This window comes from Tiliqua scincoides, chromosome 7 (assembly GCF_035046505.1).
Source record: "Tiliqua scincoides isolate rTilSci1 chromosome 7, rTilSci1.hap2, whole genome shotgun sequence".
Taxonomy (NCBI): Eukaryota; Metazoa; Chordata; class Lepidosauria; order Squamata; family Scincidae; genus Tiliqua; species Tiliqua scincoides.
The window spans coordinates 32,548,804-32,620,892 of NC_089827.1; the positions used below are offsets into that span (position 1 = coordinate 32,548,804).

General features: G+C 44.4%; 1 protein-coding gene across 3 annotated transcripts; it reads left to right on the top strand.

Moving 5' to 3' along the window:
• Positions 1 to 1,254: 1,254 nt before the first annotated feature.
• GATA3 (GATA binding protein 3) lies at positions 1,255 to 45,841 on the top strand. Of its 3 annotated transcripts, XM_066633977.1 has the most exons (6): positions 1,255 to 1,495; positions 5,028 to 5,033; positions 9,159 to 9,698; positions 30,840 to 30,985; positions 41,719 to 41,844; positions 45,557 to 45,841. In XM_066633977.1, the coding sequence occupies exons 1-6, from the start codon at positions 1,255 to 1,257 to the stop codon at positions 45,839 to 45,841; spliced, it is 1,344 nt and encodes a 447-aa protein (XP_066490074.1). The 3 variants fall into 3 exon arrangements, with proteins under 3 accessions (XP_066490074.1, XP_066490072.1, XP_066490073.1); XM_066633975.1 differs by lacking the exon at positions 5,028 to 5,033 and having other exon boundaries at positions 9,162 to 9,698; XM_066633976.1 differs by lacking the exon at positions 5,028 to 5,033 and having other exon boundaries at positions 9,162 to 9,698; positions 30,843 to 30,985.
• The last annotated feature ends 26,248 nt before the right edge of the window (positions 45,842 to 72,089 follow it).

Genomic DNA, 72,089 nt, shown 5'->3' on the forward strand with positions numbered 1-72,089 from the left:
GCTTCCATTCCCTCCTCTGAAATGGTCACCCACTAATCCATGCCTGTGTGTGTGTGTGTGTGTGTGTGTGTGTGTGTGTTGGGAGACGGAGCAGGAAAGGAGGGGAAGGAACGGGGCTGATCTTTCTGCGATCCTGGAGAAAGTTTCTCCGCCCGGAATAGTCAGCCCTCGCCTTTTTGGTCAGAGATGGGCCGGGGCGGAGCTTTCGCGGGGGGTGGCGGCGGCGCGGGGTGAAACAGCAACAGTTAGTTTCCTTTTCTCCCCCGCCGCCCCGCGCCCTCCTTGCTCAATGACAGGCTCCTCCCCCGGCCGCCGATGACAGTGGAACCTCCTTAAGTTGTGTCTCGCCACAGCTGTCTGTGAGCACTGAGCCGGCTGGCGCCATCCTGGTTCTCTCGGCAAGAAGAATGCCTTCCCTTTAAAAAAAAAAAGACGGCGACGCAGAGAGAGAGAGAGAGAGAGAGAGAGCGCGAGAGCAGAGGTGGGGGGAACAGGGAGCAGCATCTGGGCCGGGCCGGTTCTCCCCTGGGTCCTCTGGGCAGGCGACCTTTCCAGCTCTGCCTGCTTCCCCTGGGCTCCCCCGTCCTTCCCCAGCTCCCGCTGCTCTTTTGGGTTGGAAAAGTGCTCTGTGTCTTTCCCGAGAAGTGGCGTCCATCCCCGGTGATGAAGCAGCCCCAGGACTGACTCCGGGGGCAGCCACAGCCCCCTTGAGCTGGCCGTGGGAGGGAGGGAGGGAGGGAGGGAGCGCTCAAGCCCTAACAACTCCTCTTCCTTAGGTGAAACTGACCGGGGGAGGGGGGGCGACACACCGGTAGGCAAGCAGCTGCAGCCTTCAGTAGGCCGGCGGCTCTGCGCGCTCCTCCATCCCTCTGCAGAGACCGAAAGAGAAAGAGGGCGAGAGCGGAGCGCTCTCCTGGGCTGGCTGAGTCCCTCCGGAGAGAGGGCTCCACGCGCGGCAGAAGCGCGGGTGTCCAGTGCGGCTGTTAACCGAGTTCTTCGCTTTCTCCCCCTCCCCGCCCCGCTCGCCTCTCTTCCTTCTCCCCCCTGCAGGTGATCCGAGGACGCGCTGGGAGCCTTCTCCCGCCCCGCATGGGAGCCGCTCCTGCAAGAGGGGCCTCCAGCAGCTGTCCCCGCACCTAGGCAGGCGCCGGAGCGCTCCCTCTCCTCTCCCCGGCCTGCCTCTCGCGCTGCCCCCGGCGCAGGGGCGCCAGGATCCCGCCAGAGCCACCGCCGGAGCCCCCAGCGCCCTCCAGCATGGAAGTGAGCACGGACCAGCCCCGCTGGGTCAGCCACCACCACCCGGCCGTCCTGAACGGGCAGCACCCGGACTCCCACCACCCCGGCCTGGGCCATTCCTACATGGACCCCGCGCAGTACCCTCTGGCCGAGGAAGTGGATGTACTTTTCAACATCGACGGGCAGGGCAGCCACGTGCCCTCCTACTACAGCAACTCGGTGCGGGCGACGGTGCAGCGCTACCCCCCGGCCCATCACGGTGAGTGCCCGTCCCCCGGCCGCCAGCCCCGCACACTCCACGGAGCGCTTTCCAGCCCGGGCCATCCATCAGCCGCAGACGCTTCTGAGAAGGTCTGATCCCCAAGGAGCCGGGCCGGGCGAAGGCTCTCGCAGCCACCCCCCCCGGCTCGTTTACTCGGAAGGAAGCCTCTCCTCGCCCCGGAGCCGCGTCCCCCCCAGCCAGCGGCTCCAGGAGCCCTTGGAAGCAGCAAAAGAAACTCTCCGGGGGCTCTTGAGAGCTCACTGCAACCGGGGGCGCTTCCTTTCGTGTAAACGTGTGCTCGGGACTCTTAGGCGGAGCGTCCCTGTGGCAGGCTTTATTGCGATAGTCCTACTGACTTGCAGGGCGCTGTCTTCGAAATCAAGGCGAAATTAAAAGCTGCGATCCCATGCACGCTTTCCTGGGAGTAAGCCCGCAGTGGGACTTCTGAGTAGATCTGCAGAGGCTTGTGCTGTTTGGCTGCCAGTTTGAGCCTACTTGCATCAGAGTAAGCCCAAGGACTGGGCTCCATGACCACAGGCTTCCAAATTTCCTTGCAGTTGGCTTAACGGGCGCTGCACTAGAGTAAGAAGGAGGGCAATAGAAAGGGCACGATCCACTGGAAGTTAAGCACTTCCGGGGGGGGGGAATCCTCATAGTTTCCAACAGAATGGCGAAGCGCTTGCTGTAAAGCCCGCACCTATGAGCCTGGGAGCAGGTCCCATAGAGCGTGATGGGACTTGTTTCAGAGTAAACGTGCCTAGGAGTGGGTTGCACAGCTCTCCCACTTGCAATCAATGGGATTTCGAACACGACTGGACCGGGGCTGTAATTCAAACCCTCCACTGAATTACTGCGCCCTCGAACCACAAATCCGACGTGGAGAGAGAATTTACGTTCACGGTGCAAAACACATTTACGCGGAAGTAATTCTTATTGAGCTCAGTGGGCCGTACATCCCAGGAAATGAGGCGAGGGGTCCGCAACCACTCAGCTCCCAAACTTCATTCCCGCACAGATTTAACCAGTTAGCAACCCCCCCCCCTTAGATTCCTTCTGGCTGTAGTTAATAATAAAAATAATAACGAGAGACTCTTTCAACAGCAGTTCTGAGAAGGCTCGATTAACTTTAGGGAGAAGAAACGGGGCAAATTGGACAACAGGGACCCCCCAAAGGCACCCAGTCTAAAGCGTAACTGGGCAAAAAGCGGCGTAATGCCTTTGCCTGCGGCCTGAGAAGTCAGAATTAAAGCTGTCAAGGAGAATAAGTGATCTGATTGTCTCCTTGGGACGGTGTCCCATTAGCATGCATGATGCGAGGCTGAATACTCGCAGGACCAAGACAAGAAGACCGAGAGCCCAAGCCTAGGCGTGCCTGCTCAGAAGTAAGTTCCATTAGAGTCAATGGGGCTTACTCCCAGGAAAGTGTGGATAGGATGGTACCCCTGCCAGGATCTTGTGGTCTGGCAGTTTTCAAGTGACCCAGAAATCTTCCTTAAGCTGGAGAAAGTGTAGTCACTTTTCCAAGTGCAGTGCAGCAGGATTTGACGCGGGTTAACTTTGAAGTAAGGCCTACTGCGTTTAATGGAGCTTACTTCCAAGAAAGTCTGCTTCAGATTGCAGGGGTGCAGCCCGATCTCGTGTCTATTTACTCCCAAGTAGATCTCACGGAGTTCAAGGGGGCTTGTTTTTATTCAGTCTCAAGCATACTTCTTGTGGAAACAGAAGGAGCACTCAAAGTGTTTCAGGGCAGGGTTTGGGAAGGTTTCAGGGCGCTTCGAAATCTCGCCCACCTTCCCAAAGAGTTTCCCTGTCGCTGGGATTTTTATGCTTCCCAGAAGATTTGTTCAAAAATCGCCAGGAAAAGGCAGGGCACGTAGATAGAAAAGGCACTAAACAGAAATGCAGGTGGACAGGCGGGCAGCAAGCGCATGACAGACTGGAAGGAGATCCTCTCTCTGAAATAAAATAGAGAGAAAACTCGCTTTTAAACCCTTCGGCCTTTTATTTTTCAGCGCCCCCTTGAGTTGCCCAAACGGAGAAATAAAGGGATGGGGGCAGCAGGCACTCCCGCAAGCAGAGGTGGCTGAAAGGGCAGTCCTTGTCCACACACAGAGCAGGTTGAGTGGGTTGAGTAAACACGATTAATCCGATTAATAATCGCCTCTTGCCCACCGAAATACTGTTAACCCTTCTCCTTCCTGCTCTGGTCTGCGAGGCAATCCGTTTGATCTCTCTTGACGAGGGCTGACTCTTGGACTTCCTGCCCAAAAGCGTTTTCCATGGTTGTTTCAAAATGCAGACTGGATTTGAAAAATGGGTCCCTTCCTACCCTTCGTCATCTGTGGCAGAAATAGCGCGAGAGGGGCTCTGGGGGGCTTTTCAGTGTCACGTGTGAAGAAAGCACCAGTTCAGCCTTTCTCGGACACCTGGGTTCACAACCCAGCCCGGTCAAATTTGGTGAGCGAGGATGTTCCTTACTGGTGATAAATGTGAATTGAGATTATTCTATTTGCGAGTTGGTAACATCTATCTGTCTATCTAATCTTCTGCTTACATCTCCTGTATATTCTGACTTCTGGATAATCGGCAATGTTAGTCAACATGTTACGTGGATGGATTTAAAAAGTCCCAGTTTCTGCCATGTTCACTCCTCAGGCTAGACTGCCCAGTCCACAAACCCATTCAAATAAAACGTTCCCCTCTTTAAGCTGGAATCCAAGGAATAAATATTGTTAACGAAGAAGCCAGTATATTGAACTGACTTCTGAGTAGACCTGGTCAGGCTCGGGTTGTTGGTCCTTAATCGGCAGCACATTTATTTGGAGGAATTAAGTCACTCTGGAACTCGGAGAAATGTCTCATTCCAACTCAGTCCGGAGTACATTTACTTCTAGAGAAGCTTCGCTGATTTCAGTGCACTTTCGTTTTAGCCCTGATGTGTGAAGTGCCAACCTGTTAGCAACAGGAGGGTTCGAACTGGGAAAAGTGTCGAGGCCATCGAACACGGCAGCCCGAGCCTGTGATTGTGAGTCTCAGGGAGTGTGGCAGGGCTTACTTCCAAGTAAGCGTGCCAGGACGGCAGCCGCCTGGGGATCAGGCAGTCTGAGGCTTAATGATACCAACTCAAGAAACCTGGCATGGGCTCGCAGTTCTTTTGCAGAGCTCTTAAGAAAAGAGCTTGAAAGTTGCAGAGCTTAAAAGTTGAAGGTTTGTGTTTCTGAGAATGTGCCCAGAGACCAGGAGAAAAGGATCGTCACCTTTCTGTCGTGCTGCGACACTCTAGCAAATGGCTTTACCATGCTGATCCTTAATTCCACCTTTATTTGAAATTAAAGCCCCAAAGTATTTGAATTTAACGCAATTAGTTCCAGTTCCTCAGGATGTGTCTGTGTGTCCAGCAGTTCAGTCCTACACAGAGGTGTTTGAAATGGTGTTATTTACCCTACTCAGAAGTAAATCCATTGTGTTAAGTAAGACTTAGGTTGTAATTCTATCTTACTCACCAGAGACAAAACCTTTAGCCATACAGATCTAAGTTTAAAACGGAGTTCAGCTGGAATTAGGCTGTAGTCCAACCCATACTGACCTGAGAGCAAAAGTCACTGAGCTAACTGCTTCTGAGTAAACATGGTTAGGATCCCACTGTCAGTGTAATCTTAAAGCTTCAGTCCTTGGTTTCTGGAGAACATCACCTCAGAGAGGAAATTCTATTACTTGGGACTAAGTCCCACAAAATTCAATAGGCTTACTTCTGAGGAAACATGCCTAACCTCTCTGATTGCACAGTATACTTTCTGGGAAGCAAGGCTGTAAACCTCAGTATTACCCTCTCTAGAATCAAATATCCCTTTAAACTCATTCACCTTATTTTTGAGTCAACAGATATGGAGGGTTAGTCTAAGTATGTTTACTGAGAATCAAGCCTTACTAATGTGACTTGTTTCTTGGTAAGCATGAATACTACAATCCTATACATGCTCACTTGGGAGCAAAACCCAAAAAACTTTGTGGATCTTACTTTAGGGTAAATCTACCTAGAATCACGCCCTTAAACTTGGAGTCAAAATCCTACTTACTTCCCTGATGTAGCCCACTTACACATGTGAGTTTTGGGAGACAAACACCAGCATGTTAAGATGAAGCATGTCTAACCACTGTAGTTTAAAGTAGGATTTACAGCAAAGACCCTGGCCTGGCCTGGCCTGGCCTGGCTGGGTGGTGGACTGGGCAGCCCCTCCTTTTAAAAAACTGAGTTGTAGCCAAATGTTTTCTACAAAACAGGGAATACTACTTGGAGTGAGTCCTCTTGCTCATGAGGTTTTGTCCATTTCACCTGGCCTCCTGGTTTAAGAAGCCATGCAGGGTTGATTGGGGAAGTCCCATTAATGAGGATTGGGGGGGGGGGAGAAGCAGAGTGTGCAGGAAGAGAGAATCTGATCAGTCTATGCAGCTTAGGTCAGGGCGAAGGTGTTGAATTTGGCTTGTTGGCAGGTTAGCTGCATTTTCTCTTCAATTCAAACGCTTAGTGGGCTGATCCTATAGTTAGTTCACTAGAAAGTTACCTGCTTCCCCAGTAAGTGTGCACAGGTTTGCAGTCTTTATACAGAGGTAGGTGAGAGTAAGGGCTGTTTCATAGATTATGCAGGATCAGGCCAGGGGTCTGGGGCCAAGGTCTCAATCCTAGGTGCACTTATTCTGGAGCAAATCCCTTGAATGTAAGGAGACTTGATTCTATGTTAACATGCATAGTGCTGCGCTGTGTGGCAGCAAATCTCTGACCCTGCTGAGTTGCCAACTGACCAAAAAATTATATATTCTGCTCTGGTACTTTTAACAAGATCTGCAGCAACCAGAAGGTGAAGCTTTCCACAGTATGGAGATATGCTTTGTCAACTATTAGTGCCTGTAGAATAAGTGATTGTATAAGGCATCACTACAGGGTTCAGTTGAAAAGTTAGTAGCATTATTGAGGAATCTGTAGGGCAGTTTGTAAAATTGTAGGTATATCCTTAATAAAATATGTGAAGGAACCCTAAAATTGAACTTGCAGGGTTTTAGCCCCAAGGTGACATGTTTGAAGGGCAATTCTAAGCATATATGTCCTGTTTAACTCAGTGTGATGTACTTCTGAATGCATATGTTCAGGACTGGGACTGTTCTTATGCCCAAATACGGCTGAAATCCTGAGCATATTTACTCTGATGTATGTCTCCCACTGAACAAATGGGTTTTACTGTGAAGGATGGAAGGTAGGGATGTATGCACGCTTGTGTGTTCATTCCTATCCTCGGCATATTTACCTGGGATCAATATGACTTGCCTTCCTGTAAATGTTTAGGTTAGGTGGGTTGAAATAGGGTTTAGGGTTAAACATTTAGACCCTGAATCAAAACACATACAAAACAGAAGCTACTCCCTTTCGTTTTAGTAAGTTACCATGAATTCAGAATCAGTACTAAAAAGTTGTCCTGGGACTGATTCTGATTCTGACACACCCTTCCTGAAAAATAACTTTCCAGACTGCACATGTTGTGTTGCCTGATACAGAGTGAGCTCCTTGGTCTTTTCGACTCAGCATGGCTTATACTGGCTGGCAGTAGCTCTCCCGGTTTTACTTGAGGGGGGGGGGGCTTTCTTAGCAATAGAGGAGTTTCCAGGATTTGAAACTGGGCCGATCTGCATGCAAAGCAGGTGCTCTACATTGAGCTACAGTCCTATCTTGCATTTGAATTCAATTTACACCCCATTTTCAAAGCATTACTTGACTGTAAATCCACATGACTGAAGTGAGACTCTTCTAGGTAAATGATTTTTGGATGTCAGTTACCTTTCCAAATAGCACCCTGATCTTAAATCATACTTTTTCTGCTCTCCACTTGCCTCCTGTGTGTGGGTGCTTGCGCATGTTCATGTGTATGTGTGTAGATATATCTTCTATACATTAATGTGAACTGAGATGCATATTCAAGAAGGGGACTAAGAACTGGAATTTTAAAAAGTACAGTGCACAACCAAGAGATTCAAAACCACAAACTAGTACAATAAAAAGGATGATCACTGATCTATGTAAATGGCCCAATCTGTGTTAATATAAGACCCTTTGTCCCCAAGACAGATTTGTTTGTTTCATCTAGCAAATCTTACTGAAATATGTTTGGCAAGCCACTTGTATTGACAGATCATTTCTGTGTACTAGGCTGAGAGATCTCTTTTGTTTTCTTCAGCCTTTGGTGTTGACCCCTGTTTTGCTCTCTAATAAACCTATAAGAGATTCATTAAACTTTGGAGTACTAAAGTTGCAAATCAGGAGTTCAGATTTGGGGAGAAAGGTAGAAGGGTTCTGAAATCCAAAACTCTATCCAATTTTAGCCAAACCATGCTCCCCCCCCCCCAAAGCAGGGTTTTCCTTAAAAATTAGTGCCATTGCACAGAGCCTCTGATGACTGTGCAGTGGTGTGACAGTATCTTCCTGACATTTGGCAGTGACATCATTACATCATTGCTGACTTCTGGGTCAACCAAGTTCCGAGCTGTGTGACTTAGTGGGAATGCTGCCCCTCCGGCCTTCAAAAAGCAGTAGTTAAGGGGGCTGTCCCAAAAAATAAGTGGGTAGGATCCCTGGCCCACATGGCTAGCCCATCCAGGAGATGAAGGGGTCTGAGACAGCAGTAGATTGGTCAGGAGAACCTATCACAGTCCATCTGCATGCCTCCACTGCTGGTCCTCCTTCCAGGGAGACAGGCAGGTAGAGTAAATGTGGAGGGGAAGAGAGTGCTGAGCTAGAACATTGGAGAGGGGGAGGAGCAGAGGCTGGCACATTATTGGGTAAGGGTAGATGCCATCTTGGGTGCCAAGAGGTCTTGAGCCAGCCCTACTGGCCCAGTATACAATTCAGCTATTGTGTCAATACCCATCTATTTTATGCCCAAACAGAGCTGCTCCAGAGTTTAGCTAGATCATGGATATCATTTTTGTTTTCTTGATCTTAAATGGCCTCATTGAGGCCAACTAGGTGGTCACTTAGGGCTACACATTTCCAGGTGCAGCTAAACAAATGCTTTGGTTCAGTGACTGTCTTGAAGATAGTCCCTACTAGGCTCTACTACCATAGGCCTTTTGCAGAAGGCCCAGAGACAGCTTAATTGTTAGTTGATTGGGTGATGCCTCCTGTTCCAGAAGATACTACTGAGAGCCTTTTGAACTTTCTGATCTGCCCAGGGCATTGCAGGGGAGGAAGTAAAGAAATAAGCGGCAGACATGAAAAATAAAAATGCAAATTTTGTAGTTCAGCCATGATCATTCACTATGTTACAGTGAGCAGCATATGAGAAAGCACAAGGACTATGCCACAGCAAAAATTAAGCACTTTGAAGTCCCATTGATTTCAACAGAATAATGAAACACAGCACTTTTTTCACTGAACTGAAATCAATAGGACTTAAATATGCTGCACTTTGGTGAGATCCTCTCCAAGGTGAAGGTATTTGTTGGGTGGAGGACAATGCTTTTTCACCTATGGGAGCAAAGAAGCTGATTTTGAAGTGTCAGTGTTTTGGAGTTTAGGTTGTCCACAGATGTGAACTTGAGGGGCCTGCATCAATTTCTCATCCCAGTTGTGGGAAAAAGCAACTAACTGGGGTCTGCTTGTCTTCTGTCCTAGCAGGTGGTCAGGTGTGCCGCCCGCCATTGCTGCATGGTTCTCTCCCTTGGCTGGATGGGAGTAAGGCTCTGGGAAGTCATCACAGCGCCTCCCCGTGGAACCTGAGCCCCTTCTCCAAGACCCCCATCCACCACAGCTCACCTGGACCTCTCTCTGTCTACCCTCCGGCATCCTCTTCTACTTTGTCTGCGGGCCACTCCAGCCCACACCTCTTCACCTTCCCACCAACTCCCCCCAAAGATGTTTCTCCAGATCCCTCCATCTCCACCCCGGGCTCCACTGGATCCAGCCGGCAAGAGGAGAAGGAGTGTATTAAATACCAAGTGTCTTTGGCCGATACCATGAAGTTGGAATCCTCTCATTCCCGGAGCAGCATGGCCTCGTTAGGAGGGGCCTCTTCCTCTGCTCACCATCCTATCACCACCTACCCTTCCTATGTTCCTGAATATGGCTCTGGACTTTTCCCCCCCAGCAGTCTGCTGGGGGGTTCACCTACTGGGTTCGGGTGCAAATCCAGACCAAAAGCACGTTCCAGCACAGGTAGGGTCCTGAATGGATTCATAATGCTTATATATTTGGGGACAGGGATTAGCAATTAGCAATGATTAAGGACAGGGAGCAATCGTTTGGGAAAATGGAAATCAGGTGGGCTTTGAGGACAAATCTGACCTAAATGAACTAATAAGACAGGTAGGCTGCTATGTGTATTATTAGTAAAATGTTAAAAGGCAATGAATCTGAATAGTTAGAAATCAAACCATGTGATCCAAAGATCAATATGGGCATCTCAGTTTCTTTCTCTCCAAAATGCCATTCCAAGTACTCACATGGATGGCACTATAGCAAATCAATTTAAAAAACAAAGTTTCTTTGCTTTGGTGGTTTAAAAATAGCCTTGCTGACCTTTGTGATGTAAGATAAGAGTCATTAAGAAGACAATCCATCAGCACCTCCCTTCACCAATGCAAAATGATCACCTTTCTTTCACATGCTCAGGGGGAAGGGAGGGATCCACTGGAGAGAGAAGGATTGATGGATTGTCAGCCAGCTGCCCCCCCTTTCATTAAGGAGGCTATTGTTAAAGGATTGTTCAGTTTTTTAAACTGATTTTTAAAGGGGTGCATTTTCCCCTTCTCCAGGGATCAGCACATTCCTTCTCATGTGCAGGGGCCATTTGTGTTGAGTCAAATCTGTGTATAAAAAATCCGTGTATAAATAGGCTGGACCTGTATATTCCAAATGCATTCTACAGTGTTTATTACATATCACTCTTTCAAAAGATCAGAGCCTCTTAAACAGGACTCTGAATGGTTTCCTTGTCAGGCATTGGGCAAATGGGGCGGCTTAACTTTTAACAAACTGATAGCATGTTGGGGGGGGGGAGCTGTCCACTTACACCAGAAAATCTCCAGCAATTTTTTAGAAGCAGGAAATATCTTCTGGATTTCAGCTACTTTCTCATTTTGATAGGAAGAGGAATTACACATATGCAGAAAACACAGTGGGGACTACACATTTGAGCTATCCACAGGAAACATGGTTTCTCTCCTACGCACGCTGCGATTTTCTATCAAATATACTTGCATATAGATTGACTGAGCCCCAGTTCATAATATTGTGAAACCAGATGATGCTGGTTTAAGATTATTTTGCTGATTTGGCTCTCTTTTCTCTGTGCTTTTTGCTGTGGGAAATTCCTGCATACAAATGATTTTGGTAATTTTTCTCAACTAAAACAAGAGGATGGCAGTCGTAATGAAAATTAACTTCTATTGAGTTCCATAAAAGTGACTTAGAATCATCACCTACATTTAAGTTCCCAGTTCCCCAGGGTAATATGACTTGTCCTGAGCATATAATTAAACCTCACACCCTCATTCTAATAATATTTAATTTGTATGGGCGGGGGGGGGGGGGGAAGCAAACCTCTTTTGATTTCAATGGAATTTGACTTTCTATTGTGTTAATGATCCAAAAAGCATTTATCTGGAAGTGTCACTGATTTATATACATAAAATTTTTTATAAAACTTTCTCCCAAATAACTATTGGCTTGAGCAATAATCTTAGGTTCATAGACGTATGCTGCATTCACTGGATTTATTATTTTATTTGCTATCTTTTTATTTTGCCTTCCTCTAGGGAGTTCAGTGCAAGATTCCTCCCCACATCTTATTCTCACAATTACCTTGTGATGTAGATTTGTTTGAGAGGTTCAAGATCACTAGTTCAAGATCACTCCTCTCCAACAATTTTTATTTTTGAGTGGGAATTTGAATCAGATCTTGCCAGTTTTAATTCTGTGTGGGTAAAAGTGTTTAAGAAGGATTTAGGTTTCCTGTCTTTTAAATCACACATATGACACCTCCCTATCTCACATAGCCATTCCCCTCTTGCTTTAGCCAATTTTGTACAAGACGGTATTCATTAAAAATGTTTTCTATTTCTAGCAAGTCTTTCCTTTCCCTTCCTACTTATTTTGTCTCATGGGAAATAGAAGCAGAGAGTTGAATCAGATTTATGTTTATTAAGCATCACCCCCAGGCCCCCATTGCCCCCCACATTCAACAAGCAGGGCACTCTTGAAGCGGATACCAATTCTACATAGGAAAATCTTTAGCATGATGTTGCCTGACCCTTTGTGGACACTAACAGACCATTTATGCACATGTTCAATTTAATATGATGTTCTCACTTCTATGCAGAAATGGAATGTACATTGTCATGTGTGGAGCATGTCTGGTTTGCCACAGATGTGGCAAGAAGTTCTGATGGGCAGTGGGTTCCCATGGCTTGCATGTTCAATGGAACAGATCTGAATATTTTCATCATGCCTAAATTCATTATGCCTGCAAGTATATGAATGGGATCCATGCAGTAGGTTGCCAATTTTTCAGCCTGATTTTGTAGCTGTGTCTTTAACTGTTGCTTACTGTTACCCTGCACATGCCCGATCTCGGAAGCTAAGCAGGGTCAGGGCTGGTTAGTACTTGGATGGGAGACCACCTAGGAATACTGGGTGCTGTAGGCTTATACCATAGTCTTTCGAGACTGAAGGTTGCCAACCATAAGCAGGTGATAAAGTTTATGTCCATGCTGAAAAAGAAAAAAATTTCACTGGTTGATTTCTACACATCAGACTGCTGCTAGAGGCAAAAGAGCAGATGTGGCTGGTTTATTGTCTGGTCAGTTGGCAACCAGAATGCACAGCTTTTCACCCAAAAGTGCAAGTGTTGTTTGTCCAGCAGCTCTAACTGTACATTCCTAGATCCCATTTAGGCTAAAAGAAACTTTGGACTTGTGGAACTCTGACATCACTCCTTCTACCCTCTTTCTTCACCTTGTGGTTTTTCTTGGGTTGTGCTCCTTTGGTGCAAGCAGGGAAATGAAATGAGCATGCACAATCAATCCAATTTTGTTGTGCAAGTCCTCTTCCCACCCTGCTTGCTAAATCTAGCACTCCCTTGTCTGAGGCAACCTGCTGCTGTTAACTCTGAACATTTCTGGAAAGCTGATTCTTTTGTGTGTGCGTGCGTGCATATGTGTCTCTGTGTGTGGTATCATGTGGGAACCACAAAAACCTAATGTGTTCCAGAAATGTTGTTTATTGAGGTGTGTGTGTGTAAATAAAATTGGACACAACTATGCTCACTTTCCCCTCTCAAATTTTTTCACACCCTCCCCCCCCATTTCTCTTTCTAGATCCTAGGAGCCTGATTAAATACTGCACATACTGAGGGGGGAAGAAAACTTGGGAAAAAAGAGGGAAGTTTTGTTTAGACTGCCTGACCAGGGTCTGTCTCCCAAATAATTCATGATCTGCATTTTAATCATGTTTTGGTAGAAAAGAAAGATATTTTATCCACAAGGGCTGTAATCCTAGCTGCAATTACTAGAACGTAAACCCCACCATGTCCATGTGCCTTAGTTAACAGTCTCAATCCAGTGCAGAACTGACTGCACTTATAATGCATCTTTGCTCAGAAGTAAGGCCTGCAAAGTTCAGTGAGACTTTCAGTACAAGCTTATGCATGTCTACACAAAAGTAAATGGGCTGAGTTCAGTGGGACTTACTTCCAGGTTAGTGTGTATAGCAGTGGTTCTCAAACTGAGTTGTGGCTCTCTGGGGAGCTGTGGAAACAGCCAGGGAGCAGCAGAATCCTCACAAAAAACCAACTGCCCTATAAAATGTATAGGATTGTAGCCCTAATGGGAAGCCATGGCCAATGGGCCACTAAGTCAGGGGAGTCGCCAGTTGAAAAAGTTTGGGAACCACTGGTGTATAGGATTGCAGATTTGCTCTATAGTAAGTGTGACTGGGAGCACAACTATAATCCTGTCAATGTCAGTGGACAGAATCCTGGGGCTGAGAGGGCTGCCAACTTTCCAACTAGCCACTGTAGCTGTGTCTTTTAACTAACAGTTTGAAATGCAAACATTGATAGGTTGTTATGTCTGTGAAAAACATGATTTTTGCAGACCAAGCTGTGGCTTTAAGGCAAAGAGCAAGTCAGGTTGTTTGCAATTGTTGTTTTCTGGTGAGTTGGCAGCCCAGAGTACTACTATGTGATTTTTAGCCTGCTCCACAACATCCTTACTTGGCAGTATGCAACACTGAAATCAACAGGGCTTGTTTTTTTTTAATAAACATCTTCTGATCAGACTTTTTCATATAAAACAGATGCCAAAATAAGTCAAAGTCCCACCTCCCATTTCTCTTTTTCCCATAAAAGCTGCTGCAGGCAGAGTTGTCCAGTGTGAGTCAGATCAGTTTTCAGGGTTTTTCCAGGGTGACATTTACTCTGACTGTCTGAGCAAGGACTGTCTCTATTTGGATGATATGTTTTAGCTAATCCAATTATTTTCAGACTGCTGCACGCGACAGTTACATTGTTTATCCAGCGTCAGGAACTTTAATAGAGTCCGGATGCGGTTAACAGTGACAAAAAAAAAGTAAACTCAGAACGGCCTCTTTCTGTACATGCAAGCAGACTGGGGAGAGGAAGGGAGGGAGGAGGAGAGGAAATAGAAATAAAAGTCAATCTGCAAGCTAGTTTGGGTGCCACCTCTTTTTTTTTCTGGCAGGGAACCTGTGCTGCCATGGGAATAGCTGCCATGTCAGGCAAATATGACACAAGATGTTTTTTTCTTAGGATCATAGTTGGCCCAGGCAGCTGGCCCAGGCAGGAAGATGTCTGGTTCTGTGGATGTGTGAAGTGACTATGGAGTTGAGCTCTTATGTGACCCTTTATCTAAGCTCTCCCAGTATTCAGGAGATCAGAAGGATCATGGAAGTCAGGAATGCATGGTCATGTGTCTATACCTCAGGAGCAGCCTTCCAAAGTGTTTGTTGTGGGAGCACTTCTGGATTTTTTCTCCAGGGGCCCACAAAAATCTGAAATGGTCTTCACAGTACCTTTTTAAGCTACAGTCTGGAGCATGTTACTTGGAAGTCAATCTCAATGATATTGGCGGAATTTACTGCTAAGTAATAACATTTAGGGTTGCATTACCAGTAGGCAATGTGATGTGATTTGATTTCTTCTGATGTGAAGAAATCTTACTTGGTTCATTGTATGAGTTTTAGGCCCAAATCCTAACCCACTTTCCAGTACTGGCATAGCTGTACTAACAGGATGTGTGCTGCATCCTGCAATTGGAGGGGCACTCACAGAGGCCTCCTCAAAGTAAGGGAATGTTTGTTTCCTTATCTTGGAGCTGCATTGCCCTTATGTCGGTGCTGGAAATTGGGTTAGGACTGGGTTAGGTTAGTCTATTATTTGTCAATTAAGTTTCCACACACTGCACGTGAGGAAAAAACACTGCATTTGAGGGGGGGAAAGGTATCATCTTAAGAGGCATTCCCTCATTTCTCTCCCACAGGAGGGAATGCATCTTCTGATATGGCACTTTCCAGGTCTATAATGCTGTGCACTAATAATGATGTTAAACTGTTTAAACTTTGCTGAGCAATTAATTGAGGGCACTTTTTCAGCTGATTAAATATTTTAATCTATTACTCTTAACATGAATTGACTAGAATATGATGCAGCCATGATTACTGGGTAAATAGAGAAGATAGATAGAAAATAGAAAATAGAGAAGGTAGAGAAGAGAGATAGAGAGAAGAAGCGGATGCTGTGTGTGTGTGAGAGATATGTGGCGGTACTTGTACGAAACACCAGATATTTGTCTATCTAGGCTAGTATAGTCCACTATGACAATTGGTGTCTTCCTGCCCTTAACTAGAGATGACAGAGATTGAACTGGGACCCTTCTTAGTTGCCAGCTTTTTTTTTCTAGTGGAGTTCCTGTACTTGGCCCATGTGCATCACATGTCAAAATTTTGCAGGTGAAATTTTTCCTGGTGTGGAGGTGGCAGTGACGGCGTAAACATCTGCATTGCCAGGCAGATGCTTAAAGTGCAGAAGCCCAACCAGATGCAAAGGTGGCAGTACTTTAGGTCCCTTCATGGGCGAAGTCTGTGCTCTGCCACTGTGGCCTTTCTCTGCAATGTTGTTGCAGTGAGTTTGGCAAAAAGCAATCACAGTTTTGGGGAAAAATAATGCTAATCTTTATGAGCCAGGATCTTTTCTGTCTTGATTGCTTTGTTTGGAACTTTTATAATCGCCAGACACAGCACTGTTTAGCCAAGGAAAGCTGGGCTGGGTGGGATTGCTGGCCAAGAAAAGGGAAAGGACTGGGATGAAAATGGAGTGAGGCACAAGGCAGACGGTTAGGGAAAGGGAAAGGCTCGGGAGAGGCACTTGAGCTGCTCTCGCTCTGTTCCCCTCGCCTTGCTGTAACTTGCTGGAGCCAAGAGGAAAACAGCAAGTGGAGTGACAGACCTTTTTGGGTTGTGGCTCAGACGGACCTGGAGAGGGTGGCTGGCTTAACATACTGCCTTAATCTTATGGGTTGCCAGGTCTTCCCAAAGTCATAAAAGAAGCTACAATTACAGCTTCTCGCACCTGGCTCTTCTGACTCCTTTGCCTGGCCTCTCCCCCACCTTCCATGGGGGCAATATGAAAATAGTATTGACAATCATTTGTATTAAGAGGGTGCTTTTTGAGTGTTTATCATCACATATATTACATAGGTTTTCCCTGGGGGCTGGGGATAAGAATAGGCCCTCGGTTTGGCTGTACTTGTCGTAAGAGGTGACTAAACAGCCACCGGGTAGATGGGACTCGTTAGCCTGGGGAGACAGCTCATCTGAGAAAAGGAAAACTCTGATCTCAAACCTCCACTGCCTTGTGGCTACATCCAGTTATGGAAAAGGCTTCAGGAGTCAACCTCGAGGCAAAATCCGGAGCCGGAGTCCCTGAGGCAGTTCATGGCTGAACACAGTCACGTTCTGGCAACTCCTGCGACGCGGCTGGAACCAACCGTATTGGCTTCTGCCTTTCCATTGGACCATTTCAGCGACGTGGAGAGGGGGGATTTGCTGCATGGGTAACAGTCTATCCTCCATATCTACTTTACCCAGGCTTCGTGCACTGGAGAGGACACTCTGTTCCAAAACACTATTCAGAGCGCGATACCATAGTCTTCCGAGACTGAAGGATGCCAACATATTACATAGGCCACCCTTACAACAGCCTTGTAAGATAGGCCAGAATTAGATGGAGATAGGGCTGAGGTTATAAGAGCAATGGCTTGCCAAAGGCCACTCTGGTGTGTTTCAAAGAGATGTGAACGTGTTTCCCATGATGTATACATGTTTCATTCACAGTGGCGTCACTAGGATTCATGTCACCCGGTGCGGGAGTCCTGTGCGTTACTCCATGTAGTGGGCGGGGCAACACCCCAGGTGGGTGCAGTGATGTACCATTGCCCCACCCCCACCAGTTTTTTGGCTGTACCTTTTGTTATAACACAGATATTTCAATGTGGTTTGTTTCATTGCATTCTGCATGAAATTACACATTGATTGATATATAACATGATGGTCTTATTCTTCCAAATTCTGATTTTTGTGATTTTGAAAACTTGTAGAGTCACACACACACACACACACACACACACACACACACACACTTGTGTCAACTTACTAACACCTTATTGCAGCAGTTCTCAAACTTTTAGCACTGGGACCCACTTTTTAGAATGACAATCTGTCCAGGACCCATTGGAAGTGATGTCATGGCCAGAAGTGACATCAAGCAAATAAAAATAATTATAAATAATTAAATTAAAATTAAATAATTAAATAAGGGGGAGCTAGGTGAATCTACTCTGAAGTAAGTCCTATTGTGGTCAATGGGGCTTACTCTCAGGAAAGTGTGGGTAGGCTTGCAGCCTGTGAGCCCAATCCTATGCATGTGTACTCTGAAGTAAGTCCCATAGTGGTCAATGGAGCTTACTCTGTAGTCTGCCTGCAATAACAACCCCCCAAAAAGAATCAGTGAGATTTCCAACCCTCCCCAGTGCCCAGCTTAAAGTTCTTCTATTTCAGGCATATCAGAATAAAGACCCACCTGGCTTTGCAAGTGCAAAATAGAAAACTTTCCCCTTACCATTCAAGCCTCTTTTTTGTTCTTTTTTTTTGGGGGGGGGGGGGGAGGCTGCCTTCTGGAGCAGCTCCATCGGATCAGGACCCTTCTGGTGTCCTCACATTCCCCTTTGTCTGGCCTGACCACCAGCCAAGGCACACCTGCCTACTCATGAGTAAACACAACCTTGAGGCTGCTTTGCTTTCCATAGGGCTCAATTGCAGCTGGGAGGGGGGACCGCCTTCTCCGGGGTTTTTTGGGGCCGCACTCATTGGATGAGGACCATTCTGACCTCCTTGGAGACTCTCAGCCTGCCTCAACTAAGGCAAGTGCCTACTCGCAAGTAGACACGACCACGTGAATTCGTTTTGGGCTCATACTTGCAGCTTGGAGGAGGGAGCTTCTTGGGTGTTTTTTGGGGGCTGCCTTCATTGGATCGGGACCATTCTGGTGTTGTTGATTTTCTCTCAGCCTGCCCTTTCAGAAGGACTATGGCAAGTACACCTACTCACGAGTAAACATGCGATACAGCTCACTTTCACTTTTCATAGGGCTCCATGCATTTTTTCCTTCCGGCTCTTTGGCCATAACTTTTGAACAAAAGGAGCGATTTCATTTTCATTTTTTGCATTGCACTCCACTGACCATTCCGCATCCAATGGTGTATGGCATGACACGTTAGCTCCTAACCTTCAATGTTAGCGCGTCCTCCCCCCAGGGCGCGTCACCCCCCAGCGCATCACTTGGTGTGGCCCGCACCCCCTGCACCTCCCTAGCAACGCCAGTGTTCATTCATTCCACTGTTTCCTCTGGTGAAACAGGCTTGTCAAGTTCCAAAATCCTGCAGAATCTGTTTGACCAGAATGTTTCTACCACAAGCAGCCATTTCACTTCCAAATTGTCTGCAGCTCTGAAAAATACCAGGTCTGCTCCTGCCACAAATTGCTTTTTGCAGGTTCACTTGAGTCAATGCGTATACATTTGTAGGGCTCTCTCTGGGCCTGTTCAGATAATACTTTCCTCTCCTGAAGTAGCCCCATGCAACAATGGGTGCGTTCACACTCCATGGATAACCCAGCTCCTCCCTTCCCTTCCCTTTTCGGTTACTTTCTGTAATCGTACATATGGGTTAACCTGAACCATTGGGTACATATGGGTTAACCTGAACCAGGTGTTAACCTGAACCATTCCTTACACACACTGCTAAGCCTACTCTTAAAGCAGCGTACTAAAGGGGAGGTTCAGATGATCCATATGACTGCAGCAAACATGATTGAAGTGATGGGAGGAATCAGGATATGCACTCAGGATATGCACAGTCCTATAGTTGTGTGGAGTGTATTTAGGAGTGTAAAGTGAACTGGTTCCCTGCAATTGGAAAACCTACTTTTTCAGGTCCCCAAGTGTTTGAAGAGAATCCTATCCATGTAAAGCTTTTAATGGGTTCACCATGCAATTTAATGGGATGACCTGAAGGGGATGTGAGGGGGTGGGGATGACAGTTATGTTACTGTCCCCCCCCCCCCCCCGCAGTAGTTTGTTTTTTCACTATGTTCATGTCCCAGTCTTCCTTCAAGGAACTCAGGCCAGTATATGGAGTTCTTTTTCCTTCCGCTTTACTCTCCCTACAACTCTGTGTGAGATAGGCAAGGCTGAGAGACAGTGACTGACCTAGGGTAAAAAATCCCAAATAAACCCATAGGAGTTGCACACCCATAGGAGTGCTGTGAGCAGTCTTTTCATGTTTTAATTAACCACAGTTGCCCATTTCATTTGTGGCACACGAGAGCAGATTAGGACCTTAGCCTGAGTTCAACACCACTTTGGTGCTTGGGTCCTGGAGTTTGGGACTAGGATGAGAGCTGAACAGGGGATTTGCCAGCAAAGGTACTTTAACACTGTTGCTGGGATAATGTATGTGAAGCAGCCTGAACACTCAAAAACACTGCATAAATGTTTTAGGATTATGATTACATTTCTCTAGCTGTTGGGCTGTGAAAGAAACAGGATAATTCCTCAGACTGCCATTTAGGAATCCAGTGTATTCCTAGTGCAATGTTATTCCCATTTTAAAGATGAGGAACTGAAGGAGAAGATGTGTTCAGACTAAAAGCTGAGGTGGTAAAGCCATCATGGTGTGAATGCTCATATTGTGGCCTGGTGGCAGTTTGTGTGAACACTGTGACTGTCATAAACTAATGGGGAGGTTGGAGCTTACCACCAGGTAACCAGGTAACCAGGGGTCAGCTGGGAGGTGATGAGTTCAAATTATTGCCTTTTTTGTCCCTGGTTCTGCTCCTATGTATTGAATAGCAGTCTGAAATTCAGAAGCATAGTAGGTGTGGTTTTTCCAATCTTGGAGAAAGAAGTGGTGAGAAAGCACCTTGTTCTAAAGTCTTTGTGTGGCAGGCTGCTGCTGTGCCAGGTGGAGAAGCAGGGTCTCAAGAAATGTCAGCAACTCTGTGGAGCTGGATGGCTCTCTGAGCTGTGCTTGGAGAACTGAACTGTGGTTCAGTAGGTGGAATATTATTTGGAGTATTTTCTAAAATAAGAAACATCCTTTATGTTCCGGTGGGGAAGAGAAGGTCTATTATCAAGCTTTAAAAATGAGAAAAAAAGGATGACTGAACATTCTAGGCCCAGATAATGCAGTAGGCCAGTTCAGCATTAATTGTCAGGTGTAACGTGGAAGTTTTAGGAACTCGGCCACTTTGGGACTTTCCAGAGGAAAATGGAATGGTGAGAATTACACTGTATCAGTTGCTGGGTGACAGCCACAGCAGGGGAGGATTATGAACTTTGTGTCCTGCTTGTGCGTTTGCCAGAGGCATCTGGCTGTCCACTTGGGAAGCAGGATGTTGAACTTGTTGGAGCTGTGGTCTGATCCAATAGGCTCTAATGTTCTTAACCACAGAGAACATTACTTTGAATTAATCATAACCTTTTCATCCTGCCCTTCCTCCAACAAGGTCAGCACAGTGTACAAGGTGCTCCCCTGGCCCATTTTATCTTCACAACAACACTGTGATGTAGGTTAGGCTGAGAAATTGTGAACCTCATAGTTGAGTGGCGATGTCAGCTGGGGTCCCCGCAATCCTTGTTTGATGCTCTAAAGCAGTACATAGTTTTATTTATTTATTTTTTCCACATGTAATGGATTTTATTCTGTTCAAATGGCAAGTTCCAAGAGAAGAACTATTCTTCAGTAGAAAGCTTGCACGTTTAGAAAAGCTAAGTTTAATACAAGACGCATTGCTTCATTGGCCCCAGTTCACATCTTCAGATGCATGAAGTGAAATCCACAGTCGGCAGGCACACCTGGAAGCAGAGAAACAGGAATGAAAAGAGTTGTAAAAGGTGGGATCTCTAAATGGCACACTGTTTTAGAACAGCTTCATATGTGAAGAAATGGTTCACCCTCTGAGAAATTTATCTGTCATTCTTTTAACCTTCCTTGAAACCCATGCAGGTCCTCCTAAGCTGAACTCTCCATGGGAACTTACACTGTGTCCTAAGCACAATTTGGTGGGGGAAATGTGTGGTTCCCTTTGAGGAATGTTGCTAATCTCACTGAAATGTGCTTGGCCTCCCTTGTCATTCTTACAGACACAAGTAGAGCCCTCCAAGGCCAAGTGTGGTGGCAAGTGGGAGCTTTTGTTCCCCTTGTCAAATTGCCATGGAGGGGAGAAATGATCTCTCTCTGTCTGTGCAGAGGGACTAAAGGCCTCCTACCCTTGGCTGTGGTCCTGATCTGTAGCCTCCCCGCTTTTTAATGTTAAGCCCATCAGCATTTAATAATGGGCTTAACAGATGTCTGTGTATCTCTGGGGTACAGAAGGATCTTTTATAAGTAGAAAGCTACTGTGCGTACAAAGGGAGGAGGGGGTCATACACACATCCTTGTAAGGAAGCTTACTGGTACTCATGAAGGTGCCAAAGGAATACATGACATCTCTTTCCTTGGGAGTCAAAGTAAAGATCCTGAGCTTCATAGCTAGCAATGAAGACCTGCTTGGTGCCAATCCATAAAAACAGTCTCGGTCAAGTCCCACTGAACTCAATAGGACACATTAGTTGCACGTCTCTTTTAAATTCCATTCATTTTAGTGGGATATAAACACAACAAACTTTCTCTTGTTGTGCCTTTGTTTTTGCCTTTCTCCCACTCTGCATCTTTGTATAGAAGTATAGAATTATAATTAATCAGATGTACCGATTTGGTTTAAGTTGGACTAGGGCTCACCAAGACTCAGGCCTGGCATCTGCTTTCAATGCTTGCATTTGTGTTTTGAGCATAAATCAGATTTAATGCAACTGTCCCCAAGCAGATGCAGTGCACAGTTCCTTCATCTTGAGTAACTCTAGTGAAGATCAGTAATGTGGGTGACAGGATCTAGATATGGCTCAGGGCCTCCACACTGAGTTTAGCTCCACTATCCCTCTTTCTAGAAACTAAGTCCTGCTTACAAGTGGATACTTGACCAGAAAGGATGTGGTTGTACCCCATGTGATTCTGGGTCTGGAGATTCTGGTTTCTGAATTCAAGTCCATTTTAACTTTGTACGACAAAATACCTGCAGGGTGCTGCATTGAGACTTTCTGAGACTGTCTGAACTGCCTAAAATGTTATCTGAACATGATCTCGTTTTGTCTCCCTAAAAGTCACGCCTCTATAGAAGATTAGTAGTGTGTGAGAGAATATTAGGTGCCAAACTGAAAGCGTCCATTAATTGACTGCTCATGACAGGACAGTCCCATGTATGTTGGGAAAAGTCTGGCATAAGAGGAAACTGAATCATCTACTAATATTCATAAGCGCTCCTATAATCAGATTGGGAGAGGTTGGATTAAATAGGACGTAGATCTAGGCTGGATGTAAGGAGGATGATTTGTTCTTGTTTAACAAGATCAGCTAGGAGATTGGTGACATGCTGTATATGTTTCAGTATCTTTTGCAAGTAAGGTTGCCAGTTCCTTGCCCAGAGATTATGCCTGTGTCTTTAAGTGCTCTGAGATGCTGAGACTGGATTCAGTCAAGGCCTAGCATCCAGTTCCTCTAATAGGCCTCTTGCCATCTTTCTCCCAGTTTGAAGAAGATCATCTGTCTACAGCTACAGCTAGGCTGGTGGTTGGAAGAAAGAGTTGCAAGCTTTTTTGCTGCCTTTGTTCTTTGGCCTTTAGCTTGATTTACAGGCATTACATGGTGATAATGCCATGATATGAAAAGCTTCATCAGCTGATTTCTGCAGATCATTGCCAACCCTATTCTTAAAAGGAGGAGGAAATGGAGGTGATGAATTTCAAAGTTCATTCTAGTTTATTCATGGGGGACATTCATACTTTCTTGACAGATTTTGCGAGGCAGTGAATTTGAAGCAAATGTGTTAGTCACTTGACTTTGGAATATAATGGAACATATCTTGCTTGCAAATAGCCATGGTTCAATAAATGTCTGAGAGTTGGCTTATGCTCTGTTCAACACTTTAGGATAAGGATAATTAGCAGATCGGGGTTCAGATCTGGATTGTGGACTATTTAATATAGCTGTTAACACATGTGATGTAGAGGAAAGTGCTGATGAATATAGGAGGGCAGCTAAAAAACCTTTTTTTTATCTTTATGAAATTTAGCTATACAAGAGCAGTTCAGTGTTGTTTAATCAACAGTGTGGTGCTTCTGAAGGAAATGAAAAGAATCAGATTTGCTAGAATGGATGTTGATTTAGTCCCCTAAATGGTGTGAGATGACAAATTGGTATTTCATCCTGCCAACCCCCATATAGAATATCACAGGAGACTGTACCCAGAGATTCTGTTTAAAAAATTTGAGATAAAGGTTACTGAACACATCTGAACAATACTGAGGATACAATGAATGGCTCCATTACAGTGCCGATGGCCACTTGCTCAGTGGTCCACACCTGTAGATTATGGGCACTGGTTGGCTGCCTTTGACCAGGTCTTCGTGGAGGTTTACTGGCCAATTTGGTGTTAGAGTTTCTGATCTGTAATAACACATATACAGGGCTGGCATCAGAGGTTGGTAATATTAAGCAGTGGTCAGGATCTTGGTCTCCTTGAGGATTCATCTGGCTGATCCCTGCTGCTGGGACATGCAGAATTTTAATATGGAGGCAGGACAGTGTTGGCTTCTTCCCTCCCAATGACTGGTAAAAGCATAGCTTACTGGGATTTAAGAGAGCCATCATGATCCTTCCTTGTTTTAACTCATGGACCTCAGGATTCTAGAAGGAGGCAAAACAGAGCCTGCAGAACTGAAGCTTGCTTGCTTGCTTGCTTCTGGTCTAAGGAATGACTGGAATAGTCGCAAGGGTCCCTGGTTAATCAAGAGCTCTTATAAGTTGGAACAAATGTCATTCGTTTGAATGATTGGATGTTACTTCCAGAACTGGGTCACTTCTGGTAATCTTAGAAACTTCTACTATGAATGTAATGGTGATCTGTTTCCTTTGTTTTGATGTTGAAATAATCAGGGTGGAGGGGGGGTTGTGAATTTAAGATGCTGGTCCTCCAAGAGAAAGGTGGGCCTTTAGAAAGAGAACAGGGAAAGGAATGATCAGAGACAGAGAATGACATTTAAAAAGACGTGAATAATAGCAGGAAGGAGAATGAGAGCATTGATTCTAGTGCAGTGCTTTTTCAGGAATGTTTTGGAATTATTTTCTTGAAGGATAAACATACATGGAAAACATTCAGGATAGAAAATGCAAGGACAGTCACAAACAGAATTCTAGTATGTTGTTCATGGAACTTTTCTGGAAAGGTTTCTTAAAACTGGCAGCTTGAGTAGAAGCCTGTAGCCATCCTTACCTTCGTGGAAGTGAACAAGGGAGACTTCAGTGGAGCCTGTGGTGGCAAGAGACAAATAGCTTGAGGTGAGACAAAGAAAGGGCAACACAGATTGGGAGAGATGGGCCAAATTCTATGCACTTGGAAGATAATGTGCTCTTCTCTTCTCGGATCAGGTTATAGAAATGGTGGTGCAAATAATTTTTGCAGGAGGAAACCTGAGTCTCTTTTGGTTTCCCTCCTTGTCCCTCTACAGAAACATCTATGGGAAGAGGGTTGGATTGATATTGCAGCCACAGCATTATGTGGTTGGGGGCCAGTTTACATCCATACCAGGCTGCCAGTCCAGGTGGTCATATGCTCCTCCAACTTCCATACTCAGGTAGCATGTCAGGTGGGCACTCAGGCAGAGGCATGTATGAGATTCTTCCTCCTTTTTTCCCCCTACCCCGAAGAGGAAAAAGGGAGGTGTGTGGGGAATACTCCATCTTGTATACAGTCTTAGGTACATGTTCAGTGGGGTTCAGTAGCCACTCTTCTGCCACATAAAGGGGGTCATTGGCCCCCCCCCAAACTTTTGACCCAACTCAGGAAGTGCAAACTCCCAAAGTATGAGCCTCATATCACAGCCTCCAGAGGCCTATGGCCTATTTTGTTATAGTTTAGGACTGTTACTGTAGTCTAGGACTGAAATAAACATCATTTATTTCCACGTCTGTAGTTTTGTACTGATTAAAGAATGTTTAGTGAGTTAGCCGCCTGTGTTTTAACAGATAAGTGAATCAGTGAAATTTAAGTAGACTTGCATGTTCCTAGTCCCTCCATTTAGATGCATTTTTCTGGTACTGAAGGCTTGAGGTAATTTTACAATTTTAGAAGCACAAACTATCACTTAGGGTTGGAAGTAAGGACAGCTTTAGTACTTTCCTCTTCCTCTTAGAGTTAACATGCCAGAACCATAAAATAAATAACAGTGCTGTTTATGTTCAACGCCACCAATGAAACTGGCATCCACTGATGATAAATAAACTGAGGCTCAAATTCTAACCAACTTTTCATCACTGATGTAGCTGAACCAATGGGGCATGTGCTGCATCCTGCAGTTGGGTGGTAGTCATGGAGGTTTCCTCAAGGTAAGGAAATGTTTGTTCCTTTACCTTGGAGCTGCATTGCCCTTACCTCGGTGCTAGAAAGTTGGTTAGGATTGCACCCTAAGTTGACTAATATAATATAGATTTTGGGCACAACCCTAACCAGGTCTGCTCAGAAGAAAGTCCTATTTTGTTCAATGGGGCTTACTCTCAGGAAAGTATGGTTAGCAGTGCAGCTTACGACTGCAATCCTATGCACACTGCTCTGGGAAGAGAAAGTCTTGCAGCAGCTTAAAGATGAGTCAAGTTAATTCAGCATAAGTTTTTGTGGGTTACTTAAATGGACTATAACTCACAAACGTTTATGCTGAAATAAATGAGTTCATCTGTAAGGTGTTGCAACAGACTTAGGGTGCAGTCCTAACCCCCTTTCCTGCACCAAAATAAGAGTAATGCAACTTCGAGGTAAGGGAACAAATATTGCCTTACCTTGAGGAGACCCCTATGACTGCCCCCCAATTGCAGGATGCAGCTCATGCCCCACTGGCACAGCTATGCCAATGCTGGAAAGTTGGTTAGGATTGTGCTCTAACACAGCTACCCCCTGAAAGTTGAACTTCCTTCCATGTTAACGTGAGTAGGATTGAACAATAAAGTCCTAGTTGTAAAGGAGGTTTGTGAAAATGGAGGACAACTTACTTGGGCTTGGGCTAATCTCTTAACAATGACTGGGCTCAGAGTGAGCACACTCTCTTGGAACTGCACTTCCACACCTGGGACTCTGTGAAGAGTTAAAACACCAATCCTGTGGTGGAATAAGATGCTCATGTTTATTATGCATGTGTGAGCTTTCATAGGCAACCAAATTTCAGCACATGCATGAAATGTCACTGGTTGAAAATTCAAAACTGGTTGACATTGTCTAGTTTCTAGTATATAATTTCTAAAATGAAAGATACTGGAACTTGGAAATCTCTCTCTCTCTCTCTCTCTCTCTCTCTCTCTCTGACTATCCTGGAGTGTTGACTCTTTTTATCTCAGAGGTTTGGGGCTCCGAAGAAGAGCCCTACTGGATCTGAAGAAAGATCCTTCTAGTTCAGCATCCTGTTTCCTACTGTGGTAAACCAGATGCTTCTTGGAAGCCCACAGTAGCCTTCCCTCACATAGTTCCTGCCCCAGCAACTGGTAGTCAGCAACATTCTGCTCCTGAACTTGGATGTTCCATTCGGCTATCATGGCTAATAGCTTCAACATTCCATGAAATCATTAACTTCAACAGATGACGGGGAACCCCTGCTTGATCACATAGGAGAAAAGATGGACCATAAAAAGTAAACTACCAGGAGGTAGATAAGATTTAACAGAGTGGAGAAAGATCCACTGAAGATGGGACAAGAAACAATGTTTTGGATCTAGAGGTACAGAAAGCTTTTTCCACTCATGAAGGGATTGTTTCTGGTCTGGTGGAACAGCACTGTCTGAAAAGTGACCTACAAACACAGAATAGATCTGTTTGCACAAGGCCATTTTATGGTTCACTAGCCTTTAAACCTATGGCTTACTTAGGGCCCAATCCTATCCAATTTTCCAGTGCTGGGGCAGCCGCAATGCAGCCCCAAGGTAAGGGAACAAATGTTCCTATCTCTTAAGGAGGCCTCTGTGACTGCCTCCCCACCACAGGATGCAGTGCATGCCCCATTAGCACAGCTGCATTGGCACTGGAAAATTGGATACAATTGGGCCCATATTCACCATACCTCTTATCCTATAACACAGTATCCAATAATTGTGGTGCTGTACTGTGTGGAAACCTTCCACTAGTGCTTGCACAAGAGGTCACACAACATTGTTAATACATTGTCTCCTTTCACTTGTGGTTCTTTGGCTCCACTTTCTTGGGTTTACATTCTGTTCGAGTGGGCTAAGGTTGTAGGGAAAGGCTAAGGAAGGGAAATGCCATAACTTGTGACAGCAGTTCAGCAGTGGAGGAAGCTGCTGCAATAGTTTGTGGAATCTTCTCTGATAAAGATTCTTAAAAGGACAATGGATGCTTGTCAGCAGAGGTGTTAAGAAATAATAATTCTTTCTATTTCACCATCCATGCACTCCTGCTAACCAAGCAAGAGGCACCTTTTGGGACTGGGAACCTTTCTGTATGAAGCACTTTGAGAACTGTTTGTGTTCTTAGAAGTTATAATAAGAAGCAGTAATAATAAGAAAAAGAATTGGAATGCAGTGTACTGGGTACACTGCATTGTACTGTACCCAGTACACTACCCAGTACACCCAGTACACTGGGTACTGTACCCAGTGATGTGAGCAACAAAAGGAGTTTCCACTCTAATTTCAACAGCAGAAAGTTAACAGGAGGAGGAAAGGAAAGGGAAAAAGATGAATATGTGACAAGGAGTTCCAAGTAACAATTGCAGCCTGAGTACTTAGTGTTTAGAGCATTCAAAGTCATTCAGAAACATCTTTTCTTTTGTACAGTGAAGTTCAGTTATCGTATTCTATTTTAGATTAGCCAGAGTTGAATTGGCTAACCATGGATGAACTAAGCATGAATAGTACTATTTGTGTACTGTGGAGGGCATGTAGAGAGGGGTTCTTGTTAGCTGCACCATGATAATATGTAAAACTCTATTTTGGCTGAAGAGGACTGACAAAATCAAAATCTGTTTGCCTAGGCCTCCAAGAAATACACATTTCTTTGTCCCGTTGACTGTTGCATCTAGTTAAGCAGGTTTTTGAAACAAAACAAGAACCTGCAGGGACTATTCACTAGAGGCAAAAGGGGGATGGATTTGTAAGTACACCTTGACTGTGCTTTCAAAATGCATTCAGCTCTTGGGGGGGGGGGAACTCCTGACTAACAAAATAGACAGGTGCTGTTGCAACTAAAATACAAGAGTCACATTTACATTCCTTTGGGAAAAGGAGATGAACAGTTTCTTCAGCTATCCCTATATCCTGGTTCTTACCATGATTTTGTCTCTATTTTTGCCTTGGAGGACTGCTTTATTATTCAGTCTGAGTTTCTAGGGCTGCCATTTTTCAGGGTTCAGCTCCTTCCCTGGCGTCTCTAAAATTTCTGAGTGGGGGTAGTGGGAGGTCTCTAGTACACCTGAATCCAAATGCATGTGTACACTCAGGATCTGTGCCATGCGCAGCTGAGCATTTAACACATTGAAATTGCTGAGCAATATTTTAAGCTCCTGACAATTGATTATAGTACTATGTATATTTTTTCATATATTTCCCCCCCACAGACATACATGCCTTTTGGCACTGCAGCCCAATCCTAATTAAATTCCCACACAGTAGTGCATTTGTGCTGGTGCAGCTTCTGCTGCATCCCACAGGGGATTTTCGGCTGCTGGAGGTTTCCTCAGATTAAAGGGATATTTGTTCCCTTGCGCCAGGGTAAGCCCCAGAAGCCACTATGGGTCAATTCAGACCTGCGCCAGCTCCAGTGCAAGTCCAAGTTAATCTGTGCAGGCAGATCAGGCATGGGAAGGGAAGGGGGTTGGGATTTGGCGTGTGTTGCCACCATCGAACCTGCTCCCTCCCCAGGCTGATCTGTCCTCCTCTCTGCCTTGTTACTGCCCTGTTCTGCCCATCCCCTGCTCCATTTACCCCCCAACTGCCTCCTGCCATGCTGCCCAACATGCTGTCCTGCCTCCTCCTGTGGGCAACTGTCAATGCGCAGAGCTGGCCATTTGCTGCTTGTGGCGGTGGCCAGCCTGCGCATGCTGTTCTAGTCAGAAAGAATGTGCGTTCTGCCATATACTATTTTAGTAGAACTGACCTGTGAATCAATGGAGAAGAGAAATGGAGAGTAAATAAATTCAGCATAGTGAAACAACATGTCAGGGCAGTGGGAGGAGATCTTGGGCAGTGGACCTGGGGGTGGGAAGAGGATGTTGCTGTTTTCATCTGTGAAATATTGGAGGATTTACATTTTCTGGTGTGGATTAGTTTTAATCTATATACTTTTTCTGACTTTGGGGGAAACTGAATATGTGTATATATTCCTTCATCATTTATTTTCATCTAATTGGCTTTATTCAGTTGGGTTTTTATTGCCTTACCCATCCAGATAATGGATGGTAGAGTGTTTTAGTAATGGAAATTGATATGAATAAATAACATCTTAATAAACTCTACCCCTAAGACCCTATGTACACATATTTGGAAGTCTGTTCCCCTGATCCCCGTGGGACTTGATTCTCAGAACAGACCTGCTGGGGTGTATATCAGGGTTTGTGGTGCAGATTTAGAGCCCAATCCTATGCATGTCTATTCAGAAGCAAGTCCCATTAGAATCAATGGGGCTTACTCCCAGGAAAGTGTGGATAGAATTGGAATGTGAGCCTGCAAAGAAGAGGCAAAATTGACCACATCTTCTTTATTTACTGGCTGCTTTGTTCAGCTGATTGGTAAGAATGATCTGTTAAATTCCTTTTGATCAACAAGGCAGCAGAAACTTTTTTTTAAAATAAAGTGAAATCGTTTTCATAGAAAAACACACAAAAGCCATGGGTAGCAGCATTCAACCCCTCCCTCCCCTGTTTATTAGTGAAAAGGAAAAAGTACAATTAACTTAAAAGAACAGAGAAAAAAAGGAAAGAAAAAAATAGGAAAAATTATATATATACACACACATAACAATTCTACATAAATTGGTAGCCAAAATTAAAATTATCCTGATAAACATTTGTATCAATCTACACTACAAATCTTAATCCATAGACAATTAATCCACTATGCATATATACACTTCAGAAGACGCAATTCTTCTTTTCCCTCATGTGTGAGGGTGTGTGGCTTCTAAGATTGTGGACCCAATCCTATCCAACTTTCCAGCATCAATGCAGCCCCAAAGTAAGGGAACAAATGTTCCCTTACCTTAAGGAGGCCTCTGTTACTGCTTCCCTAGGTTGCAGTGCGTGCCCCATTGGTATGGCTGCATTGGCATTGGTAAGTTGGATAGAATTGGGCCCTGTGTCTGCTGAGGTGGATGCATGTCTGAAAAACGAAGAAAGTGTGCACTTCAGTTATATTGTTTTATTAATATGCAAAAGTATGTAGATAGAATGAGTGAATTATTATGTTTTTAAAATATAGTTACTCTCTCCTCCCCTGCCACATCTAGCTTTTGGCTGAGGAAAGTTGGACTGGAAAGTTGAGGCAGATGGAGGAATTGTTAAGACCTCTCCCAAACCCCTACCCTAGGCATTTCTCCCCTTGCTGTCCATCAATAAACTGTGTCCCCTCTTGTTTCCAGAAGGCAGGGAGTGTGTAAACTGTGGCGCTACCTCGACCCCACTATGGAGGAGAGATGGCACTGGGCATTATCTCTGTAACGCCTGTGGACTGTATCATAAAATGAATGGGCAGAACCGCCCCCTGATAAAGCCCAAGAGAAGGCTGGTAAGTAACTTGAACGTAACACTGAACTAACTTTCTTATTTTCTTTTCTTTCTCCCTCCCTGTCATGTTGTGTTTTTGAATTTCCTCAGCCCAAGATGGAGAGCTTTCTGGAGGGACTAGAACTGGGCCACCCTGCCCAAAGTCTTGTCTGTCTGTACAGAAGAGGGTTTTTGAGAGAGTCCACCCCCCCTTTTACACTATGCCTGCCAAGTTATGTACCATTTCTGTCTCTATCTATATGTATCTATATCTTTTTAAAAGAATTGAATAAGGAATGATGGTTTTTCTTGAATGGTTTTCAAGAGGGTGGAGGTGGAAGGAAGTGGGGGTTGGGGGAAGCATGTGGCAGCAGGCATGAAAACAGAAGAAAGAAACTGAGTCAGATTTGTCTTGAAAAGGGAGGGATGACTTGGAAGCTCTTTTTCTCGAGAAACGGAAAAGCAGCACAGGCAGGTGTGGTGTGATCTGGAATGCTGCCTGATACCACCTCAGGCCCACCATCGCTACACATTTTTTTTAAAAGCAGCCATTTACCATGGTCCTCGTGCTGTTGTTTCAGTTGCCGAAGCGTAGGGCTTCCAGTTTGATTTAAAGAGACTGCACAAACTAAGGACCTTCTTTCTTCCCATGGTCCCTGTAAATCAAACCAGAAGTCCTGAGCTTTCAGCTTAGAAGAAACTGCACCAGGAGCAAGGTAAGGGGATGGGTGAACCACTTTCCATTTGTTTTTAGCAGGCAGAAACTGGATCAGCACGATTTGCATCTTCAGTAGGCTGGAGGGAGGTGTTGGCAATGGCAGATTCAAGGTGAAGGGCACCCCAAATCTGCTGTCCTATCACCCCCCCACCAATATGCTACTGATGCAGCCCACATCACCTCACCTAAAGAAGAGCTGTCCCAGAAAATGATGTATTTGTTTCTGTCTGGGATGGGTTTTCAGGAACTCCAAAAAGATATTTGATATTTGTTGTTCTTAAAAGAAGTCTAGTATTTCTTTTTAATTGCATCTCTCTCTCAGTTATAACTTTTAGAAAGCTTCTTTTTTAGTTTGTGACTAACGGTAACTTGTGTGCAGGGTGACCAGATGTTGTGATGTTTCATAACATCAAAAGAGGACAAGTCCCCCCAAAATGTAGGACATCCAAGAAAAATGTAGGACATGGTGTAAGGGTGGTGGTGTAAGGATGCCTCAGGATAGAGTTCACACTTTGCATGCACAAGTTCCCAGAATCAAGTCCTAGGATCTCAGGAATAATGTTGGGAAAGGCTGCTGTTACAGGCTTTGGAGACTCAGCATACAAGACAGTTTCACATGTTAATGAGTGGAGTTTTACAGAAGAATATAAGGGAAAAAAGTCCCTGCCCCAGGGATCTTGCTTTCAACATGAGACTGTCTGGCGTTGTCTATTAAAGAGGCAGTACACAATTTACTCTTGCATGCTACTTAAGAACATAAGAACAGCCCCACTGGATCAGGCCATAGGCCCATCTAGTCCAGCTTCCTGTATCTCACAGCGGCCCACCAAATGCCCCAGGGAGCACACCAGATAACAAGAGACCTCATCCTGGTGCTCTCCCCTACATCTGGCATTCTGACTTAACCCATTCCTAAAATCAGGAGGTTGCGCATACACATCATGGCTTGTACCCCATAATGGATTTTTCCTCCAGAAACTTGTCCAATCCCCTTTTAAAGGCGTCTAGGCTAGACGCCAGCACCACATCCTGTGGCAAGGAGTTCCAAAGACCGACCACGCGCTGAGTAAAGAAATATTTTCTTTTGTCTGTCCTAACCCTCCCAACATTCAATTTTAGTGGATGTCCCCTGGTTCTGGTATTATGTGAGAGTGTAAAGAGCATCTCCCTATCCACTCTGTCCATCCCCTGCATAATTTTGTATGTCTCAATCATGTCCCCCCTCAAGCGTCTCTTTTCTAGGCTGAAGAGGTCCAAACGCCGTAGCCTTTCCTCATAAGGAAGGTGCCCCAGCCCCGTAATCATCTTAGTCGCTCTCTTTTGCACCTTTTCCATTTCCACTATGTCTTTTTCCCCTGGGGGCTGGGGATAAGAATAGGCCCTCAGTTTGGCTGTACTTGTCGTAAGAGGCGACTAAACAGCCACCGGGTAGATGGGACTCGTTAGCCTGGGAAGGCAGCTCATCTGAAAGAAGGAAAACTCTGATCCCAAACCTCCACTGCCTTGTGGCTACATCCAATTATGGAAAAGGCTTCAGGAGTCAACCTCGAGGCAAAATCCGGAGCCGGAGTCCCTAAGGCATTTCATGGCTGAACACAGTCACGTTCTGGCAACTCCTGCGACGCCACTGGAACCAACCGTATTGGCTTCTGCCTTTCCATTGGACCATTTCAGTGATGTGGAGAGGGGGGATTTGCTGCATGGGTAACAGCCTATCCTCCATACCTACTTTACCCAGGCTTCGCGCACTGGAGAGGACACTCTGTTCCAGAACCACCATTCAGAGCGTGACACCATAGTCTTCCGAGACTGAAGGATGCCAACACGATGTCTTTTTTGAGATGCGGCGACCAGAACTGGACACAATACTCCAGGTGTGGCCTTACCATAGATTTGTACAACGGCATTATAATACTAACCGTTTTGTTCTCAATACCCTTCCTAATGATCCCAAGCATAGAATTGGCCTTCTTCACTGCCGCCGCACATTGGGTCGACACTTTCATCGACCTGTCCACCACCACCCCAAGATCTTTCTCCTGATCTGTCACAGACAGCTCAGAACCCATCAGCCTATATCTAAAGTTTTGATTTTTTGCCCCAATGTGCATGACTTTACACTTACTGACATTGAAGCGCATCTGCCATTTTGCTGCCCATTCTGCCAGTCTGGAGAGATCCTTCTGGAGTTCCTCACAATCACTTCTGGTCTTTACCACTCGGAAAAGTTTGGTGTCGTCTGCAAACTTAGCCACTTCTTTTTAAAGAGGCAAGCCCAGCGGACTTCCAGGATGAGGGTTGTCATGTGAGTGAGAACCGGAGGTACAGTGTTTCAGTTTTATAGCATAGGACTTGTAAGTGGCTGGGTCTGTATTATATCCTCAGTGGCCTGAGTCCTTGGATGCATTGCACTTGAGTTCCCTTCCTCTCACATCAGCCTAAGTTTTTATGCACTGGACTTTTCCAGTTCTTACCTCTTCTGATAGCAATAGTTGTGTTCTGCTGTGTGCCAGTCTTTCCTATCATTTACACTAACTATTTTGATGAATGAGGATGGGGTTGTCTGCGGCAGAGACATTCTGAAACTGTTCCTACAGTTCTCTCACAGGGCTTGCTCATCCTGAGGTCTTCTGGGCTTGTCTCTTAAAGAGACAGTATACAACACTTAGAATTTAAATTCCAAAAATGGAGGATGCACAGGAAGGAGGAGAGGTGTGGTTGAAAGGGAATGAATATGTGCAGGTCATTTAATATACATAGGTTTTGTTTCAGTTGGTGATCTAGTTTGTGGTCCTAAACACTTTGCAAGTAGATTAACCCAACCATCGGAGTGCATGATGGAATTGCTGCATGCACTGGTCATTTGCCTATGGTTAGCAGTTTTTGTGTAGCCACTATGCTTTAAGCATGTCACTACACTGAGGGTGAGTTGCTGTGGTGTGTGAAATGGGCAACCTTGTACATAGTGGTGCCAACCTATAATCATCTTGCCATGGGAGGCAACCTGGGTGACCTCCATGTGGCTGATGGATGCGTAAGTCACCCCTTAGGACCAAGTGGAAAGCAGTAGAATCACAAAGCACTCAGGCAAGTCAGAAAACTCTGCTGGATAGATAAAAGATCCATCTAATTCAGCATTATACAACTTCATCGATGCCCCTATGAAACCTCTAAGCAAGGGGCAACATCCTAATGCATCCTAATCCTCTAATGCAACATCCTTCCCCTACCTCTGATCATGGAGGCTCCTTTTTAGCTGCTTTGGCTTTTAGCCATGGATATTATATAATATTCTTGGATATTAGAAGATCATGAAGAATCTAATATTCTTGGATATTGAATCTAATATTAGTGGATATTAGAAGAGCACGAAGACCTTGCTCATGGTCTGATCTTGCCCATGGTTTGTAATTCTGAGCCGACCTCTAGAGTGCAAGAATTATTCTGTGCTGAAAGTTGCAAGTCTTTGCTTCCTAGGTTCATCTTAGAAGTGAGTGAAGCTGGGGTCACTACAGGTCACTGGGGGCTCTGGGGCAAAACTCTGAACTGGGCCATCTAGTTTGCCCTCCACCTGTCTCCTGATGGCACATTAGGCTATTGGTACTGAGGACTCATGGGTCAGCCTGGCCACGTAGGCCTTTGGTCGGTGCCCAACCTCTGATGCCACCCTGAATGAACAGGCATCTATTCAATGGGTGGCATCCCAACTATCACTTCCACCATTAGGAATTCCACTATCAAGTATGAAAGGTCCCTCTGGGAACAGAAGGAGCACCTGGTGGCAGAAGTACTTGTAAAGGTGCTACTCAACTTTTTTTTTTTGTAATGTACAAATTGATTTGTACATTATATTTTAATCAGAGAAGCATTGGGCATGTTCTGACATGGATTCACCTCACATGACTTCTCATTATTTGATTATTTAGAACTTCTTCCAGTACCAAATATGCATGAACTGACTGGAATGCTCAACCTTGCGGCGGTGTGTATGTGTGTGTGAGAGAGAGATATAGTGGAACTTAATGGAATGAAAAGCCCCTTATTCGGACTCCCACCTGTCTCTGACAAATCCTGCCCCTCTTGTTGCCTTCTGGAAAGAGTAGCTGGGGTTATCTCAAAAGGTAAGGGGTCTGGGCCCTTACTGTAATTACTGGGCCTGCTCTCTGTAATTCAAGCACTTACTGGCTGACCTCATTGAAAAGCACTGCATCTGAGGTGGCATGAGAGTTCTGTTTGTAATGCTTGATCTATGATTGCCTGAAAGGCTCTCGCATGAAAGGCATCACTCTTATGTTGGTGGTCATCAAGGGCCCAACTGGATATGACAGATACAGGCCCATCTGTCCTGTATTTTACTAAATGCTTTGGATGACCTGCAAGGCTATTCAGATCAGTAAATTTTTGTGGTAGATGATGATGTATAGTAATAATACATCATCAGTACATCACCATACAGTAATAAAAGATGATGTGATAACAATAACAATAACAACAACAACAACAACAACTTTATTTTTACCCTGCCTTTCTCCCCGAAGGGACTCAAGGCGGCTTGAGAACTGCAGTCTACTGAACTGCAGTCTATTTACTGGTTTTTTCTAAAGAACTGAATGGGGACAATTGCAGTGCTTGAATTGTAGGGAACTTTAGGAGGGCCTTGATCCCTTACCTTTTGTTCAGGCTACCTTAGCTATTTTTTTTAGAAGATTTCATGAGCCTTGATATGAAATGACTGAGGGCCCAATCCTATCCAGTTTTCCAGTGCTGGTGCAATTGTACCAATGGGGCATGCACTGCATCTTGTGGTGGAGGAGCTGTCAATGAGCTCATACCTTAAGGCATGGGAACTGGGGCTGCATTATGACTGTACTGGTGCTGGAAAGTTGGATAGGATTGGGCCCTGAGGCAGCAATCCTATCCACACTTTCCTGGGAGTAAGCCCCATTGACTATAATGGGACTGATTTCTGAGTAGACAATTAAAGGATTGGACTCTAAATTGGGAGGAAGTGGAGTCTGAGAACTTCGTGAAGAGCAATTCTTCCATAATCTGAGCATCAAACAACTGAGATTCCTTATGTCTGTAGCTACGGCTACTATACTGTAGTAAGCAGTGATTATATAGGCTGTTAATATGACCAGCACTAATGGTTAGCCAAGTCAGGAGTTTGTCTTGGCCAAGCATATCTTGCCCACTGGTGGTTCCACCATGTTTGGAGCAAAAAGCTTTCTAGGCCAACATCTCACTTTACGAGGGGCCTGGCTGGTGCCCAGAGGCTCTGAAGTCTTCTCTGTTCAAATGTTTCAGCCTCCTCTTGCTCTCATCTCCATCCCCTCCCAATGTTGATAAGGGAATCTCCTTGCCTGAGAATCCATAAAAACTTGGGTGATGGTCCAGTCCTGAATTTTAAGTCTCTGAAAGTTAGACTTCTAAGGAAGTCTGACTAACATGCCACCAGAAACGAAAATAAAAACGTCACCTCTTAACTTCTCTTCTCGGAGAAAGAGGTATAAATTTCCTGGCCCTCCTCCACTTCCCTCTCACACAAATCATGCAAAGAAAGTAGAGGTGCCACCTCAATTTATTCTGGCTGTTTCCTTTAAAAGAAAAGCCATGACCCTGCTTAGCTGAGGGGCATCTTTCATCCCCTCACTGGGAAAAGCTAACCGCCTCAAAACAAAACAAAAACCAACAAAACTTTGTATTTTTGAGGGAGGGAAGTGCTTGGTGGACTTTAATTTTCTATTATTTTTTGTCCTCTTTGCTTCTTTATTTGTAAAAAATAATTTCCTAGGGAAAGGTTGTTGCATATCTGTGCATTAGAGATAGTGCACATATAAACATCACCCGTCCCCTGCACAAACCACAACTTCAAGAGATTTTGCTGGGGGTGGGGGAGGCAAGGGCTGAGGCCAAACTCGTTACATTAAATGTGTGACTTTATTCCTGTGTATTTGGTTTTTAAACTGTAAATAGCTGCTTTTAATGGTAGATAACTGCTCCTTCCTTGGCACAAATCTGACCAATGAACACAAAGGCAGGGATGGTAGAGGTACTGGGCACATTTTTTTGAAAAACAAATTACATCATTACATTTTTTAAATTTAATATCATACTGGCAATAATTTTACTTAAACCATTGGATAATTATTGATTTGTGGGGTTGTTGTCATGTCACTGGATAGAACATTCAATACGTTATGAAGTAAACATTAATCTGAAGAATGCATTGGTTATTCGAACTAGGCTCTGGGAAGCAGAGTTTGCCTCCCTTTCCGCTGATATGAATCCAGTATGTTCTCCCCTTTTTTTTGGTTACTGTCCCTTACCAGCTCAGCCTCCCAAATATTTTGCTACCCTAATAAACCCCTCCCTTCAAAGGGCTTTTATGCTTGCGCGTTTCAATATTTTCCCTTCTTCATATCACCTTGGCAGATTTTCCCATATTTCTCGGAACCTTAGATTATGTGCCTTTTGTCATCTTGAACCGGACACGCTAGAGCATATTTTGATCTATTGCCCATCGCACTCTACACTTCGAAAGCTGTACTTGGAGCCTTTTTTATGCCATCCTGTCAGTCCATTTATTGATCCCCTTTTTGTTCTGCTTAGCGATAATCAAGTAAATATTACTAAGGCAGTTGCTAGTTTTTTGTCTCAAACTATTAAAATATCCCCCCCTTCCTAAAAATATATATATCTCTCTCTCTTTCCTTTTCCTTTTCTATTTTTGGATCACTTCCCTCTTCCCTGCTTCACTATGTTTTTCTCTAGTGATTGTTATAATTTTGTTTTGTTTATCCTGTTTATTTGTTATATGCCAATAAAGGTTGTGTGAAGGAAGGAATGCATTGGGTGACTTGCATTAAGTTTTGGATAAATCTTCTTAAGTGACTCAGCACCCAATCCTGTCTGATGTTGCAGCACTGGTGCAGTGGCAATGCAGGCCTCAGGTAAGGGAACAAATGTTCCCATACCTTGAGAAGGCCTCCGTGACTGCCCCCCATCACAGGATGCAGTGCACGCCCCTCTACACTGGCACTGGAAAATTGGATAGGATTTGGCTCTTACCCTTGCAAGGTTCTCTTAGGCTTTCTCCCAACCTATTGGCTGCAGACCTGACTGTAGCCATGGACATTCAGGCCATAAATCAGAATATATGATAAAACTGAACAAAATTTTATTTATTATGTATAAATAAGTTATTTATTAATTAAAGTATTTGTAACCTTTCCATCCATGTGGACTCTAGGCAGACAGATGCATGGAGGAGAGGCCTATCCACAGCTGTTAGCCATGTAACAGCCCAATCCTATCCATTTCCCTTCCATAGTATGCAGCCAAAATGAGCTCAACTGCATGCTGGGGGGGAGGGGCTGATTGGGAGGCTTTGGAGATGTAAGCAAACATATTTCCTCTTACCTCCCTGTAAGCCTCTTGATTGCCTATGGGTTTCCTTGACCTGGGCCAGCTTCTTGGCTGGCACAAGTTCGAGGAGAGAAAGGGGCATGTTGGAATAGCATATTTGCGCAGGTCACATGTGCCAGGACACACTCCGTCCCACTCTGGCACACCTCCTACTCACCTGGGTTTCCACCCTGTTTCACCCACTGCCCTGCCCCATTACCCCCATCCTGCCAGTTTATCTGCAATCCCATGTTGAGCCAGAAGCAGGAGTGGGCCACTATCACCATTTTGGATGACGGTTCTGAAATGGCCACTAGTGGCCCATTCTTTGGGATGTCATAAGACCTTTTAGACATTGTTACTAGTTATAATGAACCTCCAGAGATGGTAGACCACTGGACCACCAGTTGCTAGCAGAGGCAATAGTGTGGGAAGACTATTTCCTTCAAGTGCTACTTGTGGGTTTCCCAGAGACATCTGTTTGGCCACTGTAGGAACAGTTGGCTCTACTAGATGGTTCTTTGGTCTGATCTAGTTGGGCTCATGCCATGACATGAACTTTCATGTCTGTATTCTAGGATATGGTAGTTGGAACCATACCTATCAAATGCCCGGAATGTTAGGGTAATCCTTCCTTAATTAATCTCTTCTTGTTTGTTGAGATATTGAAATCTAGAATTTGAACAGGAACCCACTCTGAGACTCTAAGACGGGAAGGCAGGAGAGTTTCAGATCAGAAGCTAATGAGATATTCTTCACTATGGGTGCAATCCTAACCTTGGGTTAGGCCAAGGATCAGAGAGCATGACCCCGGGAGGGCCGTAAATGTGCCCTAAAGCATTATTTGTGCCTCCTTGGGAGTCAGCTGGGCTAGCACAGGGACGCATGCCTGTCTGCGGAGGCTGCATCCAACTTCCATGCCATCTTGGGGAAGGAGGGTTGTGTCAGCCCAGCTTGGCCAATGTAGAGGTCTGGGGAGGGCGGGGAAGTATTGGGAAGGAGGCGTTCTGGGGTGAAGGGAGGGCAGTCCTGGAGAAGGGCCAGCGGGGAGTGGGAGGCGGGGCTGCAACCCAGCAGTTATGCCAGATCCCAACCCTTTTCCCCAAGCAGCACGGAGCAGTTTGAAGCTGCTCAGGAGCTGGCACAAGTCCGAGGAGACTCATTGGGGCCGTGGTGGCTTACCTGGGCATAAGGGGAAATCCCCTTACCTCCAGCTGAGCCACTTCTGGCCACAATCTCATGCAGGATATAGTGCAGGCCTCCTGGCCTGCCTATTCCAGTACAAGATAGAATTGCGCTACACGTGACACATAAGATATCATGCTGGGAACATGCTCTCTGATCTTCATGTAATGGCTCAGGCTAGCGCAGGAAGCCATGGAGACATATCATTCCACAATTATGCACAATGTTTTGTGTAATCAATACTAGGGGTGTGCACTGAATTGTTTTAATTTCCAGAGCCCTGCTTGTTTTGGGGAGTGCCAAAGCTCTGTTTCAAGCCCATTGGAGCACATGTTTGTTCATTTGGAAATCCATTCATAAGCTCCCAATTCATTTTGGGATTTTCAAAAATGTATTTACTTGGCATGCTTGATCATTAAAGTGGTTTTAAAATGATATTGGCAGTTTGGAAGGCAGATGGTGAGCAGAGGCAGAAGCTTGTCACTGATGAATCATTTTCCTTCTGGAGAATGATGCAATTTTTTTTGAGAGATGCTGTAGGAGAATTGCTAAGTTTATGACCTTACTGTTTCTAATTCAAATCTCCAATTAGCCAAGAACTCACTAGTCTCTGATATGGGTAAAATAATACTGGACTTTTGTACACTTCTTTTTCTAATAGTTACTGGGACAATGTAAGGGAAGTGCTTTCAGAATTTAGCAAGCACACTCAATCATGAGCATTGTTTGGTTACGCTGATAGTTGGTGGAAAGGACTGGCCTGACATCTGTCACGGATGTCTCTGAGAATCAAGATATCACTTTCAAAATTGAGAAATGGAAAATTTAGGCCTGCCTAAGAGTTAGCTCATTTAACAAGATAGGTCTGCCCCTGATATATGGGGAATTTACTGTGGTGTTTCATTAGGGCAAGAGTGCTGAAACAGTGTATTTTGGAACTCCATGTTAACCGACCCTCTGGTAAGGCAGTTCTAGAGACTCTCATTATTGAGGTAAACAGCATTGTTACTCATTGTAATTATAGAGGATTGTAATTTTTTTCTGGAAGTCTTTTCCATCATAAATATGGACATAATTTTTTTTCATATTTTTCCTTATTGTAAGAAATAAAACCTCACTGGATCAAAGTAAATTTCACATGAATTATGAAGAACAGATCATGAGATAACTGATGAGAGAGTACAGCTTATATGATAACGATCATATCATATGGAACCTTGTGTCACTTTGCGCTAATGTTGCTGGATGCTTAATAATGTAAATTAATGTGATCAGTTGCCCACAATGATACTGTGGGGACCGTGAGTTTTTTCATGACTTGCTACTTCCTGTGATGTCTGGGTAGCTCATCACTTGCTGCCCTAGAAGGAAGCCAATGTTGCATTATCTTGAAGATTTCACCTTTATATATCTTTGTGACATGGTTGTGTTTTCTTTCTTCACAGTCTGCTGCAAGAAGGGCAGGAACATCATGCGCAAACTGCCAGACCACCACCACCACCCTGTGGAGGAGGAACGCCAACGGTGACCCCGTGTGCAATGCCTGCGGGCTGTATTACAAGCTCCACAATGTAAGTGAGATGGTAACTCTCTCACACATGCCTCTGAGGTTAAGCTAAATCAGAGTATTGAAACCAACTTTGTCGAACTAAAGGAGCAAATGCAATGACAAAGACAGATTACTGAACATGTTTGGCTAACTCCCCTGTCAAGTTGTCTTGGATTAGTAGTTCCTTTTAAAACAGTTAAATAAAGCAGTTTTTTCTTCAGTGGACAGTAAAAGGAATGATCATAGAGTTCCGTCCATACTGATGCTTTTCACTGAACTCTAATGCATCCTCAGTGAAGCTGCATTAAAGAGATATGAATAGATTCCAGGGTGGGATTTTTTTTGTTTTTTTGTTTTGATTTTTTGTGAAAATGTAAGGGAAGCAGGAGGAATTCAAATAAGAGTCCTTTAATTGGCCAGAACATTGCACTAAGTACTGCTGAACTGAAACAAGTTTTTCTTATTGTAGTTCCACAAGCTATGTTGCACATTCACTCCTGAGTTGGAATGGCTGGAGAGTCTTGTGTTGCTAGGCAGCTGCACTGTTCTTGCGTGCTTGTCTTTTGAAAATCTAGTAAAGTATTTGATTGATAGAAAGGGAAACTGTGAATGCAGTGTAGACCCAACACCTTAAGACATCTGTTCCAACTTCGACATCCATTTAAAAGGGCTGCTAGCAGACTATTATCCAGTAACGGGGCCTAACTAAAATTTTTACATTGAAGTTGCCAGTATTAGTAAAATCATTTTGTCCTGCATGAGTCAAAAAAGGAGTGTGTGTGTGTGTGTGTGTGTGTGTGTGTGTGTGTGTTGACTATATATAAACCTCTCTTAACACATGAGTCCCTGGGTGAGATGCATGTTAACATAATTATGAAATATACTCACAACATTCAATAATAATTGGGAGCAACAGTCATGCAATCAGTAAAACAAGCAGATCAATAAAATAACTGCTAAAATGAGCTACAAAATGTGCCAATGAATTTTTTTTTTTAAAAGACAAAACAATCTTTGCCTGGCACTGAAAAGACCTCATGGCTAGTGCTAGGCTTTCTTCTCTAGTGAGGGCATTTCATATGCTAACTATGTAATCCTGTACATACTTGGGAGTAAGTGCTGTTGAACACAGCATGACTTGCTTCTGAGTAAACATGTAGGCTTGCACAGTGAGTAGTAATATTACTCAAACTGAACATCTTCTGATGGGAGAGGCAGAATGTACACATATTTCTATATAAGCTCTGACTTGATCCTGCTAATATTTCCTTGTTAGATCTGCAGAAATGTAGCAGGTAAAACTTTTTGCATCCCTTTATCTCCAAGCCAAGAACAGCTGTCAAATGTCTCTTTTAGGACAGCTTCCAATGGCACAGATGACTGTGTGAGCGGAAGAAGTTGGCAACCCTAATCCACCTACTAAGCTCTAAAAAATAATAATGCACAAAGAATAATAAAAATCTTTGCACATGCCCCTACCTCTTAGCGCAGGGTAGAGAATATCCACTGCAATTGCCCCAGTCGACACAAGCAATTCCTCAAAAGGAGTAGTGTTGATTTAATTGAGAGGGTGAAGGAGTCTGCTTCAGCTCTGAAGAGATTATCAAATCCTTACTGATAGAAAGGGAAGGGAAATTAAATGAAATGTTTGTTAGATTTCCATCTCATATCTATATGTGCAAAGGTATCTGCAAAGAGACACAGGCCCTAAGGAGATAACTAAATGGGAGCCCAAAAGACTAGTAGTAATCAGAAGTTTTGAAGGCTGATTTTTATTCTTTCTTGGCATTACAATACTATGAATGGAGTAGAAGCAGAGTGAAATTCTTCAGTAGCTTTGATGTCCCTTGTACATTTTTCTAGTGGTCTTTTGCTTTCATGTTATGCTTCAAAATAAGTGCACTGAGTTCTGCTCTCAACAACTCCTACACAAATCCCCTTCAAAGTCAGCTGGGGTTAGATGGTATAGCTCCTCTGATATCTCTATTCATCACTGATTTTAAACTGGTTTAGCCCCCCCCCCCTCCAATTTCTACTCTGCTGGATGAGTAAATGTGTCTGGATGAAAAAGAAACAGAACAAAACCCCCTTTTTCCCCCAAAGATGTAACTTGTACATTTTCTTGAGACCAAAATATTGTCTGGATTTGAAACTGAAAAATTAGCATCGCCAATTATTTTTTACCAGCCCTGCTTCTGTGGTTTCCTCCCTACTACATTTTTTCCTGATTCATATTTGTATGATCTTGAAAGTTAAAACAATTGTCAGCCAGCTAGGGTGTAAACAAAATGCTGTCACTGCACATTTCAAACACATCACCAAGTGAATACAGAAATAGTACAACTTAAGAACCATTTTAAAGACCCATATTGTCTATACAATGCAGAATATACAATGGATGAACCCAGAACCCCAAGGCGAAAACACTGCCTCATATTTCCAAATTTCATCCAGTCAACTCACTGTGTCGTCCATGTTGAGAAAGGAAGGTGTTACTAACCACAACCCTATTTTTTTCTGTTAAAAAAAAACAACACCAAAAACAAACCCAAAACTTCAGCACCTGCAGATCTCAAGACCTTTGGTTGCAGTGTACAAAGGCTCAGCCTGTTTTGTATAGGAAACTTTCTCCGTGCCCCACTTAGCATAAGAGCACTGAATGAACAATTGCATGTAGAAGTTTGGGGAAATAAGTTAGGGGGAAGCCAATGAAGAAAGCCAGCCTAATGGAGGGAGACAGGATGGGAGTATGAAGATTCTGGGAGTTTCCAGGAGTATTGTAAAGGGGGACGGTCAAGGGACAAGGATACAGACTATAACTGGGTGCCTTTTCAGGCTTTGGGTACTGTGCTGGGTCAGGGTTTCTGATTAGATGCCTTAGTCTCGGGTATCCATGAACCTGATGAAGTGGACTGCAGTCAAGGAAAGCTTATGCTGAAGTCAAAGCATGGGCCTTTAAGGTGCCTGTTGTGCTTGCTGCTAGAGATTAGTCAGTTGCCCTTTTAGAAGTTAGAGTACAAAAAAGACAACCACCAGACAACAAGGTAAACAATAGTAACAAGTGCCTGAATGAACAATAGCATTTTCACTGGTGAAGAAAAAGCATAAAAGAATGTGTCAAACACACTGATATAAAAAACTGATATTAAAACTCCAACATCTAAATTCAAGTTGGTGTCATGGTTTGGGGGTAGAACTTAGACCTGGAAGATGCAGGTTCAAATCCCTACTCAACTATGAAGGTCCCGGGGTGACCTTGGGCCAGTGACTATCTCCCAGCATAACCTACCTCACAGGGTTGTTGTGAGGACAACAAGAGAGGTGGAACTATGTACACTACCCTGAGCTCCTGGCAGGAAGTGGTTTAAAAACAAATCCAGATTATCCCTTTCCATGGGATTCAGAGGTTGGAATTTCGGGAGTGTGTGTGCTGTGTATAGAGGCTCCCAACTTCAGTCTCTGACATCTCCAGTTTCAAAGAATTCAGGTAGCAGGACTGGGGAAGTCCAGTCTGTACCTGAGACCCTGGAGAGCTGTACATAGTGCAGACTTAGATGGAGCAACAGCTCCTGATTTGGCTTCATAAGTTTGTGCTTGAAAATTTGAGAAAATGCAGTCATGTGCACCATCCATTATAGGTGCAGAGCTTCGTCAATGCTTTTAGGGGCAGCAGTTGGGATAGAAGGGCTGGAGACCAGACAAGCCCACAAAAAAATTAATTGATTTTTGTTTAGATTAACAGACCCCTGACTATGAAGAAGGAAGGCATTCAGACCCGAAACCGAAAAATGTCTAGCAAATCAAAAAAGTGCAAAAAAGTCCATGACAGCTTGGAAGATTTTCCCAAGAGCAGCTCCTTCAACCCTGCCGCCCTCTCAAGACACATGTCGTCCATCAGCCACATTTCGCCATTCAGTCACTCGGGTCACATGCTCACCACGCCAACTCCGATGCACCCACCTTCCGGCCTGTCCTTTGGACCTCATCACCCGTCCAGTATGGTCACTGCTATGGGCTAGAATGTGTTGGAGAGAGAGAGACTTCCCTGCTGAATGCTTTTAAGTTCTCAAAATGAGAAGTACATTATATACTTGCATTGTTGCAGGCGAGCGCTTTTACCCATTCAAAGCCCTGGGACGCAAATGGAAAAAAGAAAAAAAATTAAAACTGGTTGAAGGCATATAAGTAAACATACATAAATATCATGGAAAGGTGACTACTGGCTGCTTCCTAAGGTGTCTGAGTGTCATCAACCACCAAATTGGGGTCCCATTTGTGAATAAGCCATTCTGACACAAGTCTACTCTTGAACTGGATTTCTAGTGCTGTGAAGAAGAAAAACAAGATGAACCTCCCATCCCCGTTCCCTGAAAGACAAACAGATGATGCTGGACACTATGTAACTTATATTGTAAGAAATACTGTACATTTTTGATGATGATTCTGACATCTGGTTAGCTGTAAAGAAATGGCTTGGTCAAGGCACTGCAACTGAATACCAGGAGGAATGTTTCATGGTACACACCAGGCAGAGCTAGGTCAAACCTGCATATGGACAAACAGCCAGTTGTGTTTTTGCTGTCTTTCTCTCTCTCTCTTTCTCTCTCCTCACTCAATGGCTCAAGTTGTTTTGATGCATTAAAAAAATAATCCAAGGTGTAGGCAAATCATCCATTCCAGGCTATGGGCCTCTGAACAATAGGAAAGTTTGAAAGGTTTCAGGGCAATCGATGTGACTTTCAGCTTGTTGCTGAGGTGAGTTTTCCAGGCCTATAAGCATTGTGAACAAGTTCCTGTAATTGTTGTTTGTATGTATAATTCAAAGCACCAAAATAAGACAAGATGTAGATTTATTTCATCCTATGATACAGACTGAATGGTTGTACAAATTTTACTTACTGCTAGTGTTAAACTGCGCTTTTTTGTTTGGTTTTCATATTTTTCCTCTTCTTTTTTTTTTTTTTTGAGAATAAACTAGATTAAATTCTGTTGATCTGATGTTGGTGTGTGCTTTTAGTCTGATGGGATGTATGATGAGCATGTCCAAGGCACTGTTGGTTCTGAAGTTTGATGACAATAACAGCATAGAATTTTGAGGTCGTGATTGCATGGCTTCCATGTCAGTGGAGAGTTCACCTCCTCTTACCCCATTGCCTCTGTCAGCAAGAAGCATTGTAGATAGTGTGTTTAGTTTTGATGAATTTAGTTTTGATGATTGTTATTTGACCTCTGAAGGAAATAACAATAACAAAAAATTAAAATTGATGGGGCGTTCAAAATAGAGATGGTAAACCTTCCAAGGATGTCATGAGCACTATCCGATAAGCAGGGCTGTGTGCAGGCTAGGATACTGTTGGTCTGGAGAAAAAGCAAAAAGTGTGGGCTTAGGTGTAGAATCCACCTTCCGGAGAACTTTTTCATTGCTTTTAACAAAAAAAATAAGCAATAATATTCATAGAAAAATGTAGGCAGTGTCTGCTATTCATCTCCTTACTTCTCCTTATGACTGGTAAAACCAAACCAATAAAACACAAAAGGAAAACATTCCAGAATAAATAAGCGGGATGATGCACATTTTCTCTCAGTTATCCAGATTGCACCACTGAAGTAATTTGGACCACCTGAGAGGATAATTTCTTCTGTCAATAAGATCTAAAGCACCAGCACACAGTCATCACAGTTGTTTGGTAGTGATCTTTGTGTTTGCTGGGGCAGGCATTGCAGTTTACCAACCATTGGGGTTAATAGTATGAGTGCTGGTAAATGAGACCTCCCCCCTCCCCATCAGTGCTTGCCAGGATAATTACATTGCCTGGGTTGGATGGTTTGGCAATAGCTGGACATTCCACAGAGATAAATCACAGCATGGGAAAGGATTAACCGAAGAGTCAAACTTCCTGATGTAGCTTGCTGTGATTCCTGAAGGATCAATGCCCTGCCATCCTCTCATGTCAGTGACAAAGGACCAGATGGAAGGGAAACACTTCCACTGAATACAGCATAGCTTTGGATAAAAAAATGCCACCTTTCTTTATAGTACAGTATATCAACTGACAGTCTTCCTGCCCACAAAGAAACTGACAACTACTCATAGGTGATCAGTAAACATCACTATGTGTTTGTGCAACTCCAGGCTTGGAAGACTGAACCTCCCAGAAGGATACAGGATTAAGCAACATGATTCTGTCTTCATCTTCACCAGTGCTTTGGGTTTTAAGAGGCTGAGTATATAGTAGTAGTAGTAGTAACTTTATTGTCATTGTGCTACAGCACAACGAAATTTATGCACCTTTGAGATACAAGCATAAATATATACAACAATTCCAACAATCACACTCTACACGCTCACCCACGCATTCTATACAACATGCATCATAATATAAAAAACAGTATAAGACCATAATGCCCAGGAGCATGGTAACAACCATATTCAGTGTAATTATGGCTGTGGGATAAAAACTGTTCAGGAGTCGTGTGGTGCGTGCTCTAATAGTTCTGTATCGTCTACCCGAAGGCAACAGTTCAAAGAACTTATGAGCTGGATGGAAGGGGTCTCTCAGAATACTATGTGACTTCTGCAGACAGCTAGATGTATAGATGTCCTCCAAAGCTGGTAGATGAAGGTTGACGATGTGCTGCGCGATCTTAATAATTCTCTGCAGAGCTTTTTTGTCCCCTGCAGAGCAATTTCCGTACCACACCAAGATATCATAGCTTAGGACACTCTCAACGGTGCAACGACAGTAAGACACAAGCAGCTGCTGTGACAAATTTAAGCTCCCAAGCCTCCTCAGAAAATAGAACCGCTTTTGTGCCTTCTTTATCAACATGCTGGTGTTAATAGTCCATGAGAGGTCCTCTGTGATGTAAATACCTAGGAATTTGAAACTAGCAACCCCCTCCACCTCCTCACCATTTATGTATAATAGTGGGTGTACATCCCTCTTTTTCTGGAAGTCAATTATAAATTCTTTAGTTTTTTGGATGTTAAGTGAGAGATTATTTTCTTTGCACCACAATAACAACTCCTGTACCTCCTTCCTATAAGCAGGCTCATCATTCCCGCTAACAAGCCCCACCACTGTAGTATCATCTGCAAATTTTATAATTTCATTGGTGTTATGTGATGGGGTACAATCATGTGTATACAAGGAATAGAGGAAGGGGCTCAGCACACAGCCTTGGGGAGCTCCTGTATTTAATATCAGAGTGGAAGAATGATAAGAGCCCATCCTAACTGACTGTGGCCTATTTGTCAAAAAGTTCTTTATCCACAGACAAATGTCTTGCTGTATGGCCAACCTAGTCATTTTAAAAAACCACCTGCTAGGTAGAATGGTGTTAAAAACAGAACTATAATCCACAAATAACAGCCATACATATATACCCCGTTGTTCCAAATGATGCAGGACTGTATGTAAAACAATATGAATGCCTTGTTGATGTATTTGAGGCTCATCTTCTAGTTTAATGTTCTGGCTTTCAACAGTGGTCAGCCAGCCAGAGAGCATGATGGTGACCATCTTCTTCTGTTGTTTGCCCCCACCAACAGCCACCGATACACCTATCTTCTGTGAGGAAAAAAAAATTTCTTTACGCAACTTATAATTAATCTGTGGAACTCCTTGTCACAGGATGTAGTGATGGTACTGGACAGACAGATTTATGTCTGGGACTGGACAGATTTATGGAGGAAAATTCCATCACAGGTTACAAACCATGATGGGTATGTGCAACCTCCTGGTTTTAGAAGCAGGCTATCTCAGAACGCTAGGTGCAAGGGAGTGTCAACAGGATGCAAGTCTCTTCTTGTGTGCTCCCTGAGGCATCTGGTGGGCCACTGTGAGATACAGGAAGCTGGACTAGTTGGACATTTAGCCTAATCCAGTAGGGCTCTTTTTATGTTCTTAATCTGTTTAATCCTGTTGAAGCCACCTGAAAGTTAATCTGCACATTCAGCAACACTTCAAAGAAACATTTTTCTTGGATTGGACCGTTATAAGTTGCTGGTGCGCATGAATTTGAATGTTTCCTACAAAAAACACTCTACACACTCAGAAAAACAGCAGTGATCAACCCCCTTCTCCCTGAGATACTATTTTTCTATATTCCAGGAAACATTTTTGATGGAGGTGTATTTGAATATACAACCCCCGGCCAGTGAATGATGCCAGAAATTGGCTGTGTGAGCACAGGATCTCAAGCTAGAAGTTTCATGAAGTGAAAAATGAGCCCCATGAAGGGGCATACTCACATTGGATTCTCGGGCACACACCCTTAGGGTTAATGGGGAACTAGGTTGGTGGGAATGATGCCCAAGTATAAACTTCCAGCCAGGTCAATGTGAATCTACTATTAAAGCTGTGCCTTTGGATTCAAATCTCTGGATTTGCATCCTTGTGTGGTGTGTTTAGACACCCAACTGGCTAAAGTTAGTCAAACACCTACATTTCATCACTTCTTGACAGAGGATTACTTCATGTTAAAGGTGATTTTTTATTTTTTTATTTTTAGTATCCTAACAAATATGTTGGTATCAACAGGAAAAGGTATCATGGAGAGAATCAGTGTTCTTCACTCTTTTTTTATCTTGATGTTGAAATTTTAAAGTTATTTTTAGGTCTTTATCCATTTCCATCCAGTTTTATCCATATCCATCCAGTTTTTATCCATTTAATTCAGGGGCATCCAAACCCCGACCCACAGTCTAATTGTGGCCCTCTGGGACCCCCAGTCTGGCCCTTAGGGAGCCCCCAGTCTCCAATGAGCCTCTGGCCCACCAGAGTCTTGCTGGAGCCCACGCTGGTCCGACACAACTGATCTCAGTTCGAGGGCTGACTGTTTGGCCTCTCGTGTGAGCTGTGGCCAAATTTTATCTTTGCTGCTTGCTGCTTCACATCTGTGAAGCTGCTGTGGAAGTGTAGGAAAAGCTGGTCTTACTTTCAGCAAGGCATTTTATAGGAGTTGAGCTATTGCAAGACTGCTTTGGGCTCTCTGGGGCCACCCTCGTGCTCGCCACGCTTAACCCTACCTAAGGAGAAGAACATTGAGTCTCGCTAGTCTCGATGCACATCCCTGATTGTCCCAATTGGCGTCACTTTAACATTACAATTGCGTTGCAAATGGCCGCCCAATATGGAAGTAACTGGCAATGACATAATTGCTGGTTACTTCCTGTGGTATTTCCAATAGGTGAACCATGCAAAGTGGTACAACGGAGGACAAACATTGAGAAACGCTGTTCTAGAAGGTTCTTTATTAGTGGGCATACCTTCTTTTGTGCATCTTTCAAATAAAATCCATCTTTACTTTTTTCATTCAAAGTACTGTTTTTTTTCTCATTTCATGGACACCACCTTTTTCCCCCCAAGTGCTAACAAGCACTTTGGATAGAGGTGGGTAACACTTGTGGGAATGCTCTTTTGCCACAGCAGTCTTCCTCCATCTGAGGCATACATTCCCCAAATGATCTAACCCAGTGGTTCCCAAACTTTTTAGCACCAGAACCCACTTTTTAAAAATAACACTATATTGGGGCCCACCAAGGTTTACCAGATTTAGAGCCGAATCCTGAGGTCTGTGGCACGTGCTGGGCATGCGCCTGGCGGTTGCCTGGGTTCCACAGCTCCACAGTCCCCCAGACTGCTGGGCTGCAGAACAGGAGGTGGGGGCGTGGTTGGGGCTTGGGGGAGGCATTCCAGGGAGGGGGGAGGCATGGCTGGGGGCTTGGGGGAGGCGTGCCTAGGGCGGAGGAGAGGCGGATCTGAGGAGCTGAGCTCCACAGGATCCTAGGTGATCTTTCAGGGCTGCTCGCCCTACACGAGTGCCTTTACTTTAGCAGCAAACTTTTGGTTGCCACTAAAGTGAGTAATCCAATTGCAGGGCTGCTTACCTTACTTGAGGGAAGGGAATGAATGTCCGCTTCTCCAGAGGAGCCTCCCATGGTAGCATGGGAGGTGCAGGATCCGGCGGCAGCCCTCCATGGGGCTGTTGGGTCTGAGAGCTTCAGGCAGCTCAGGACTGGGCTTTTATCTATTTATTTATAATAACCAGAAAAAGACATTTATCCCCCTATATTTTACACATCCTTGTAAACTGCAGTACCTGAACTCTTTGTAGGGTAATTAGCAGCTATAGTATCAGATTTTTGAACAGCCTCAGGGCTTGAGGCGATTAGTTATCTGACTTTTCCATCACCCTTTGGAGACCCACCAAAAATCAGATCAAAATCCATCAGTGGCTCCCTACGCACAGTTTGGGAACCACTGATCTAACCTATGATGAAACAACTTACCCTGGCAGAGTGTGGTCACCCATAATCTGTGTTCCTACAACTCTATCCATGCAGGGCCTAGGAGAGGGGGGGTGAAGGGGGCAATTTGTACCCTGGCCCAGGGTCAGAAAGGAGGCCCAGGAGCCAAAGGAGGGGGCCCATAAATTTCCTGGGATCTTCCATTTTCCGATGTCACCCAGACTCATTGCCCACGCGAGATGCTGGGGGCACTACTGTAGGCACATGACTGTGACTAGTACCACAAGCCATACACACCAGACCCAGGAATGCATACATTCCTTAACAGTGTCACATCTGGGAGGAACCTGGCCTGCTACAGTAGCGCTTTGGCTTGTGGATTCACTTACCATGAAGCAGTGTACAGGAGCTCAGTGACATAGCTGTGGAACTACAGCTGCTGCAGAAGTTAGTTTTGGTGTACACAGGACACTTTCCATTCTAGTGTGAGCCTAAATACAATGATACAATCTCCTGCAATGATTTTCTATATTTGAAAGGTTTTAGAGAGACTGAAGCCCAAATCCTAACCTACTTTCCAGCACTGGCATAGCTGTGCCAATGGACCGTGTGCTGCATCTTGCAGTTGGGTGGCACTCATGGAGGCCTCCTCAAAGTAAGAGAATGCTTGTTCCCTTACCTCAGAGCTGCATTACCCTTATGTCAGTGCTGGAAAGTGGGTTAGGATTGCACTCTTAGGAGTGTGTTTGGTTTTCTGTATTACTGTATCTAGCTTCCAACTTCAGACAGGCAGGTAGACCTGAGCTCTGCATTGGGAAGACTGGTAGACCTGGGCTCCAAAGACTATTCCAGCTGTTGCCATGTTCCTTCTAGGCAGAAGGAACATTTTGCCACCATTCTGCCCACCCCCATTGCCAACCCCCCCACTCTGTTTCACCCCCTCTCTCTTTGGGAAGGGGTCCAAAAGAAACTTTGTACCCCATGATAAAATTTCTTTCAGAGGCTGTTCTGCCAGATTCCCAGTCCAAGCTCCACCTGGAGAACTATGTCCACTTTTAGCTAATTAGCTCTCCTTCTTTCCTCAAAAATGACCCTGGTTCTACCCTGCAGTACTGCTGGATCCCACCACCAGAGTAGCTCACCTGTTTAATCTACAGAGGTCCTCCTTCCTGCCAGTAGCCTCCCACCACTACAGCAGCCCCTTGGTCCTCAGCAGGCCTTGGGCATGGCAGCCAAACACCAATCTCAGTGTCTCCAACATCCATTCACCCATCAGCCGTTCCATTAATCCAGTCTGTCTTTCCTCCTTCTGCCACCCACACCAAACTCTCCCTTCATCAGGTGCTTTTATGCCTGAGGGCCCTATTGCCTTCAAGTGGCTGCAGCTGTGCAGCACACTCTGCTGGATGCCCAGGCCTTACCCTTAAAGGGGCCACTGTTGACACCACATCCTACCTCCTCGCCAGATCTTCTGCGATTCCAATACAGAGGTCTTGTATCCATGGATATGAATGCAGAGGGTAGAGGGAGGAGAATGGGGTTGTGCCTGCAAGCTGTGCCCTCAGCTCTCATGTGTACCTCAGAAGGTAAGATATTTTCACACTTTGTATATCCAATGAATATCTGTGGGTGTGTAGCACTACCTTGATTGACACATTTTTTTTTGGTAAGGTTTTATAGGATATGCATATGATGGAGCTTATGACTGGAAAAGCATGATTCCCAAGCACATGGAGAGAGCCCTTCCATGCATACATGGGCTGTTTTCAGATCTTATTATGAATATGTGTACGATGGTGGGGGTGCAGCCTACCCTGTCACCCCCCATAGTAGTGTAGCTAAATGGGTTGCAAAACACTAAGTTTTGCATGGCACCTCAATGTGGCATGCAAGCAGCACCTCCCCCACTCCTTTGAAAACATTCCAGGCTGCTAGAGCAAAACAGAGGCATTTCTTCCATTTTGCTCTCCTGGCCTAGAATGGCTCTGAAGGGGATGGGGAGGGATCACTTGCACACCATGGTGAGGCCAAATGCAAAACTTAGTGCTTTGCACCCACTATCTACGCTGCTGCCCTCCACATGTTCACTGAATGCATGAAGAACATTTGAAAAGGAGCAGAGACTATGCACAAACCTATGTAGAATGGAGCAGGGTCTCTGAGAGGAATTTTATCAGGGGGCACAAAGTTTCTTTTGGGCCCCTTTGTAAAGGGGGAGGGGTGAAACAGAGCAGGGGAGGGTGGTGACGGGTGAGCAGAATGGGGCAGAGAGGGGCAAAACAGGGTGGGGGGGAGATTGGAGACTGCAAAAGTCTTTGGAGCTTTTGGAGCTGGGTGGCTACCCACCCGTGTGGCATCAGCAGTTAGATACAGTAATACAGAAAACCAAACACACTCCTAAATCTCTCTAAAATCTTTTACATATAGAAAATCATGCCAAAAATTAGCATCATCCTATTTGGGCTCACACTAGAATGGAAAGTGTCCTGTGCATACCAAAACTTGCTTCTGCAGCAGCTGTAGTCTTACAGCTGTGACCCTGAGCTCCTGTATACTCCTTCAGGGTAAGCAGATCCACACACCAAAGAACTACTGTAGCAGGCCAGTTTCCTCCCAAATTTGACATTTTGCTAAGGTGTGTCATGTATGCATTCCTTGGCCTAGCATATAAGGCTTGCTGGTAGGAAAAGTAGCTGCAGCCGCATGCTATTGCTTAGTGTCCCCAGCATCCCATCCCGTGTGGGCAACAAGTCTGAGGAGATAGGAAAATGTAAGATCACAGGAAATTTCTGGGCCCCTTCCTTTGGCTCCTGGGCCCCCTTTTTGACCCTGGGCTTGGGTACAAATTACCCCCTTTACCCCCCTCTCCTAGGCCCTGGAATGGAGTGCATATCTAGTGACTCCCTGAATGCCTGGAGAGATTCTATGCAGAAGTTGCTTGATATAATCCTGCCAAATGGTGAAGAAAAATTTTAGGGCAGATGTGATGTAAAATCTGTGATAGAATATATCTGATATATGAGACAACTGCACTTGCTAGTCTTCTACAGACAATTTGTTGCTCAGAACTCCTAGGGAAAACTCAGAGCAGCAAAACACCAATTGGTAAAATAAGTAGCAGAGTTTATCAGAGCACTGGCTCTATTAACCCAAGGGCTCTTCAATGGTCTATGCCGAGGCCTTCTGGGCTTGGCTATTAAAGAGGCAGAACCCACCACAATATGTGGCTAAATGATTCCCACTACAAACTTGGTTTGTGCTCCTAAGAACTTACTTTGGCTTTTTGTTGCCCTCTGAATGTCCTTTTCTCAATGCGTTTACTGTTCTTTCTCCCACCTCTCCTCTACATTTACAAAAGGTTCAGGATCCGGAAGGGTTCCCCATCACCTTGTCTTTGCATCAGGGAGGGGCATCCTGCTGCTGCTCCAGCTGCAGCTGGGTGACCTTCCTTTCAACCATAATCTTCCATAAGTAGAGGGGCTATTGGATGCCTGCTTTAGCTGTTGAAAGACAGGGGTATAAATAATATTAGAACTCTGCTTCTCCTTCAGGCAGAATCTGAGAATTTCAGGCAAGGAGAGCTGGAAAGGCTCACTGGGCTTGCTAATACTGTACCAGAATGTAACAAAGGAGTTTTTTTGTTTTGTTTTGTTTTTTAAAAAAGTCATAGCTCCAGCAAATTTTGCTTTAAAATGGGGGTGTATTTGAATTTTTGCATCACCCTAAGGAAATGGAATTCCACAAGTTGAATTTTTCTGACTGTATTTAACACCCAAAACAGCCATAAAATGCATTTGAAAATGCAAACAGGAGGAGGTTGCTCTATTAAGGCTTAATTTGACCCAGGCCCTGTGCTTATTTTCAAAGATCAGAGCATGTGAAAGGGGAATTAATGCGTGTGTTCAGTTGTCCTGTGCTGAAGTAGGGCTGAAAAGTAGCATCTTCCCCATAGCCTCAATAAACCCAGGTTGTAGTTGAAACGTGCAGTTAAGAGAGCTCACAGCTGAGTGGTAGATAACATGCTTTGTGGAACAGAAAGTTCCTCACTTTAAACTGAGTTGCAAAGTTCCTCGCTTTCTAGAGTTGCAAACTGCCCCTTTGTGCAACTAAATGCAACCACACATGATGGTTCAGTTTCCCCTTCAGGCTTCCCTGTATCATTAAAAAAAGGTGTCCCCTGCCATAGTAGTCCCCACTACAACAGCTAGTGTAGAAATCAAACTTGGGCCTTTCACAGAAGCCAGTAGAACTTCCATCTGCTCTGTTAGGCGAAGGCACCATCCTTATGAAAGACTGCAGAGTTTGGGGTTACAATGTTTGGGGCCATAGAAAAAGAGCAATGAAGGGGGGCATGACTAAGAGATCAATCCTATCTGCTCAGAACTTAGTCCCGTTATAGTCAGTGGGTTTACCGCTCCCAGGTAAGCATGGATAGGATTGAAGTCTCAGCCTTATAAAATTATGCACAGTGTGGAGAAAGTGGAGAAAAGTCTCTCTCTCTGACAGAACCAGGGGACATTCCATAAAACCACTTCAGGAGATTTAGGATGGACAAAAGGAAGAACAACCTCATACAGCATGTAGTTAATCTATGGACTTTGGTGCCACAATTTTGATGATGGTGTCTAAATGGTTTTAGAATGCACATTGGACAAGAATGCACATTGGACATGGATGACAAGACTGTCAATATCTACCAGTGATGGCTGAAAGTTGCCTCCAGGTTCCAAGGCAGTATGCCTCTGAACACCCAGTTGCCGGAGAGCAATAGTGGGATTGCTTGCTTCAATCCCTGCTTGTGAAAGCACCTGATTGGCTACTGTGGAAAACTGGATGCTGGTCTGGATGGGTCTTTGACCCCATCCAGTAAAGATCTTATACTTATATATTCATCCAGGTGGAAAAAAACCTGCCTCTTTTAGTGTTTTAATAATGTGCTGTTTTTATTTTATGTAAGCTGTTCTGGAAGTCAGATAGGGTAGGCCAAAGCAGGGTAAACATGCTTAAAACTAATTAATTACACCTCCATAAATAGTAGTAGCATACCTCTGAATGCCAGATAATGGAGATAAGGAACAGGAAGTGATCATCACCATCATGCCCTGTTTGAGAGCTTCCAGGAACATCTGGTTGGCCATTTATGGAAGCAAAATGCTGCCCCAGGTGAACCCCAGCCAGATTTAGTGAGAGCTTTCTCATGTTGAGAATTTGGCATGTTCAGCCAGAGAAGAGAAGGCTGAAATGCCTTCTCATGAACATGCCTTCTCTTCAGAGAAGAGAAGAGAAGGTGATATGATAGCTCTCTTCAAATACCTAAAGGGCTGTCATATGGAAGAAGGGAATAATTTATTCTCAACTGTCTCTGAAAGCAGAACTAGAACCACTGCAAGAGAGGAGATTTCGATTAGACATCAGGAAAAAATTCCTGATAGTCAGGGCAGTTCGGCAGTGGAACAGACTGCCAAGAGAGGTGGTGGACTCTCCCTCATTGGAGATATGCAAGCAGAGGCTTGACAAGCACCTGTTGGAGATGCTCTAAGAGGATTTCCTGCCTAAGGCAGGGGGTTGGACTAGATGACCTATTAGGCCCCCTCCAACTCTATGATTCTAAGATTCTACATTATTGGTTTCTTAATAGGTTTTCACCTATTTCCTATTTCACCTTAATAGGTTTTCTTAATAGGTTTGTTACCCCATTAACAACCTTCCCTCAAGCATACTCAGAGCCATTTTGGACATGCAGCAAAGGGGTGGAGGGGGGCATGACCCCATAGTTGTCCATCACCCCTTAATTTGATCTTGTGCATCTCCCCTGATAAGACGTGTAAACTGTTCAAGTGTGGAGACAGTTTGTATTTCATACGCCGGGGGAGAGACACAAGCTCTTTTTCAGATGAGCCAAAGAAATGCAAGGAACAGGAAACCCATGTCCTGTTCTTCCCCTGCTGATCATGACATTCAAAATGGCTTTCACAATTATTGGGGTGGTAGAACTGTGTGTGCTTCTCACCCTCCCACTGCATTTCTGTGGTAAGGTAGACATTAGTATGTCAATGATTATATGTAGCCAGAGAGTGGCTACTCCTCCAGATTAATTAACTAGTACTAGGGTCTGACTTTCTGCATGTGAAATTATTTGCCCCATTCTAGGGATGTGCAGAAACCCTTTGAGAAATGTCACTTGTCTTACAGAAACTGATTGACCAGTTCCTTTCAGGTATTTCAGCCCCCCTTTACATTGTGGGTCACAAGGCCCAAGGTGACTTACCACACTTTAGAACACAAGCTGAACCCAAAACAAAATATCAGTGAGAAAGAATAAATGAACATCTCAAATGGCAGTCAGAAAAACAAGAAAAGCATCTAAAGAAGTGCAGGAACAGAAATCTCTTAGTTCTGGACAGAAAGCCAATAAGGGTGGCATTCACTGAACTGTTTGAGGAAGAGAGTTCCACTCGGTGGCATCGCTAGGGGTGTGTGGTGACGCGCACAGGTGGGGTGATGTGCACTGGGGGGATGACATGCTAAAATTGTGGTGGTTAGGAGTAACTCTATCATATTATATACTGTTGGATGCGGAATTTCGAGTGGAATACAATCAAAAAACCAGAGTGAAATATCTCCTTTCTATCAAAGGTTATGGCTGAAAGGGCTGAAAACCTTACTGATTTTGGAGGGGAGTGTTATTGCAGGCAGGCTACAGAGGAAATTCACTTGGGGGAACAGGGCTGGCTCTGCTTATTTAATTATTTGTTTTACTTTAATTATTTATACTGACTTATTTTAATTTGCCTGATGTTGACACTTCCACCATGACACTTGTGGTGGGTCTTGGACAGATTGTCATTTTAAAAAGAGGGTCCCAATGCTAAACATTTGAGAACTGCTGCAATAAGGTGTTAGTAATTTGACACCCTGGGGGGGGGATGTGACACCACTAGTGACCAAAATCACTAAAATCACAGTTTGGAGGAATAATACCATCATGTTATATATCAATCAATGTGTAATTTCATGCAGAATCTGTTCTGTCTTTGTTCTATCAAAAGGTACAGCCAAAAACCAGTGGGGGCGGAGAGATGGTACATCACCACGCCCACCACCTGGGGTGTTGACCCGCCCACTGCATGGGGGGTGACGCGCTGGCATCCTGCACTGGGTGATGCGAACCCTGGTGGCGCCACTGGTTCCATTGCCTTGGGCACAGCAGAAGTCCCCCAATTGAAGGGATGTTATCTAGTGGTGGGATTCACAGAGGTGCCTCTCCTACTGATCTGAAGAGGCAGGCAGGCTTCTTTAGGAGAAGACAGTCCATCAAGGTCCTAAAGACCTAATCCTAAACCACTGAAGATTTTAAAAGTGAAAACCTGCACCTTGAATTGTGCCTAAAAGCACAATTCCAGCAACTGACTGCTAAAAATGTCCACACACTTGTGCTTACAGAGGACATCTATTTAGTTGTTGTCTGACTGCATAGAGCTGCGGTTTTCAAACTCTCTACCTGTTTGAAACCAGTTTGAAACCAGTTTGAAGTTTGAAACCAGCAGTAAATCTTTGCGGGGGCGGGGGGGGGAGGCAGCAGGGGCAAGGGGAAGGCAGAAATGCGATCCCCAGGATTGCGTCGCTCAGGGGGCTGCAGGGACTGGGGTGCACCCTCGAGTCCCTGCAGCAGCCATCCCTGTGTGCGGGGAGCCCTGTGCAAGCACCTGCAGGGCAGCCCAGGTCAGGGAAAGGGAGAGTGGAGCGATCTGCTCTGCCTCCACAAAAGTGGAAGTGGAGCGCGATTGCCCCAATCTCCCTTTCCCTGACCTGGGGTGCCCTGCAGGCGCTTGCGCAGGGCTCCCCGCACACAGGGACGGCTGCCGCAGTGACTGGAGGGTGCACCCCAGTCCCTGCAGCCCCATCAGAAGGGAAAGCAGAGCGATCGTGCTCCGCTTCCGGTTTTGCAGAGCAGGGCGCGATCGCTCCGCTTTCACTTTTCCTGACCTGGGGAGCGTTGCCGAAGGTTGTGCAGGGCTCCCCGCACCCCCAGGAGGCTGCAGGAGGCTTGGGCAAGTGCACCCAAGCCCCTGCAGCCCCCCCAAGCGGTGCAATCCGCCCTGTCTTCTGTCTGCCCCCGCCCCTTAAGGGGGCAGAGGCCAGGACCCACAGGCTGGGGCGTCGCGACACCCCGGTTTGAATACCACTGGCTTAGAGGAAGGAGCAGATCTGTGCTGTCACACCCATCCTGCCATACGCTTACCTGAACACATAAACATATACACATGTAGAGACTGCTATATGCTTGAGAACCCAAACATCAGGATTCCTGATCATATGGAACCCTCCCTAAATATCTATAGCAGAGGTTCTCACATATTTAGCACTGGGACCCACTTTTTAGAATGAGAATCTTGTCAGGACCCACCGGAAATGATGTCATAACCAGAACTGACATCATCCAACAGGAAATTTTTTTAACAATCCTAGGCTGCAATCCTACCCACAGTTACCCAGGAGTCAGTTCCATTTACTATCATTGTTAAAAGAATATACATAATACTCGTAGCTTGTTAAAAGTACAGGTCTGTAACATTTCCCCAAATGCAGTCACAGATCAGGGTAGCATCAAGTCTAATATATTAAAAATAAAATATTGAAATGAATGGGGACCCACCTGAAATTGGGTCATGACCCACCTAGTGGGTCCTGACCCACAGTTTGAGAAACACTGGTCTATAGCTATGAGCACTTGGAGGCCCTTTTACACATCCAAGTGAACATGTGGACATCAGGGATGTCCCCTATGGGCATGATCTCACTTCCACCTCCAGACATTTGCATGTGTGTGTGTGGAGGGAAAATGGGAGAAAATAACTGAACAGGCTTAGTTGATATGAATGCAGGTTGGAAATTCATATTATTTACCTAGTGAGTTTGAATTTTATTTTTTAAAACCTTGTCTCAGGTATCAGTTTTGTACAGAGCTGTCTTTGTTACAAATGAAAATGAGGTCAATGTATGGGGTAGAATTTGTAAAAAGGCACTTATGCCAGGAATTAATGTGGCACAGAGACAAGGCAGGGCTGCTGTATATGAAAGACGGCTGCCCTCTGAGAGCCCTACACGTTTCAACAAATTACCAGAAGGTTAAACTGGAGAGGGTATTCTTTGATCCAGATGAATCATCATGAGCTTGCTGTGTTCACACTGTTTGGGGGTATTATAAAGCCCTTTCATAGGAAACCGTTTGCCAGATCAGAAATCCTAAATTGAAACGTGATGACAGAACAAGTCTTGGGCCTTCTACACTATTTAACTACCTCTTGGGTCACCTTGTCAGAGAAGAGTTCTTGACCCTAAGAACCAGAACTGTGTGGAATATTCTCCAGTTTTGATTTTTCAGCAAGCAATTTCAGTGGGAAAGGAATGTCTCCTTAGAAACAAAAAAACAAAAACAAAACCTTAGGCTGTAATTCTATACACATTTACCTGGGAGCAGGCGCCACAGAACTCAGTGGGACTTACCTCTGAGTAGACATGCATTGGATTGGGCTATTACAACCTTGCTGGGTTTTTTTTATTCTGGTTTGTGCCATTGTTTTCCCTGCCTACTGCTATTCCAGGTAGAGAAAGAAAAAAAAGAGGCAAAGGGCGCAATCCTAACCAACTTTCCAGCACTGACCTAGCTGCAATGCAGAGCCAAGGTAAGGTAACAAACATGCCCTTACCTTGAGGAGGCCCTCTTGACTGCCTCCCCACTGCAGGATGCAGTGCATGCCACATTGGCACAGCTATGTCAGTGCTGGAAAGTTGGTTAGGATTATTATTATTATTATTATTATTATTATTATTATTAACAACAACAGTATTTATATGCTGCTTTTCAAATAAAAGTTCACAAAGCGGTTTACAGAGAAAAGCAAAGGATTGCACCCAAAGTCACAGGAATTGACAATCCAGTGAATCAGGGCCATTGATCCACTTCTCTTAGTACTGTCAACACTGACTGGCAGCAGGGAGCTTCAGGACGGCTGTGGATGCAGTAAATGACCATGGATGGCCAAGAACAGGCTGCAGATGGTGTGACATGAGTTACACTCTTGCTCTTGTGGATAAGCGAATCCATGGGAACAGAGTGCACGGATAGCAAGAACTGACTGTACAATGAAACCAAAACCAATTATATAACAAATGTAGAAATTAATCAGGCTGAAACTCCAACATTGGTCATATAACTGATAATTTAAACATACAATATAGGGAACTTAGCGTATCAGACATGGAGCCTTTGCATTGTTTTCTTTCAAAACAGTCCCATGAGATAAGTTAAGCCAGTGTTTCTCAAACTGTGGGTCAGGACCCAGTAGGTGGGTCGTGAGCCAATTTCAGGTGGGACCCCACTCATTTCAATGTGCTTTTTATTTTTAATAGATTGTATTAGACTAAATGCTACCATGATATGTTACTGCCTTTGGGGAAATGTTACAGATCTTTACTTCTAACATGCTACTATGTATATGCTTTTAACAATGACAGTCAATGGGGCTTACTCCCAGGTAAGAGTGGATAGGATAACAGGTTTTGAGATTTTGGGGGAATTTTTTTTAAACAAATCAGCAACTGCTTGGGAAGGTTAGGAGGCTTCTTCTTTATTTAAAATACATTTTTGAACTTATTGTAAACTTTTAATTTACTCAATTAATAAATTTAATTTAATTTCATCATATGGGGAGGTGTTAAAAATTGTCCTGCTTGATGATGTCACTTCCAGCCATGACATAATTTCTGAATTAATGACATCGCTTCTGGTGGGTCCCAACAGAATTTCATTCTAGGTCCCAATGCTAAAAAGTTTGAGCAGCACTGGGTTAGGCTAAGAAAATATTCAAAGTCACCCATTCAGATTCCTGGTTCAACTAATAATGGCAGTCCAAGGCCAACAAGGTTTTATAATTTCATCATCACCATATTTTTATTCACCCTTCCAGTAAGAAATGATATATAGCTCCTCTTTTATTCTCACAACACACCTGTGAATTAGATGAGGCTGAGAGATGCTGATTGGACAAAGGTCACTTGGTGAGCTTCATGGTTGAGGGGGATTTGTTTTGAACTGATGTCTCCCCAGTCCCTAGCCCAGAACTCTAACCACTATACATTGGCTATCCTCACAGTATCACCTACCTCTAGGGATTTATCACTTTTCAAAGACTTCAGAAGACTAGATTGGAATGCTTCTGCTGAGCAACATTCCTTGGAGACTGTCTGAGGGCAATTTAAATAAGGATGGACTTGTGAATGGATGCTCTTGAATCAAAACATTCTGGGTATGTTTTCGTTCTGATTTGAAAATTCTCTGCAACTTCCTACCCTATAACTGTACTGGAGCCTCACCCTCTTGGAAAGACTGGTATGCCTGCTAGTTGAAGGAACTTGGACATGACCAGGCAAATCAAGCCCCCCCACCCCCGCATCAGTCCTGGAAGGCTAACAGAGTGCGAGCTACAGAAGTTTCAAAAGATCCAGAGACCTGCAAGCTGTTTCACAGAGCACATTTACACTCTTTGATTAAAACTGGAAAGCTCAACATGTCCTGTTAGATGTACTTCCTATGTGCCAATAACAGAGGGTGTGGTACAGGTAACGGCAGCATGATGCTTCTTTTGCCCTAAGTCAGGAATACCGGTTAGTTAAATTAAAAGAATTCTGCAGAATTTTGAAATATTGCCTCTTTCCTCGCTGCATCTTTATACAGCTGCAGAAGTTGGAACACACACAGCGTCTTGGCCCTGCTGATTTAACAGACAATTAGGGTGGTGTGGCTCTGTTGGCACCACAGAAAAGGTGAAAAATGGAGTGGGGGCTTTTCTGCTTTTTCCTGCCAGCTGCTTGTTCAGGCCCTAGAGATCTAGGCATCAACCCAGAATTTAGGTGTCATTGACATACCTGGGGAGGTCCTGAAGACTGGTAGGCCTGGCTATGGCACAGATCCAGATGTCCTCAACACCTGCTTGCTGTCCATTTCTGAAGAACAGAGGAAAAACCTCCCAAGGCAGGGAGGTGGGTCACATTTCTCTCATTAGAACAGGGGTCAGCAACCTTTTTGGGCAAAGGGGCTGAACATTCGGCAATTACATCATGTCATCACCAATCTTCTGGGTTGTTCAGCTCCTGGAAGTGGCTCTGTGAAGCTCAGCTTGGGAAGCTAAACCTCCTACTCAATTTGCCACATGTTGGACAGAGAAAGGCACAGCTACCTGCCCAGGCTTGTGGAGTTCCTGTGCTGCACATGCTCTACAGTTCCCTGTCTGGCACGGGGCAAATTGGGTGGGAGGCAACACCTTCCAAACCAAGCTCTGTGTGGGCAGGATGATTGGGGATGTCAGACTGGATCTAGCCCATGGGCCATAGGTTGCTGACCCCTGCATCAGAATAAAAAAAGAAAGAACATACAAAAGCTGCATTGTGAACAGATGAAGGTTTACACTGAGGCAGGCCTTTGGTCCATCTAGCCCAGTATAGCCTATGCTGACTGGCAGTGGCTTCTCAGAGTTCCAGGCAGGGGCCTTTCCCAGTCTTACTGGACATGCTACCAGGGTCTGATATTGGGCCCTTCTGCAGGTAAAGCAGGTAATCTTCTACCGGCACTGCCCAGAGCTAGCCCATGACCTACTGGCGCCTTAGACTGTGTGTCAAAGCTGCCTCCGCCTTACCAGGTGATGATCCAGCCACTGTTTCCTCCAGTGGCCGAGGTGGGCACTCTCTGCCAGTCTGCTACCTGAAGCAACTTCTGGGCAGCCAAATTCTGAGCTGCCCAGCACCCAGAGAAGTGGCAGTGCCAAAATGACTGCGCTGTTGCATCCAATGCTTGCCAGTCAGCCACTGGCAGCTCCTCGGTGGAAAGGGGCATTTGTCCCCTTCCCTAGGGTAAGGGAGCAGGCCCCAGAGTCTCTGCTGGCTCTTTAGCCGGTGCAGAGTTGAGAGGCCCCATGTTAGGCCAGGAAACCCAACGCAGGGTTCTGGATTTGGTGGAGCAGAGCTGCCAGTCTTACCCACCTCCCACCCTGCTCCCTCAACCCACCCCACCTTCCCCATCTTGGAATGCCTTCCCCCACTCACTTCTCCGCTGCCTAGAGCAAAGGACGAGATCTGGGTGGCATGCAACAGGCTTCCGGTCAGTGCCAACGCTGATCTGGCAGCGAGTCTTGCAGGAACGCCTTATGGCTTGTTTGCAACACTGAGTGCATTCAGAGGGCCGGAGCTGGGTTCTTTGGTTTGGGCCCTCAGCCAGCCTGGTGGACAGCTGCAGTTAATATATAGTGGTGTCACAGCCCACCAGATGCTTGGACTGAAGTCTTGGATGCTCACTAGTTTAAACTGTACTCAAGATTATGATGATGGTGATGATAACGATCATCATGGAGTGCGGGCATGGATTTCATTTGAAGTTTTCTGCCTTGGGTAGTCAAACATCTTGGGATGGATCTACTAAGGTGTGGAGATAATGGTTAATGTCTTTGATTGGATCCAACAAAACCTTCACACTACGAGCCAACAGGCTTTTTGAAAAGATGATTCTTCAGGCACTTACAATAAAATGCAACAGGATAAAAACCAGGAAAACAAAACAGACAACTGAAACCTGCCTGTCTGATTAATGTTTCACTTAATATGAACAGGTATCTATGGATTGTGTTAGAAGCTTAGGTTCAAAGCAACCCAAATATTTTATGCTTAGCTCTGGATCAGTTCACTGAAGAAAAAAAAAATTATCTGAACTGTTTAAGTTTCAGATTCAGATTTAGTTTGATGCTCCATGGAGACTTTAGCAAAGTACAGTGATGGTGGAGGAAGTCCATGAGCTGTGAATTTGGTATGATAATAGGTGCGAACATAGGAAAAGTCCTGTTGGATCAGGACAAGGCCTAGTCTAGATCATGTTTCCCATCAAGTTTCCCACAGTAGACAACCAGCTGCCTTTGGGACGCCCATCAGGAGGAGAGGAACTTACAATTTCCATTGTTGTTCCCTTGCAATTAGTATTCAGAGGCATACTGTCACTGAACCTGGAGATAGCACACATGACTAGTAGCCATTTTTTTTGTTTTATTATTATAAATAAAATCAAAGAAAGAACAGAAAAAAATAGAAAAGAAAAACGAACAACCAACTACACAAAAGTACATTTAAAAAATACAAAAGAATATCTCTAATAATGTAGCAAGAGTGAAATCGAATATTCTAAATTACTTACAGCTTTATGTCTTAATAATCTAGATTTCCATATACAGTATATTGTATATCTCCAACAGCCCCTTTTATCTTCTCATTATAAGTAATCCATTTCAAATTATTTTAGATCAATGTTCTCTGTTCTCTACTCCTTTCAATCTAATCTACAAATCCACAACTCATTAAATCATTGTTCCTTTTCTCATACAGAAAGTCCATAATTGGTCTCCAGTTCCTCATAAAATTTTCTATTGATTTCTCTTTAAGTAAGATTGTAAGTTTATCCATTTCTGCAAAGTCCATAACTTTTGTCCATCATTCTTCAATCAATGGAATATCTGTAGTTTTCCAATATTGCACACAAAGTATTCTAGCTGTACTTATCATATACAAAAATAAAATTTTGAATCTTTTCCCACATATTCATCAGCAGAAAGACTTCAGGTTTCATTTGCACTTTTGCTTTTAAAATCAACTGTATCTGTGCATGTATCTGTTTCCAATACTTTTTTGCTTTAGTACATGTCTGCCACATAGAAAGATCCCTCTTGTTTTTTACATTTCCAACACTTGTTTGGCATACTTTCATACATCTTCCCTAACTTACTTGGCGTCAAATACCATCTATAATTCATCTTATATAAATTTTCCTTAATATTAACATTTAAAGTAAATTTCACATACTTTGTCCACAATTTCTCCCATTTTTTCATCAAAAGTTCATAATCCACATTTTTAGCCCATTGAATCATACATTCTTTAACCCAGTGATTCTTACACATTTAGTACCAGGACCCACTTTTTAGAATAAGAATCTGTCAGGACCCATCAGAAGTGATGTAACAGCCGGAAGTGATGTCATCAAGCAGGAAAAATTTTCACCATCCTAAGCTGCAATCCTACCCACACTTACCCAGGCATATGTCCCATTGACTATTCGTTAAATAATATGCATAGGAGCTTCTTAAAAGTACAGGTTTGTAACATTTTCCCAAATGCAGTCACATACCGTTGTAGCATCAAGTCTAAAATATTAAAAATAAAATATTGAAATGAATGGGGACCCACCTGAAATAGGTTTATGACCCATCTAGTGGGTCCTGACCCACAGTTTGAGAAACACTGCTTTAACCTGTTCCATTTGAAATCTCCCATTTCAAATTTCAGCAACAGCTTATAAATCTTAGAGCTTATCTGCTCTTATGATTCTAGTTGTTTTCCAGTATTGACTATTCCTCTTCAAATCCATCTAATTTTTTTATCAATTTTAAATCTTTCTGCTATTCATACAAATAACCATTGATAATTAAAACCTTCTTCTATGAATTCTTCTCTAGATATGACTAGTAGCCATCGATACATCTGTCCTCCTTGAATTTGTCCAATTGCATTTTAAAGTCATCCACTGCCAATCTCTAGTCCACTTCTGTGCTCATAACATTTCTGTGGTAGGGGTGGAGTGACTCTTTTGGGGTCTATCCATGTAAGAGAGACCTATGGAGAGCAGTTTGCCAAGGGGTCTCTGAAGCTTGAAGTTGATCAAGAAGCCTTGAGGAAGCCTCTTAAAAAACCCATCCAACAGTAAATGTAATTGGAAATGTTTAAAAAATAGGAGAATATAAATTTTAAATTTTTTTTTCAAGTCAATTGGAATAATTTGCTTGAGACACATGTCCTCACTCCCCAGTTTGTTTTGGTTCTAAATGTTCCTTTGGGGAAACATAAGAGTATGAGCTTTGCTTTGAGTCTGATCTCAGGTTAGAAAGAAATGTCTTTTCCTGCCATATTCAATAGGGACTATGGGCCTTTCTCTTGAGGCATATAGCTTGACTTACTAGCAAGGATGGAAAAATTCAGCATGGCTTGACTCAAGTCGAGTCACTGAGTCACCAACCCCATGACTCGACTTAAGAGTCCTAACGGTGGCACTTTTCGAGTCTCCAAGTCACCCTTTAGTAACTCTAAAAGACTTGACTTGAGTTGAACCCTAACCCCCCCCCCCTTTAAAAAACCAGTCAGTGGAAAAAAAGGGTCTGCTGCTGGGCTCTGTGTGTGTTCTCTTTTAACACTCCCCTGCTGTCCCTGCCCATCTGTAAACAGGGCAGGAGGGACTGAGAGCCAGGACAGAAGCTGCAAGAGGGAGGAAAGTCACACACAGCTGGGAGGCTTACCAGGATGACCTGATCCTTTGCAGCCCTACTCAGAAGTAGTTCCACTGTAGTTGGTCATTTGATGAGGGTTCCTGCTCCCCACCAGCCATGGTGGAAGCGTGATAGCTATGAACTGCCTTCCCTGCCTCCCTTCCCTTCCCAGCCAATTGTAAGCCAAGAACTCTCTTGGGCTCCTTCTCCTGCCCTCCCTCAGCCAATGAAAATATGAGAATGCCCATCCTTTGTCCAGTGATCATTCCTTTCTTCCTTTCTATCAGAGACTGGGAAAGAGAAATGTTTTTCTGAAACTTTATGGTGGTTTGATATGAATTTGGGGTGCCGATTCCAAAAATGGCATCCGTTTTGCCCCATCACATCTAGTTTTGGAGATTTGGCATAGCCTCTTTAGTGAATGGTTCAAGCAGCTTCCTCATGAGAGAGCCTACACCATGGCTTCCTCATGAGTAAGCTGCTTGAACCATTCACTAATGAGGCTATACTATATCTCCAAAACTAGATGTGATAGGGCAAAACGGATGCCATTTTTGGAATCAGCACCCCAAATATACCCAGGAATTGGTGTAATGTTTAAGAAAGCAAAATGTGTGTTGGCCTATGTAATTAGAGAAGCAGAATCAAATACATACAATCAATAAGTTAATAATGTATAAAGATGGCAAAATTTAGCTTTTATTGCTGCAAATGTTGACACAGTTCTCATTGTAAATACTATTTTAAAAGTTGGATGAACATGATTTGCATCAACCAAAGTTCAACATTTTGGGTCAAATATTTGACTCAACTAAAGCTTTCTGGGACTCCTCAGTGGAACCCAACATTCAGATTTTGATTTTATAAATCTGCAGAACTTAATTCAACATTGCCCTTAAAATTATCCCTTTTAGACTGGCAGCAATCAGAGCAGCTGAAATGGCTGTGGGCCTTTGACCTCTCATTTATCACAGAGATGAGAATTCCCTGTAGACAAGGGTGGGGGGAGAGAATATATGGCCTTGGATGGGTGTGAGTTACCTTGCAGCAGTCAACCATTTGAAATGTGTGAGGTCTACTTCCAGAAAACAGAGGCCTGATTTGTAGGCAAAGGATTATCCCACTAGCAAGGGCTCCTACCTTCCTGCCCCCCTTCTCCCCCTGCATTTTCTTTTAACATGAAACTGGATTTTCCTCTGAAATTATAATGAAAAATGATAGGTGCTTGTGTAGGCTTGTAGGAGGATTTGTGTGTGTCACAAAACAATTAGGGGCTGGAGGGAAGAACTGGTTGCCCAGAGAAGGTGTAATTAGCACAGGGTAAATGTCTAGAGGTTATACCTAGGCTCGATTTGGTTAAGTATGTAAAATTGCTGCTCTGATGAATTGCCTTGCAGCCCAAAGGGCCCAGCTGTATCACACCCAGCATAACTCTATATGCCACCCACTTGAAAGATATATATTATACAGCGGGAAAAGAGAACAGATGCCTCACATTCACTGCTACCAGAGTGGTTCTTTCCTTACTGCAAAATTCATTCTTGTGTGTGCTCCCTCAAACAGGCCTAGCCTACTTGCTAGTGCTCCCTCAAACAGGAAGGCCACACAGTGCCAGGGACAAACTATAGGATAGTTAAAGGGCACTGCCTGCCTGTGGCCTCAGGAAGACAGGAGAAAGGATTGTTCTCTTTTCCCCAAAGGAATTATGATGCAATTGTGCAATTGCATCAAGATTCCTCTTTGCACAGCAATTGGCTCAAAGAGCAAACACACCAATGTGCAGCAGTTCTCTGTAAGAAAAATCCCAGTATGAACTGGGAAATGTTGCAAACTACACATATGTCCATTCAAAATTATTTTTAGAAATTCTGCAAGTTGAACTGAAAGTCAGGTAGCATGAATCACGTGACAGAGCAGACCCATGGAACAGAAACAGAATGAAACGGGGAAAATTCACTCACCTCTGAAAAGCTATTCAAGACTATCATTTTGCCTGCATGTACAGGTGTCTATATATGCATTCATGTTTTTCTGTGAATGGCTGCGCTCATGCTGAAGATGTGCTCATGCTGAAGAACAGCACAGGGAATGGGCCTCCCTAAAACATTGAAAAGAGTCTGCATATAAAGCAAAATGTGTTTGGAATGTTCCAGGGCAGTATTAAACTGATCCCTGGGGAAAAGCCGACAGGAGCCAAGGGGCATCTGGTTCAGGACTCTTCATCCCTATGGGACAAGGATAGGGAGGTTAGAGAACAACAAGGTAAAAGCAGAGTAGGAGAAGAAATTGGGAATGGTAGCATGATGGGATGTGATAGACTGTTTGGCACAGTGAGAGGATGCGGGGACAAAGGAGCAAATAAGCATTCCATGTACAAATGCTTTTATGCAAATGCCCGAAGTTTCCGAGCAAAGATGGGAGAACTGGAATGTCTGGTGACAAGGGAAAACATTGACATAGTGGGCATAACTGAAACCTGCTGGAATGCGGAAAATCAGTGGGATACCGCAATCCCGGGCTATAAACTCTACAGGAGGGACAGGGAGGGACATGTTGGAGGTGGGGTGGCCATTTATGTTAAGGAAGGGATAGAATCCAGCAAAGCAGAGATTGAAGGTGGGTCCACCATAGAATCTCTGTGGGTTAAATTACCAGACCTGAGGAGCGATGTAATACTGGGGGCGTACTATCGTCCTCCAGACCAGAAACTGGATGGGGACCTTGAAATGAGGAAACAGATCAGGGAGGTGACAAAGAGGGACAGGGTTGTAATCATGGGGGACTTCAGTTATCCTCATATAGACTGGGTCAATTTGTGTTCTGGTCATGAAAAGGAGACCAGATTTCTTGATATGTTAAATGACTGTGCCTTAGAGTCATGGAGCTCACCAGAGGACAGGTGACTCTGGATTTAATACTGTGTGGTACTCAGGACCTGGTTAGAGATGTAAATGTTACTGAGCTGTTAGGGAACAGTGATCATGCTGCGATCCGTTTCGACATGCACATCGGGGGAAGACTACCGGGCAAATCTCTCACAAAAACCCTTGACTTCCGACGAGCGGACTTCCCTGAAATGAGGAGGCTGATTAGAAGGAGGTTGAAAGGGAAGATAAAAAGAGTTCAATCTCTCCAGAGTGCATGGAGGCTGCTTAAAACAACAGTAATGGAGGCCCAGCGGAAGTGTATACCACAAAGAAAGAAGGGCTCCACTAAATCCAGGAGGGTGCCTGCATGGCTAACCAGCCAAGTTAGAGAGGCCGTAAAGGGCAAGGAAGCTTCCTTCCGTAAATGAGGAGAATAAAAAGGAACATAAACTGTGGCAAAAGAAATGTAAGAAGGTGATATGGGAGGCCAAGCGAGACTATGAGGAACGCATGGCCAGCAACATTAAGGGGAATAATAAAAGCTTCTTCAAATATGTTATTAGCAGGAAACCCGCCAGAGAAGCGGTTGGCCCTCTGGATGGTGAGGGAGGAAAAGGGGAAATAAAAGGAGACTTAGAGATGGCACAGAAATTAAATGAGTTCTTTGCATCTGTCTTCACGGCAGAAGACCTAGGGCAGATACCGCTGCCTGAACAGCCCCTCCTAACTGAGGAGTTAAGTCAGATAGAGGTTAAAAGAGAAGATGTTTCAGACCTCATTGATAAATTTAAGA

Coding starts and splice junctions, on each gene's coding strand:
- GATA3 (XM_066633977.1), top strand. CDS start 1,255: ATGGAAGTGAGCACGGACCAGCCCCGCTGGGTCAGCCACCACCACCCG. Junction 30,986..41,718: donor TAAAGCCCAAGAGAAGGCTG/GTAAGTAACTTG, acceptor CTTTCTTCACAG/TCTGCTGCAAGAAGGGCAGG. Junction 41,845..45,556: donor TGTATTACAAGCTCCACAAT/GTAAGTGAGATG, acceptor ATTTTTGTTTAG/ATTAACAGACCCCTGACTAT.